We start from the raw sequence: 72,089 nt of genomic DNA on the forward strand, positions 1-72,089 counted from the left end.
TCTGCAAAAGGGTAACAAACAGCGACGGCAAATTGCAACATTATTATTGATGATTATTTCAGAAAACAGCACATTTCTTCAAATTTGGGGACTTAGCTACACACTTTCCTTCCAGATCCAAGGGACTTAATAATCCCTGGTTTTATTTTTTCATCGAAATCCCCATGGTCGATTTCACACCTTGGTTACAAACGGAAAAAGAACAATGCAAAGAGCCGAACGGTGCTCCATGAAACAGAAGGGAGTCTAGGTCGACGATTTCTCATCTCTCGAGGGCATGTCAACATATCTCCACGAGTAATGAGCAAACCCTTCGTGAATGCTATCGTCGGCGACCTCCTCGATCGGCACGGCATCCGATATCTCTCTCACATCATCCTCTGCAAGATGGGGTTCACTTCACGTGAGACAGAATCAGCTTTTGCTTTCTCCACGGCTTTGTCAACAGCTTCCATTGTTATGCATCCCAATCTAGCTTCGACCGAGAGAGAGAGAGAGAGAGCTGCAACCCAATGGAAAAAAGAAGACCACGATCTATTAACCCCTCGCAAAACATAACAGATCAATGAGCAGGAAGACGGGGTCGCAGTCCCTGGAGGCAAATCTCCATCGAGACAGCTCAACGGGCAGGAAGAAGGGGTCACAATCCCCGGAAGGCGATCTCCGCCAGGTCGATTCGCACCTCGTGCTTCCGCTCAGGGTTGCCATCGCGTTCCTTGATAGCCAGGGTCCGTTGTTGCTGATTCTGAGCAAGCTTCTCGCTTGGAGGAAGACAAAGGAAGGAGAAGGAAAGAACGTGAGAAGAAAGATAGCCCTTGAAATTGAAAAGAGGAGAGGTTTTTCTAAGCGGGAGTGCGCATTTATTGTTCTTTTCTCTGAGTGTCAACCAGAGGAGAGGGAAAAAAGGCTGCCTGTTCTTTCTTTTATTCCACTTCACACGCCATATGTCACACTTTGAGTGGAGCCACTTCAGTTTACGTGCCCCCACACAGGTGGATGAGGTGGTGATTTCGAACCACTGAATATTTTCTCCACAGTTTTTGTCGTCACTCAAATAAACTACCTCCACAAGCACTTGGGTTGCTAGCTACTCCAGTCATCCTCCCATACCATCGGTGACCACTCCTATTGTCTACGACGAGCTTTAACCGAGATGCTCTGCTTTTGAGATTGGAATTCTGAGGCTCATTATTGCCACAATAAAACGGCTCATTGGACTGCTGCGTCAAGTCATCGGTGAGTCACCATACCATAGCCACGAGGAAAAAGGCGATTTCTATGACAAGTACAAGCCAGTCCATCGAACAGGGAGCGCATGTTATCGGGTGATGTCCTTGAAAGAGCTACGGCGGCAGTCTTGCTTCCGCTGGTGTTTGCTGACCCTTTCAAAGATGGAACATCCCCCTCGCCATTACCAGCTTGAGCCGAGCCATAGACTTGCTGCCTTGTCCCGCTTCCTGGTTCGAAGCTGAGTCGTTGCCATCACCAGATTATTAGTGACTGCCACACAGACACCATTTCTGAATAGCCACGCCTCACTTCTAAAACTTCGCTGGTCATCACAGTGAAGGAAGAGGACACTTTTGGGGTAGGTATTCACTCTTTTCTCTAATTGAAAAGTCTCTCTTCAAGATCAAGCATAAGAGGAATATCCTTGAACCCATTATTTTTCTTTCCTTGCTTAGGAAGATAAGAACGTCATATGTTGAAAAAACCATTTTGTTTGTGCACGTTTAGTCCTCTTTGCACCTTAAAAAAATACGCTACGAGGCACCCAGTTCTTGATTCTTGACTTATTGCGAGAATCCATTTTCTTCTATCGCCATGCCTCTCTCCAAATGCATTTTTGAGCTGTTTCCCATGTGTCGTGACCTGACCTCAATACTCAATCGGTGAGTGACGGCGTAAAGATAGGATTTAGAGGTGATTAACCAAAAGAGTGTCCTCACGGCATGGAACTCCAAGGATGCCATCACCTCATCCTTTGGGATTGGCGCCACGAGGTCTCTTGGTCATAATCATGAGCCCTCCCAAATTTGCACATCTCGTAATAGCGGGATTTATCGTGACCCTACCTTGGCGCCATTTTTGATGAAAAGGCGTAAAGGTAAAGTTTAGAGGTGTTTAACTATGAAAGTTCACTCAAGACACTTCCCCCCAGCAAATACCTCATCTTTTTGTTAGGGTCACAACCGCTTGAGCATATTCAATCATAGCCATGAGCTTTTCCTAAGTTCATACCTCGCACGATCGGTAAGTTCATTTAAAGTTGTATTAGATAACTTAAATGGTATTTAAAAGTCGCCACTAGTCTTATTTTTTGGGGCCGGCTAGAGTGCCCAATTGAGGGTTGAGAATGATCCATCGATACCTACACAACCAAAGATCTAGAGTTCCCCAATCAATGTGTTATCTAATGTGATTATACATCTGTTTTTACTTTTTCATGCAAATTAATGAAGTAAATGCGATCATGCATGGATGGTTCATCTTATGCCATTCTACTCTATCACTAAGAAAGTGAAAAGGCAAATCAACCAAGTAATTGAAATTGTGGTGCAAGTAATTAAACACCCAAAGATAATAAAAGGAGTACGATGGAAAAAGAGTACACAATTCTAAGAAATATAAAAATAGAAGCTGTTGACACGTGATTTTTAACCAACACATCAAAAAAGTAAAAAATCGAGACTTAGATTTCCGATCGCTACGGGACCCGTTTCTCAACCAAAAAAAAGTATTATTTTTTCTTTCTTTCTTTTGCATTGTTACTTTTAAGCAATTTCCAATTCATTTATGAGAAAAATCTGAAAAGTCAAATGATTGATTTTTCAAGTTGATTTTTTGGTTAATCCTTTGACCAAAAGTCCCCGGGTAAAAAATATGGCTTTTCATAAATAAATAAAAAATGTCAATTAGCCTTAATTTCACTTTTCTCAAGTCAATCTTTCAAAAAGATCCATAGATTTTGCTTAAAATTTAACCTTTTTTACGAAAAATCAACTAAATGGTTAACTTTTGATCAAACCTTTGACTAAAAAAATTGGAAAAATAAAAAGAATTTTTGGTTTTAGGTTCTAAATCGACCAAAAAAAAAAATTACTTTTGTTTTAGTAATAGTTAAGTATAGTTCCTTTATGACATTCGACCTAAGGACTATTCTACATACACTAGTGTATTCAATTTCACAAATTACCACATCAAAAGACAAATTGCCATTTTAATCCCCAATTATAGGGTCAAAATCAATTCTTCATAATTTACGAAGGAACAATCATTTTCCACTCGTTTTCTTAAGATAAGTCCAAATCCGTGGCCAATTTTGAGAAATTCACATAAGAACTTCCCGATTTGAGACCCACCCCGTTGGTGGCAAAGATGGTGGAGTTGCACGTTGGCCACTCGCAAGGCCAGAGTTCAACTCCCCACCTCGTCATTTGTGCAACTTATTTGCAGCCCGTGGGAGGTGGGTCCCCGCTGTAGTCTCCCAGGGTTTACGTCGCCAACTGCCGGCTGTACGACGCTTCCTATGTCACCAAAAAAAAAAAAAAAAAACCTTCCCAATTTGAGGGATTTTACTCTCTTGAAGGTAAGAAAATCGAGCCGTTGAGCTTTAATCAAAGAAATTTAGGTTGACCCATTCAAGATTAAGGTTCAATTGCATGAATTTAGGTTCAATTTTAATATTAGACCTTGATTTATTTTTTGCCTAAGTTTTGGCAATTCAATTCAAAGTCAATTTGGATACATTAAGTGATCCTACACATGAGTAATTAGTTAAATAGATCTATTGCAACATTAATTGAATTTAATTTCAATTAATTTGCAATTTAGCCAAGGAATTGCAAAATTGCTCATTTTAGCCCTTAAGGCTCTATCTCATGTACCCATGGTTTTGGTTTTTTTTTCTTCTTTTTTTTGCAATAATCACCCAATTAAGTCAATATAGGGTCCATAGATTACATTTACGGAATTTAATTGGCTTAATTGAATTGAAATCGAACAATTTCTCCTTAAATCATACAAGTTTTCTCTTCAATTTGATCTTTAAATTTTGAACCCACAAGGGCCACAAAGGGTGAACTAGCAAGAACCGGCCATAACTAGTCAAGAACTTATCAAACCGATGTGAAATGATCTGATCGGCCGCCAGTTGGGCATGCCAATTCAGCCTCGTGCCGGCCAATTCTAGGCATCTGATGATTGGTTTCGGTATCCTTGCTAATTTTACTTCCATGCCCTCACTTTCTCACAATTTTGCATATTAACCCTCAAATTTCATGAATTTGCAATTTGACCCCTAATTAGGCCCTTAAGCGTAATTCTTGTTTCAAACTCAAATTTTTGCAAATCAAGCTCATCCGATCAGTTGTCCAACACCTCTTAATGATGATAAACCATTTAAAAACCTAATTTGTCCATTAGATCAATTTTTCAACCGTTAGATTGAAGTGACAGAGATCGGCCAATTTGAGACTAGTATAAATAGATTTTCCTTCAAAAAATTTCGCCCTTTTTTCTTTCTCTCTACCCTCTCCCTACTTGTGCCTAACCTCCCTCACCGCCGGACCAATCACTGCCGACCAATGCCCCCCACTAGCTGTCCTTCGCTTCTACTGACCTTCTCTAGCTTGTCCCCTATCTTGTTGAAGGCACGACCATAGTCAAAGCTGCTCCAATCGACCCGCTCGAGCTCCTTCACAATCAGGTTCTTAAACTGACATTCACCTAGGTCTGTTCTTTGCGAATTGCCTAAACTAGTGTTCTAGCAACTCAGATGGGCGGAGCAACCTCCACTGATCTACTCCTGACTCTATCCTTGACCTTGTCGTGGTTAGGCAGATCAACCATTGGAACAGTGCCGATGGCCTAATCTTCATTGATCAATTCGATCAGACCATGTTGATTTTAGGTGCCAAACCAGTGGCTGACAGTGACTCAACCGCCATCGAATTTCATCTAATCTGCTCCTCAGTCCATCTCTGACCTTTGGATGGTTGGAGCTTGGCCAATCCATTGTCGAATCTCCTTTGACAGTCCACTCTTTCCTCGGTGATCCCGAATCGGTCCAAGCTTAGACTAGTACTTCTTTGGAGGCTAAACCGGCAGTCTAGCTGGCCTTAAAGGCGGTTTAAGGTATCCCGATCCATCCATTGGAGGTTAAATCAAGGTCTAATCAAGTTCTATTGACGATCGATTGGTCCAATCACATCAAAATTGACAAAATTACGCAAAAGATGACAGTCTTGAACTTGAATCTTGGAATAGCCAATTGAGGCTAGGATTCACACTAAGAACTATACAAAATGCTTAGATATGTTGTTGATAGGCTTGATCAATGATTTTTTGAGGTAAATGTGGATTGAAAATTATTTGTGATTAATTAGATAATTTTGGTGCAAATTTGCAATTTTCGTGTATCTCGTGACGTGATAACTGTTTGGCCTAAAACAAGGCAATAGATGATCTTATTTCGACTGGAGACCTTCTAGATTTAAAAGTACGTTCTAAGACCTTTGATTTAATAGGTCGCACGGCCCGAACAATCAACATTTGACCCCCAAAAAACACCTCGCAATATGCTTGATTCTATAGATTTTTCAATGCGTTTTAGATTCTATTTTTTATCTGCCTTTGAACTTTGCTATTTTTGTGTTGTTTTTTGTGATTAATTTTTTAGAAAAATTTTATCACGAAATTTGTTCAAATTTCTCGTGTACAACATACTTTTTTCTGGATTTTTCGGACAAATTTTGATAGGTCAAAACCACCTAAATCTGAGCATAGATTAGTCTACCCTGCACTAATCTGAGACACATTTTGGCAAAATTGAGCATATAGATGAGTTCATTTAGCCTTAGAACCTTCATGAAGAACCTTCATGAAGATTAAAATACACATTGTGTGCTTTCTATCAATGCATGATTTGTAGGGGTGAGCATGGTTCGGGTTGGTCGGGCCACCCCTAACCCTAGGACCAACCCGTACAGTGTCGGTCCCCAATTTTAGGACCGAGGACCGACCCTATTGAGCTGGGACCAAGGACCGGACCGACCCAATGGGTTCGATCCGGTTCCGTGGTCAACCCGGACCGATCGATAATTTTTTCGTCTTATTTTTATACTCCCTAAAAAAGCAAACCTACAAATTCAAATTACACATCCATCGACAATGCAACATTGTGCAACTAAACTATAAATACCAATACATATTTAGCAAATTTAAGATGACACAATAATAGAAATTTCGCATCTGCTAACCGCTCATCGAAATATGGGACAAGATGGAATGTTCTTGTAATCATATATCTTTAATATTCATAACACCATATGCAAAAGCGTTTTCCTGCATTTGATCATGTAGAGTCCATTCAACCAAAAAATGAGCTTCACACCACTTGACTAGCAAATTACCGTAGCAACTGCAGTACTACTCTACTCTTCAAAAACTTCTATCATTTGACACAAATTGAAAAGCAAAGTGCAGCTGAAATTCATTAGTAAAATACAATTAAACCATAAAAAGTTCAAAATACTTAATATAAACCATGAATATATAACTTCACATCTTGTTAATTCACTTGAACTTCTAAACACCTTAAAACAAAACAAACGACACTTAATTAATACTCAACAAAAGTTTTAAATTGAAATTACTATTAGTGCTATTGATAGAACATCTCAATATAATATAATATAACATACATTTTACTTAGGTTTGAATATATAAAATAATTATAAATAATATAATATAATATAATATAATATAATATACAGGGTTAGTCCAGGGTTGGACCGACCCAAAACTCTTAGGACCGAGGACCAACCCGCACAGTGTTGGTCCTGGAATTTCAAGACCAAGAACCGACCCAGTCCCCTTAGGAACCGGACCAAGACCAGCAGGGTTGGGCCGGTCCAAGGTCAGTCCAGGGTCAACCCTAGACCGCTGCTCACCCCTAATGATTTGTATGATTTCATTGCCATTTGATATGTCAATCGCATGTGTAAACATATATTAAGTTCTGTTGCAATTAGGATATTTAGTGATGCATGCATGTTTTGCCAATTTCGTCATGATTTGTGTACTCATAATTAGACTTTGATGTCTTAACATAAAATATTTGCCACTACACATTTTATGTGTCAAACTTTTTGCTATATTATTGCATGTTCTTAGGTGACCTCAACCGAACGTCTTCTATCATGTTGAGATTAGTTTAAAGCCTTGTCATGCACATGCTTTCTCATACTTGTTTGGGTCTCTTAAAGACCAAATCCCATGTCGATGCCTTCTTGACTATTAAAATACGCATTGCAAGTTTCATGTGCATATGAGTTTTGCCATGATTGAATGCAATTTCATATGTGAAAACTATATCGCAAATAGGCTAATTACACTTTGAGATTCTCAAGTATGTCATTATAGTCTTAAATCATGTTGCATTGACATTAACTTGCATGGCATTTTCACATGCTGACTTAGGTTTAAATATTTACCCTAATCACTTGTCACATCCAACTCTTGGTCGTGTGTGATTTTCATGCCGTTTGTACATTGCATAAGTGATTTTAAGACTTAATGATGCATTTTTGCATTTTGGTTTGTTAATGATTGATGCGCACACTTTCACAAACCTCAACTTTAGAGCATAAGTTGATCTCAATTGAACTCGAACCCTTCTACAAAGTCATACGGCACTCTTAGACTTTCAAATGCCATTCATTTCATGCAATTTGCTTGTCGTTAGGCCCATTTTTTATTTTTTTTTCTAAGACAGATTAGAATTCTAACCTAGAATTAAATTCGAATCCTTGTTTTTATCCCAGTTTATGCAGACTTTTGCTGTTTTTGTACCAATTTTTCAGTAGAGATCCTTGGATCGGAACCCTAATAAAGTTTGTTTGTTCCCTTTTACCTATGTTGTAGTGAAATTTCATGATTTTTAGATTTTATTTAGTAGGGTAAATCTCAGTTGCAATGATTTGATGTCCCGCTGATTTGGCAAAGTCTTGATACAATAACGTCTATTGTTAGATTTTTATAAAATCATGCTTAACTCTTTTGAGGAAACTTTCTTCATGAAAGCTATTCCCTATCAAGTTATGCATGTTAGGTAACTTTTTCATAGTTAGATCATTAATGGGTACCACTTAATTTTGCTAATTTGATGTGCTTTGTCTGAAACATTCTGTTATAGACCTTTGTTGTGATTGCTTATTTAGAGTTTTTAAGCTAGTTTGCGCATGAAATTAGGTCATATTATATTCATGAAATTTGTTTCAAATCCTTTGATCTTCATTGTTGAATGGTTTTCAACAAATGAATTGATTTTTTAATCACATATCAAAATGTCTTTGGTACATGTGATATTTCCAAAAGCAAACATTTAGGAATCTTTTCAATGCTTGATTTGACTTTGGAAATATCATGATTTGGATTGTATTTAAAATGTTTGCGATGTCTGTGAGTGCATTTACGCGAGCCCCAGATTAGCCTTGGCAATTAAATGTGTTTCATAGCCTAGATACTTGTTTGTCTAAATATCTTTTGAAATATGTTCGAACTTTGATTTGGTATTGTGATAGTCAAGGTTTGGACCATATTTAAAATGCATGTGATGCCTTTTGAGTGCATTTATGTGAGCCCCAAACTAGCCTTGGCAATTAAAGATATTATTGTATACAAAAACCTTACTTTTCATCATCAATGATTTCAAATTCATCTTTAAAAGATCACATGTACTTTCCATGCATACAATCATGTCATCCATTAGAAACACTTGTATTTGTGATTAGCGCATGCCTTTGGAATAAGTGACCCACTAACGATTCACTTACTCAGTTGATTGGTTGAGAAATAAGGCTTTAAATTCCTACCGGTGTGCTTAATTCATGCCAATGCATGTGAATTTTATATGTATGTTAGGTGCAATGCATGACACCGAGGGAAAATCTTGGAGAATCACCTAGAACATTTTCTTTAGGGACTTAGAAGCATTATTAGCCATGCGAGAACACAAATGGTCAATGATGGCTATAAGTCATAAAATGAATCAGGTAAGTGTCTCGAGGACCTATGTGTGAATTGCAAAGGCCAACCCCGAGTCCCTGTTTGTTCATTTGCCGTGTATGGCATTGTATCCTTGATTGTTACTAATTATTCATGTGCTTTTGACTATTTTGATATGTATGAGTGTTTCTTTCCATTGTATAACTAGCTCTAGTTCTTAGATTAGAATTAGATTAGGATCTTGAAGACGAAGTTGACATGAAGATGGTGAAAGGACGATATCCATTCCGACCATATATTTTGTATCATTTGTCCCCGACATATGTCTTCGATTTTCTCATTTCTATAAACACCCGATGAGTTGCGGGTTCTTTCCTTTTCTTTCATTTTATTTTCCTTTTTACTTTTTTTAGAATTGGACAATAGATTTGCCTCTATCCTTGGTTGCTTACTTAGCATCTCGTGCTTCAAATTTACTTGTGTTCTTTCTTTCATCTTTATTAGAAATAAAATTGCACGAAAATAACCATCCACACATGATTACTTAGTTTAAGATAAATGATCCCGAAAAGATAAAAAGAAATGCATGGATATCTTAGGTAATACGACACACTATTAGGTATCGAAAGGGTGCTAATAGAAATATTAACATAACCCAAACTCCCGAACTTAGATATCTAGTTATGTAGAAATCGATGGACTACTCCCGACCCTTGATTGGGCTTTTTAGCTGACCCTAAAAAATGAGGCTAGTGGCGACTCCTATCTTATTTCTAGGGGATAAGTACACTAATGGTGCCATAAGTTGTGTACGGCGCTCACTTTGGTGCCAAAAGTTTCCGCCGGATCACTTAAGTGCCAAATCGGAGAAAAAACGATCACTTTGGTGCCACCGGCGAGAAATTCCGGCCAAAATGATTACGTGGCTTTATATTTAAAAAAAAAATTCGATAAACCCTTTAAACGGCGTCGTTTTCTGTCCTACTTAAGAAAACGACGTCGTTTTGCCGTCCTATGTGGATGGCTTAGGAAAAACGACGCCGTATTGCTCATTTGTGATTGAAATTAGGGTTTTTTTTTTGTTCATCCTCGCCGACCAAGCTTGCTCAGCCACCGTTGCTTGGCCACCGTGCTCGGCCACCGTCGCTTGGCCACTGTGCTCAACCACCGTCGCTCGGCCACTGTGCTCGGCTACCGTCGCTCGGCCACCATCGCTCGGCCACCGTGCTCGGCCACCATCGCTCGGCCAAGAAGTGATGGGAAAATAGGAGGCGAGGGTAGAGGAGGAGGAGGAAGAAGGGAGATTGAAGGTGCAGAGAGAGAGAGAAAACGAGGAGTGTGAGGGAAACAAGGAGGGCGTAGATGGAGATGGTAGATTGGGCTTTGTTCAAAGAGTGGCTGGTGCTGGTATTGTTCTTCGAGGAAGAAGACGCCGCCGCCATGGCTTCTCTCTCTCTGTTGGTGTTGTTCTTCGAGGAAGAAGACGACATCACCATGGCTTCTCTCTCTTTGCTGGTGTTGTTCTTCGGAGAAGAAGATGATGCTGCCATGGCTTCTCTCTCTACGCTGGTGTTGTTCATCAGGGAAGAAGACAACGCCGCTGCCATGGCCTCTCTCTCTCTCTCTCTCTCTCTCTCTCTCAATTTGGGGATTAGGGTTTCGACTTGGGGATTAGGGTTTCGACTCGGGGTGCCAAACGACGTCGTTTGGTGGTTTACTTGCTGACTGGACTCTCCGGCGAGCCACATCGGTATAAAAAATTAATAAAAAAAGGCCACGTCGGATTTCCGGCCAATTTCGTCGGCGTTGGCACCAAAGTGAGCGTTTTTCAAATTTTTTGGTACTTAAGTGATCCGACGGAAACTTTTGGCACCAAAGTGAGTGCCGTACACAACTTTTGGCACTATTAGTGTACTTATCCCTATTTCTAGGTTGTCTTAAACAACTAGATCGTTTAATAAACCCGTCGTGAGAAGTATGAATCTTTGGAAAAGGTTCATAGTTATGATTTAGCATACTCAAGATAATAAAGCTAAAAAAGATGAAGTGATATTATCTTTGATAGATGTACATCTTGAGAGGGCTACCATGATCGTTAAAATACCATTAAACTCACATTTACATCTAGTTTCCTTTCAACCTTAAAACCGTCAATCAATATGTGTCACAAAGTCAAGGTAGGGTCACAACAACTTTTGCTATCTTGTGAGGTACAAGCTTGAAATAGCTTGCAACCATGATCAAGTGAACTCACAAGAGGTCAATCCGGAAGGCAAGGTGATGACGCCTTTGTGGATGAGTACAATGAGGGAGCTCTCATGGTTAAGTATTCCTAAATCCGACCTCCTCCCCACCCCCTCTGTTTCCTAAGGGCAATGGCGGAGAGATCGGGACATGACAAAAACCCACAACTCGTTGGATACTTATACAACGCCAAAACAGCTTGAGATATATGTTGGGGAACAAATAGTACAAATGGGAAGGTCGGATTGGACATCAACCACTCGTCATCTTCAAGTCTTCAGGATCGCCATCTCCATGAATCTACCCGAATTCTAGTCTATAGCTAGAACTAACATACTAACAATGCAAAAATGCCAAACAAACAAAAATAATCGCAATCAAGGGATCAAATCAAGGTATTAGCTAATCAAATATGGCCTCGAGTTCAACCTTCAAAGTTCATACAATGGCCATTACCTAGCTAATTCATTCAAATGTGACTTATAGCTATTAGCCTTCATTTGTGTTCGAGTGGTAGCTAACACTAAGAGTGAGTTTGGTAATCATTCTATTCTCATGAACAATTTCTGATAAAAAATATTCTTTTTTATTCTATTCCCTTCAACAATTTTTAAGCATTTTAAGCAATTTGGTAATGTCCAAAATTTTTATTCCCTGAATAAAATTGTGTTTGGTACCATTCTAAAAATTTCTAATCCAAATCATTTTTTAAAAATTTTTAAATAATTTTATTACTTTTTTATTTTTCTCTTTTCTTTTTATTTTATTTTATTTCTCTTCTTCTTCTTCAAGGGTTCTTTGGTTGTCGACCTTGGGATGACCGGTGACCGGCCAAACGAGGGCCAACGACCTTGTCGGAGTGTCGCCAACCCTCGGCAAGGCCACGTCTCATCGATCGAGCCTCACCAGCAATTGGGCAAAGCTTGGCCAAGCATGGTGAGGCCAAGCTTGCCTCGCCGGGGGGTTGGGCGAGCTTAGGCGACCCTCACTGGCCACTAGTGAGGCTCGCCGATGGCTAGGCGAACCTCACCCGATCAAGCGAGCCTCACCGGTGCCAAAGGAGGCCTAACCAAGGCCCGCTAGTGGATGGGCGCGTCTCCAGCAGCGGTGGACAACAATGACGACGATTGAAGAAGAAGAGAGGGGGAAGAAGAACAAGAGGAAAGAAGAGAAAATAGAAAATAAAATAAAATAAAATAGGTTGGCTTGATTTTGGAAATTGTTTTCGGGAACAATGAATCAATTTTTTTTTTATTTCTCGATTCTGTTCTAAATCTACTTCCAAGAACAAAAAGATAGAAATTTGTTCCTATGAATAAAAATTTTATCAAACGAATTTCTGTTCCAAAACTACTCTCGGAAACAAAAGAACATAAATTGTTACTATTTGGCAAGCTGACAAACACAACCTAAAAGTCCTTAATGCGAGTTCTAAGTGTCATCCCAAAGTAAACCATGTGAATCATGCATCGCACCTAAATCATACATCTAAAAAATCACATGAAAAGCTTGTAAGAAAGTAGCACACAGGCCATTTGACCTTATTTCTCAATTAATCAACCAATTGAGTGAGCCAACAATGGATCACTTTTTTAATCATCATGTACCAAACACAACCAACTAAGGAAAACGATCGATATTTGACTTATGTGATACCCAAAAAAAAAAAAAAAACATTTTGTGAACAATTAGCAAGAAAACGCATTGTTTCAAAAAGGATTCGACAAAAAAGCGATCGATCTAATTTCGACAATGCTATGGAGCACATTTAGCTATCAAAGCTAGCTTGGCTGCATCAAAGGGCACCTCCGATCAAGCATTGTAGACATTCCAAATATGATCCAAACTTTGATCAATTTTATGTTAGATCGAGACTTTTAAAGAAAGTGTCGAATAGGGACGTGATTTTATCAAATCAAAAATCATGTCTAGTCGTTAAGGTGAGCTCGAGTGCATCAAGGACACAACTAATCAAGCATCACAAACGTCCTAAACATGAATCAAGAATTCAATAAAATCATGTCAAATTGTAGTTCAAAAAGATGCCGAAGGAATTTTCCTATGGGTATCACATGGACTATCAAAACTTGGAATGACTTTGAAATCATGTTGGAAGTCAGAATTTCAAAACATTTGCAAGTTTTGGATGAATAGTAAAAATACTAAACCATGTTTTTATTTTGTGAAAATCTACAGCAACAAATTACAGCACATCATGATCAATTCTCGAGAAGACATTGAGACCTAATTCATCACACATGATTTTCTAAAAAATCAATAACAAGAACATGTCAACCATAAATGAAATAGGGTAACAGTAAAGCACAAGTTCTATGGCCAATGTGCCATAACAATTACATGCAAAAATTCTCCAATTTCAACATGTTATAGACCAAAATGTTGTGCACAAACTTCATTAAGGACTCTTCCTCAAAATCAATCCACATAAAGTTACACAAAATTGTCGAACAAATTGGATCATAACAACATGGCAGCATTTTAGTTCAACCTAACTGCTAAGTTGGACAACCGTTTGGTGTGATCTATACCTTATTGAAAATCTTGTGAGATGCTTTACAACTTTCATGAAGGGCCCAAGTCCAATTGAGTATGTTTACTAGCTCATTTCAAGGCAAACATCCATCGGGTACAAACAGGGTAGATTAGCCTAAGGACAATTTAATGAGAATTTTTCTATTCAAATATACTTAAAAAATCTAGAGAAAATATATGTTGTATTTAAAGTCATAATGAAGAACTTTCATGAAGACACCAACCTCTAATCTAAGCACAAAATTCAAAAAAAAAAAAAAATCAATAAACATACTACATGCTCAAAAAGTCAAAATCGTCATCAAATCTACATCAGTTGCAAAACAGATCGATGAACTTTTGAGGTGGATTTCAAGTATCAAATGGCGCTCATTCAAAGCCCATTATATATCAAAACGAAGCTAATCGAAAGTCTAGAACATCTTGACTTGAAATTTCAAAGTTTAAGACCTTGAATCTTGCATGATAGAAACTATGTCTAGAGATCCTACAAATTTCCAAAAAATAATCAGGAATATAATCAACATCAAAATCGTCCATAAATCATTACAACACCTCTAATACATGATTTCAAGCATCTAAGAGTTTCTAATCTTTGAATCCTAGCCCCTGTCAACTAGCTCGGCCTTGCCTCATCGAATTCAAGTTTCGAATCATTACCTTTGCGTTTAACTTGAACCGCAATCAATTGAGCTCGAATGAACTCCGATCAACAATCACCAGAGCTCAAGGACACGTCAAGGATCACCATCGGAAGATGCTGGAGCTGAGGGGTGGACACCAGACAATTGGATCGACGATTGAAATCACCGAGAAGCTCATTGGCATACAAACTAGTGCTTGAGCCAAGAGGGAAAGGCCGCCAATTGGAGGTCTTCCAGCAAGGGACGGCAATGGCTAACCTTGCAACTAGAGAGAGGGCACCAAGTAGGTGGTGGTTGTACCGATGGATCATCGGAAAGGCACTGGCGAATAGCGACGATGGACATAGGCCAAGAGGCACGCATGCACACGCTAGAGAGAGAGGAAAAATCTGAAAAAAAAAAAAAAAAAAATGAGGTCTCCCCTTTGATTTTTGGAGGGAAAATTAGTTATATAGTCTAGGGTGAGATACAATCCAAGAGCTAAGAATTGTTCTCCCTAGCCCAACAAACTTGATTAACCTCCTAAGTACACACATATTAATTTGAATGGACCTGATGCATTCTCAATGACTGGCAATGATCAATTCACGAGCCAATTTCGAGAATATAATCTAATTAGGGGCAAATTTGTAATTTTGCAAAATCTGGGGCAATTGTGTAGATTTGAAAATTGAAGTACAAGCACGTTGGCCATGGGCAGACCGCCTCATGGTGACCATCATCGCTGAGGGCCAATTAAAGAAGCATTGAACCGATCGCCTTTTCATTAGTGGCTGGTCGAATCGGTTAGACCGGTTGAGCCAATCCAAACTGGTTTGATCAGTTCAATCGATTCTTGAATCCTCATCTTTTATGCAATTTAGTCTTTGAGGACCTAAATCAAAAAGGATTTTAACTCAAGAACAATTTTAGTTGAGAAATGATTCTTTTTGTTTTTGTTATTGGGAATAATTTCGAGCAAAATAACACGTTTAGTAACTTTCTAAAAATTTTATTCTGGAATAAAAATACATTTGGTAAAATTCTTAGATTTTTTTTTTTATTTTTTTATTTTTTTATTTTTTAATTATTTTATTACTTTTTCTTCTTTTTTTTTCCTTTTTTTCTTTATCATTTTCTTTTCTCTTTGGCCGGTTGCCGGCCACCGCCGTGGCCGCAATTGGCCGGGCAACGTCCACCGAGCTCGCTAGAGCCTCGCCCGGCCCCCGCAAGGCTCGACCTCACCCAAGTGGCGCCTAACTCAGCCTCACCCAGTAGGTAAGGCTCGACCTCGCTAGATGGGCAAGGTCGACCTCCCCCAACCCAAGCGAGGCCGAGCCTTGCGTGCTTTGCCCAACCACAATGAGGCTCGGGCCGACAAGCCTCACCGTGGCTCGGCATCTCCGGGGGCCGACGACGCTCCGGCAAGGTTGCCGGCTCGGCCATGGCCAAGGCCGTGATCGGCCAAAAGGACGAAGAAGAAAATAAAGAGAAGAAAAAAATAAGAGAGAGAAAAATAGATTCTAGAAATTGTTCTTAGAAACAAGAAGTTGTTTTTCTTCTACTTCTTGTTTCTATTCCAAATTTTTTCCCAGAAACAATATATATCCAAGAAACAAAAGTTTTACCAAACATGTTTCTATTCTTTTTCATTCCCGAACAAAAGAACAAAAAAGTTATTAGTGGAAGTAAAAACATATTTTAACAAACAAGCCCAATAGTAAAAAATTTTATTCTTTGTTCCGGGAGTAAATTTGGAATAGAAATGTATTTGGTAAAAATTTTGTTCTCATAAACAAATTTTTATTTTTTATGTTTTCGGAAGTAGATTTGGAATAGAATCGAGAAGTAAAAAAAGTTAATTATTTGTTCCTGGGAACAATTCTAGAATCAAGCACCTCTCTCTCTCTCTCTCTCTCTCTCTCTCTCTCTTTGTTCTTCTTCCCTTTTTCTTTTTCTTCAACTACCACCACCGATTCCGTCCACTACCATCCGTTGTCCGCCGCCCATCGCCACTGGTCGCCAGCAACCAATCCGACAAGCTCGTGGAAGGCTCGCTAGGCTAGGGCGAGGTCCAGCGAGCTTGCTGGTGGCTAGGCGAGCCTTGTCGGGGCCTCTCCCAACCACCAACAAAGCTAGATGTCACGCCCCAAACCCCGAGACACGTGAACAACCCGCCATGGTCATGTAAATGCGACATACCCAGGTAGTGTCGCCGACCCCATTCAATTATTATGCGCATGCGAAACGTACTAAGAAACCCCTGACAAAACATACGGGATAGGATAGTGGGAAAAATCAATTCAAAATCAAACCAATATACTTTCATACATAATCATTCCAGGGTTTATATACACCAACAGAATCCAGAGACTATATGCACCAAAAATGGATTAGAGTTTATGTGCATCAAAAATGGTCAGTCTACACAATATGGATCAGTCCACCAAAAAGAGGAACAGTCCTGTGATGACTAGTCGGACTCGTTCGTCGATCCCACATCTTTCATACCTGACTGCACTGGGTCCGGAGACGATGGGTTGTCCACCCTACCATCAGGAAAGTCAGCTACACCTTCACCCAAAATAGCATCCACCACAGCCAATGGAATATCAAAACTATTGAGTGGATCAATCCTAAAGCCATTAGCCCCAAAACGAAACCCTGCCCTAAACATATGTGGTACCCTAACATCCTTGGTCTCTTGAATCCATATAGTGGTCCTGATCAGCTCTTAGACCTAATGGCTCCCAAGATCAGGAAAGTTGTGCACATGCTCGATAATCTGCACTGAGATGCCATTTTTCTCTGGAGGTCCCGCCATCTACGGCCCTATAATATTTTCCCACAACGGGATGAGACATTGTCTTAACAAGTTCACCCCTCCTAAACCCCTATCAGAAAGAAAATACGCCGACCACTCAGCACAAAAGACTTACCTCGCCTTATTGCCTTCCTACAAATTAGTACAATTCATATCACTCAATCACAGGTAGTAATAAGAACTTAAATAATTGAAACACGATCAATTTCACATGATGCACAATCACAACAAGCGTTTCAATCATTATTCACTGCCACACAAGGGCATAGCCAATTTGCAGTTCGACTATCTACTGACATTAATGCCAGGCATCGTCTCCCCCCCTTAGAGCGCAGCTTCATCACCCTGTCGACGGCATTCCCGAAGGAGCATGGGTCCAGTTGGCCTAGCCTCACTTTGCGACCCGAGCCACATCACTCTATTGACGGCATTTCTAGAAAAATAAAGATCCAATTGGCTAGCCACTACTGCAGCCGAGTCTTTCAACCAGCACACGACAATCAAATACTGATCCCTGGATACTTTACATTCCACTCACATACTCCAATTACAATATTAACCCTTAAAAATCCAATTTCGGTGCCAAACCCGACACTTAGGATTTTCTAGATAAAATCCATATTTTTCACAATCAACACACAATTTGCATTATCCACTCATCAATTTCAAATTATAAATACACAGCAGCAATCGGCATGAAATTCGAGCAATTGGGATCAAAAATAATTTTCGAATTTTTTTTTTATAATAATAATATTTTAATAATTTTCGGAATATAATATATTATTAAATAATCCAATAATTTCGAAACATTTATTTAAATCAGAAATAAATTCCTTTAAGTCACATCAAGGCTTATATTAAAATAAACCTACTTAACATTAAACTAAACATATTTTAACTTAATTAAACACCTTAATTTAATTAACAACTAAATAAACTAATCTAACCACCTAATCTCAATCAACCTAAGCTAAACACACTTAAAGCATCATTAACCCTTTAATCAAGGCTTAGTGAGCTAAACTCACCGGAATTGCTTTCCAAAAAGTCTCTGGTGAAGAGCACGACGATGCCAACGACAAACCTACACGAGTAACATCAAATGAGAACCGAAAGGCGACCAAATCAAGCTTTAAAGAACCGGATCTCGTTGGAACTTCTAGCCACTAACCAAGCTCGAAAGAAGGCGGCACAATGGTCGGTGGCGCACGAAATAGGCGAAAGGAAGCGACGATAACTCAGGCGGTGATTGGCAAGGACGTGCAGCAGCGATGAAGACTTCGGCGAGGTGCTGCGGCGTCGAGCAGCAGCTGCAGGATGGTGGACAACAAGCTGGAACACGCGGACGAAGGCGACAAGCGGGCGAGAAGATCAGCGGAGCGGCGCGCAGGCCTCCTCGATCGGACGGGCGACGACCGCGACGGCTCCGGCGAACAGCGACGGTTGCGACAAACAGGCGGAAGGGAGGCGTCGGGCTGGCTATCGCACGGTGCAGCTCCTTCTCTCTCCTCCAAGTTCAAATGAAGAAGATGATGGAAACAAGAGGGAAGTGACATCCCACCTTTTGGGATTCAATCCCCACCCTCCATGTGTCATATCCTCCTTCCTTTGCCCCAACTACCATGACCTAGGATGACATCATCTTCCACTATCTCAATCCTCCACAACAATATTCAATAGGTCTAATTTCATTTTCCCCCGAGGCATAAAATCTTGTACCTTAATTTCTTCAATTCTAATCAATTCTCTTCCAATTGAGTCTAATTAAAACCCATAAATTAATCTAATGTTCCTAATAAGATTTGTGACACGCCAGGACTTCCAATTTCGTATTCGATCTCAATTTCACGGTTAATTTCACTTTGACACGATACTAGTGCATTCTGATCTACCGGACAGTTTTTAGAAATTTTCATGCATTTGACCTATGGTTGATCAATTCAAGCTACAATGTACATCTTTGACACATTGGCGACTTTCAGTTGTCGGGGGTAATCTCAAGGTTTCAAATACGGACACAGGGTACCCAATTGACAGAAAAGTTAGTCTAGTGTCGATCGATAAGAATTGTGCGATCTGGTGGAATCACCAATACTTGATCACATGCCTCCGTTGAGTCGATCTATCTCCGGTCTCTAATCGATTTTTATTTGTGCCGCAATGACCCTTGCAGATTAGCTCGGTCGAAATGTCGCTTCTTGGTCAAATTCTCAAGTCTAATGCATTAGAATCTCTTAACGGCTTCACTTGATAAATTAGTTTTCACATGAGTAGCCGACTTAAGGAAATGAACTATATGCATGCCAACCAAATGCCCGTCTCAATTTATTGAAAATAAAATTGGAAGATCGGGATGTCACACTAGACCTCACCCAAATCTAACGAGATTGAGCTCACCTAGGCTTTCTTTGGCGGGGCTTGACCTCGCCGAGGCACCGTGAGGTCAGCATCGCCTGGTCAAGCCAAAGTCGACCTCACGATGGCTTAGTGAGGTCAAGCCTCACCAACGGCTGAGCAAGCTCAGACTCGCCAGATCTAGGCAAGGCCGCTTGCCCAACCAAGGCTCGGTTGAGCCTCGTCCAGCCGCCGGCGAGGCTTGGCTGATGGGGCACAACCTCGCCGAAGGCTAACGACACTTTGATGAGGTCGCCAGCCCTCGTCTGGTTGGTCACCGGTCATTCCAAGGCTGGCTATCGACCACCTTGAAGAAGAAGAAGGTGAGAAAGAAAGGAAAAAAAAAGGATTTGAAATAGAAATTTTGATGAGGGTACCAAACACAATTCTATTTCGAGAATTGAAGTTTTGGATAATTATCAAATGGCTTAAAATGCTTAGAAATTGTTCCCGCGAACAAAATAAATAAATAAAAATCATTTCTAATCAAAAATTATTTTCAGGAATAGAAACGTTATCAAACGCGTGCCCTTACTTGCCATGATTTGGGTTGTTGTTAAGTGTAATTGTGCCTAGTTGCTAAATATTTTTTTTTACTCTAGATAAGGCAAAAAATTAAGAATAAAACATAGACTTGATCATTGTGCATACTAGCTTTGACGTTCATGATAAATCCTATATATACTTTTGTCAGATTCATTGTGTAATTAAAAAATTCAAATTTAATATAAACTAAGCAAAACCTGGATGGGCCCATGAGAGTAGACCAAGCCCAAGAAGGAAATGCAGCGATTAGACGAACTCCTTTCCGACCTGGGACCGTGAGTTTATTGGATTGCCGGGCGTATAATCATGCGATAGAAAGATATTCAAGGGTCACTCGTGCGGTAGAAAAGTTTAACATTTGTTCTAAGCATGTGAAAAGCTCAAGCCCTTAAAATCTCTAATTTTCTAAGGTAAATCTATTGTCATTTATCACCATGTTCAACCTCAAACTTTAGAAAGCACTTTTTATGATATCCATGGTTGCTGTTCAATAAAACTATTTTGGTGGAATATAACTTAAAGGAATCCGCATAATGATAAGATTATCTCATAAATCTCTCCCAAACAATTTTCTCCATTTTCTAACAATTTAAGTTCATTAATACATTAAATCACACTACCTTTTGAATTATAAAATATGATATTGAGTCGTTATGCCACCAAATTCAAAGCGTTGTGGTGATTGTATTAAATATGTGATACAATGCAAGTTGTTATTGGTAAATTTATTACAAGTGTATGAGCTGGAGGTTTTCAATGATATTAATTCTTAATTGTACTCTAGATATCGCAATTATTGATTTTTGTGTTTTTGTCTAGGTAGTTGGGTTCGAATCTGAAATGCAAATTTTAAGTTCAATTTGAAAGATGGATGCAATTTCTAACCCTCGCCATTCGCTTAAATAAATGGAAATGTTTAATTTTTCATACCATTTTTATTTTTCTTAATTCATTGACAATTAGACGTTTGCTTCTTTGGATAAAAAATAATAAAGACATTTCATTGCATCCGATTCGGGTTTTCATTGGATATTTCTATTGCCATAATTGTTTATTTCCTTTAGCAACTAAATTGGCCTTCTATTTCATTATGTTGGCAAGTTTTCAATGACCAAATATGATATTCTTGTCCCTCAATGTAATTGCTTTCTATTTGACAAGCTTAGTTATAAAAAAAAAAAAAAAGGTTTAAAAAGCTTTCAAATTAACAAAAATTAACGGAGTACATATTTGTCATCAACATATTGGTTTGACTTTTTGGTTAACAAAAATTTAGTTTTAAGATAAATTCGTCATAAGCGTATCAATTTGGCTCTTTTCGTGATAATCAACCCTAAAATTAAAATTTCATCTGATGCTGTGAAGGGCCCCGGTGTCGACCCCCCGCCATTCATTTCGCTAATATATGGAAGGTAAAATGCTCAAAATCGGCGGTAAAATCATCCGCGCTGTTTAAGGACGGAAAGTGTCGATCGGCGCGCGCCGATCTCTCCAGCGGCCTTTTTTCCGCAAGAGATTCGGAAGTGCGATAGAACAGTCGCCCTCTAGTCTTCGGTACGGCGCCGTTTCCAAAATCCCCACCCGACTCGACTCGACTCGCTCCGCAACCCGGTCAAATCGCGTTTCGAACGCCGAGAAAGCGCCGAGACTCTCCGATCCGACTCAGCGCGACTCGCCCACCGCCAGCCAGTCTCTTCTCTTTCACTCCTTTCGCAGCTCACCCATTTTTCACTTTACAGTTTACACTCCCTGCGAGGGAGAGAGAAAAAAAGGGAGGGGGCGGGGCGAGAACGTGATTTCCAAGCAGGGCCAGATCGATCGAGAGCTGCAGCGGAAGAGAGAGAGAGAGAAGAGAGAGAGAGAGAAAGAGGGGGGCTTTTAGGTTTTGCGATGGCGAGCCCTCAATCGGGGCGATTGGCTCCTGCTTCTTCGGGGAGATTCGGGTCCCTGACGGCAGGGACTAGGGCTCCGCAGAGCCCGCTCGGCGACGAGGCCGTCTGGAGGCGCCTCAGGGACGCCGGGTTCGACGAGGAGTCGGTCAAGCGGAGGGACAAGGCCGCCCTCATCGCGTATATCGCGAAGCTCGAGGCTGAGGTTCGTGGGCTCCCCTCCTTTCTCTTTATTTTTTGTTGTTTTCGGCCTGCGGGGGGTAGCCAGTGTCTTGTGGTTCCTGTTGGGGTTCGGTTTTGGTGTCCTTTTTGCTACATTTATGGTGGTCTATGAGGAAAGTTTTTGTTTTTTTTTTTTTTTTTTTGGGCGCAAACCTGCATTGAATTTACTGGGGAGTGGAACAGAGAAGGAAACGGTGGTTTTGATTTCCAATTCTTGCATTTGCTTTGGGATTCTAGTGGCTGAGAATGTAAACCTATCTGGGTTGCTTGCTTTTTTACTTAATTTGATGACATTGTGGCAGCGATGGGTATTTTTAGGCACGGGTCAGTTGCTGTAGACTGAATTAATATCTTACGAGCCATGCGGACTGCAGCATATGCTGTTCAAACTTGTCTTGCAAGTCGAAAGTTGTTCACTTATGGCCTGTGGTATTTATCATGCTTCTTATTCAAAGAAGAAATGCCATTTGATCTATGTAATCTCAGTTCATTGAGTTATGATGTTGTTGTGCTGTATAGGGTAATTTGACAATAGAACTACCCATTCATTGAATTTATAGATATCAATGGGATAGGCTGGGGAAAGGATGTGCATTAATTCCACATAATGGATGGAATTTGCTGTATAATCTTCAATAACTCGGCTGCAGGGTTTCCATTTTTTTTTTTTTTTTTTTTTTGTGAGTTGTACATTAGCTCATCAGTTGGTTTCCCTTGCAATTGGCGAAATTCTACTTCATAATTTCTGATAACTTATGGGGAAAACAAAAGAGAAACCTAGAACTGTAAACCTTACATGTACAAATAGAATAAAATAAGGAACTGTTATTTTATGCTAATAAATTTCTTCCCTTTATTATCCTACTTATGAGACATAATGAAACCAGGTTATGTCATTTCTGCTGTTGAAAGGTCAGTCTGGATCACTCTGTTTTGTTTCTACTTCACCCCTTTCAGGACATGTGAGATATATCTTGAATTAGAGTAATCTTCGAGCAATCAATGGTAGTTTTCTAGATCATGTGGTTTTATACTTCTTAGGAACTACAATCACATTGTTCTCCTTCTATTATGGAGTATCGATATTCTAATAAGTGCATTGGGTGTTGCTGACTTTTTAATGCGTTGGTGTCTATTCTCTTTTGGTGTATTACAACATCTTGTTTTGCTATGTGTGATCTGTATCAACTGCTTGTAGATTTTTGACCATCAACATCACATGGGCCTCCTTATTCTGGAGCAAAAGGAGCTTACTTCCAAGTACGAGCAAGCTAAAGCCTCTGCTGAGGCTGCTGAGTTAAAATGCAAACGTAACCAAGCAGCTCATCTGTCTGGTCTGGCTGAAGCTAGGAAGAGAGAAGAGACATTAAGGAAGTCTCTAGGAGTTGAGAAAGAGTGCATAGCAAGTGTAAGTATAATGACTGAGTTTGCTGAAGTCTCTAGGAGCTTTGTTTGTGCTTCTTTCATGTTTGAGCATAGATTTTATTTAATGAACTATTGCAGCTCGAGAAGGCCTTGCACGAGATGCGTGCTGAATCTGCTGAAACGAAAGTTTCTGCTGAAAATAAGTTGTCTGAAGCTCACTTGATGGTAGAGAATGCTCAAAAGAAGTTTACTGAAGCTGAAGCAAAGCTTCAAGCAGCAGAATCTTTACAGGCTGAGGCTAACCGGTATCATAGACTTGCTGAAAGGAAGCTGCAAGAAGTTGGGGAACGGGAAGATGACCTAAGGAGGCGCATTCAATCTTTCAAGTCTGAGTACGGTTACTTGCTTACTGATTAATGGCGCTTCAGTAGTTTCTGTATAATGCTTATGGATATTCTGGTTGAAATTGAAATGACTTTTGCATTCTCTCGGCCTCTTCTTCTTCTTCTTCTTCTTCTTCTTCTTCGTTTTTTTGTTAAATTGTGGGGGACGTGTGCATTCCACATGCAACATGAGTTGAAAGTGATTTGTATTGGTAAAGTAATTAGGGAAATGATCTTCCAGTTAGTTAGACTATGTACACCTACTATGTATCAATAGAATTATTTCAGACTAGTGATGGAAATTTCAGCTGTCATAAAGAGAGTTAGCCACTGTTCGCTTTTGCTGCTATGGCGAAATATGAATGGTATATTCTCAACATACCAATGCATTACTTGAATTAATCTAATGATTTTATTTTGCTTGTCAGAAGAAATATCACAATAAGGCGCTCATTGTGTGAGTGTCTTGTCTTTGAGTACTTGATGTGATTTTCTTCTTTTTGGCAGATGTGATGCAAAAGAGAATGAGATATTTCTTGAGAGGCAATCTTTAGGAGAAAGGCAAAGAATTTTGGAACAAGGAGAAAAGAGATTACTTGACGGACAAGCTTCACTAAACCAGAGAGAGGGATATATATTTACCAGATCTCAAGAATTGGATCAACTTGAAAAAGAATTGGAGGCCTCCAGAGCTAACATTGAAAAACAGCGTGGAGCCTTGAATGATGAGAAATCTGATTTGGAACTCAGAGTAGCTTCACTTGTGGACAAAGAACAGGTTCCATCTAGTTCTCATTAATATGTCTGCACTTTTGTGTTCGTGAACTTTTAAGGATACGAGTCCTCTTCTGTTAATGTGTTGACAGGATCTTTTGAGAAAAGAGGTTTCACTGAATCAAAAAGAGCAAGAGCTGCTTGTTTTACAGGAAAAGCTTGCCAGCAAAGAGTCGGTAAGTTCTCTTGCTGTCAATCACTTTTTTTGTGAGAAGTGTTATAGTATCATCTGATAATTTGATGGTGGCACCGTGCAGAGAATCATGTGCACATTATTTCTTCTTTTATAAAATATTTTGCCGAGGACTTTCAATGGTCCTTTCTGATTTTAAAGTTCACTAACTTTAAATTATACTACTAATGCTACTAGGCTGACATTCAAAAAGTAATTGCGAATCAAGAAGCTGTTTTGCGGTCAAGGAAAGCTGAATTTGAGTCAGAGATGGAGATGAAACGTAAACTTGTTGAAGATGAAATCGAAACCAAGCAACGGGCTTGGGAGTTGAGGGAGATGGATATCGCTCATCAGGAGGATCACCTTAAAGAGAGAGAGCATGATTTGGGCATTAAGATAAGGTCCTTGACAGAGAAGGAGAAGGATGTCAAAGAGAGGTGGGATAATGTTGATGCAAGAGAAAAAAAAGTAGCTTCTGCAGAGGCAGACTTTGAGCTTAGGAAGGATATGCTACAGAAGGAGAAGGAAGAAATTAACAAACTGAAACAAGATCTTCAGAAGTCTTTGGATTTGCTTGAAGACAAAAAGAAGCAAGTTGATAGTGCAAAGGATAAGTTGGAGGTTATGAAAACTGAAACAAGTGAACTATCGGTTTTAGAGATAAAACTCAAAGAGGAGCTTGATAGGGTCAGGGCTGAGAAACTGGAAGTTATGGCAGAGGCAGATAAGCTAAAACTAGAGAAGGCAAAATTTGAGTCTGAGTGGGAATCAATTGATGAAAAGAGAGAAGAACTGAAGAAGGATGCTGAACGAATTGCTGAGGAGAGAGTGGCTGTTGCAAAGTTTCTCAAGGATGAACGTGACAGTCTGAAAATAGAGAAGGATGCAATGCGCAATCAATACAAACACGACGTTGAGTCACTTCGTCTTGAGAGAGAAGAATTCATGAATAGGATGGTGCAGGAACGTTCTGAGTGGTTCAGCAAGATTCAGCAGGAACGTACTGATGTCTTGCTGGAGATTGAAGTGCAAAAGAGGGAGTTGGAGGACTGCATTGAAAAAAGGCGTGAAGAATTAGAAAGTTCCTTAAGGGATAAGGAAAAAGCTTTTGAGGAAGAAAAGAAGAATGAACTTCAGCGAATTGGTTCTCTTAAGGAAGCAGCTGAGAAAGAGTTGGACCGCGTTGCTTTGGAAATGAAAAGGCTTGAGAGTGAGAGGATGGAGATTAACGTAGATCGTGAGAGAAGAGACCGGGAATGGGCGGAATTACAAAATTCTATTGAGGAGCTGAAGCTGCAACGACAGAAATTAGAGAGGCAGAGGGAATTACTGCATGTCGATAGGGAAGAAATTTGTACCCACATAGAGCAGATGAATAAGCTGGAAGATTTAAAGCTAGCCTTAGATCGGAAGGCTGTTGAGACGCAACAATCTGTTTCCGAGTCCAGGCTAATGAAGATATCTGGGAATAGACATCCTAAGCAGCTAACTGCTGTGAATAATAATAATATGGACTTGGATGACAGAGTATATGAAGTGGGTCATGTCAATGGACCTAATTCACCCACTTTGCAGAAAGCTGGTCATTCTTCTTCTCCCAGCTCTGCTCCTCTCTCATGGATTAGACGTTATTCCGACTTATTATTCAGGTCTTCTGAGAAGTCTCATTTGGCATCTGAAAAGGAGCCTTCCATATCTAAGAATGACGAGCAGGCCACACCAATGGTAAGGCAGCTGGACTTATCACTCAGATATGATGTGCAGAAACATGAACAGAAGAAGAGGCTGGAAGGAATTCGGGGAATGAGTCGGCCGGAGAAACATGTTGGGGAAGAAAAGACGATATTTGAAGTGCCAACTGGAGGTGAGGATGCAAATGAAGAATCTAAAAAGAAGGAAACTGCCAGCCATAAGCCTTCTGAATCCATTGCCGAAAAAGGGCCTCAAACCAGAAGAAAAAGAAGGGTAAAAGAGTTACTCCCAAGAGATTCTGTTAATATTCAACCAGAGGAAAGGAAAAGCAAGAAGAACAAGGGAATGCAAGTTGATGGCGGGGCTGATCTCTCTGATTTAGCCAACACCAATCAGTATGATCCATCTTTATGTAGCTTATTTTCTTGCGCCTGTTTCTTAAATTTAAGATTACCTGTTGAATGCTCACATTTTTTTTTCCAGTGTAAATGCAGGACAACCATGCATTGCTGATGTTGAAGATGCCTCTCTATCATCCAAGGAGACTCGGTTTGTAGCTGAAGAGACCACAGTATTAGTTGTTGATGAAGTTGTTAATATTTCAGTGTCTTCTGAGAAAGAAAGTTTGAAACAGCGTGTTAACGAAGACAACAATGACCATCTTCTAGAAGGTGGATCTGCTGATGCTGAACATGTTCCCGGGGGTAATGGTGTCCTCACACATGAAACAGCTTCAGTGGTACTTGTGGAAGATGTCAGGCTTGTTGGTGACATTGGTCAGGTAATAACAATGCTCTTGCAGTTTCTAGAATAGATGTTGGAAGGTTGTGCCTTTTCACTCATATCGATGATAAAGTTGTGCTCGCCATGATCCAAGTTTCCATCTACTTTAGTTGGAAATGATTAGGTTAAGGTTAGTTACTATATTGACAAGGGATGGCTTATGTCTGTTGGCAGTGAACCATTCTGTAATTAAATGCTGCATATCCAATGGTATGCGTAGCTTCCTGTCTGATTCCTTTGATATTCATTACTTCTAAATTTGTGCGTGTTCTTTCTTCTAGGGTCATGATGTATCAGCTAAAGCTGACCAGATACCTAGAGATCAAGGTCTCAGCAATCTAGATACTCATGGGGAGGATGGTTGAAAAACTGGAAATCAGAGACGGTTGTAAAACAAGTTATAGGTGCCTGGATATATAGAAGACGGTTTCCGAGTCATTTGTAGATGCAAGAATGGTAATGCATTCTCTTCTGAATTAGCAACACCTAAAATTTCAGTGATGAATCTAATGTTTTTCTTGCTCCATTAATTAATTATCTTTCTCTGATGTAGCAGACGGTGGAGGAGTTCGTCAGAATGTATCGGAGCTTGCTCTAACCCTTTGAGAATGTAAATGACTTTTAATGTCTTGGTTTCTTTGCTTGTCTTGTCGATATGCAAAGCGATTGTTGGCGGCCTTATGTGTGGGCTGCGGTAGTGAGCATTTCTTTTGGGCTGCTTGTTGATAGTTTGGTTAGATAGGGGTGATGATAGGTAAATCTGCCTGCTTGTTTTTTGGTTTTGAGCAGATTGAGGTTGTTAATGGCTTGATCAGTTTATTTGTTTAACACAACTGGCATGTTGAGATTCCTGAATGTGGACATTTCGTGTATTATCATTTTGTCCATCTGAATATGAAAATCACTAGAAGTTAGCTCGGTTTTAATGCCCTGAATTGCGGACCTTCTTCAATTTCGTCCTCTCTGGGGTTTCTTGGGCTAAATCGAAAAGATGAACTTCATATTGAGAAAATTTGCAGGATCTAACCGAAGCCCTTATCTACAGCCCATAATCTTGTGCTTTGGTAGAGACGGTAGTGGGCACGTTACTGCAAATTTGCAAGTGAACCCACGCGAAGAAGGCGCATCGAAGTGCAGCCCAACAATAAAATAAAATAAAAAATGGTTTGCGCAATGACCCTGCGGAACACGACCAACTGCTGCAACCCCATTCACTAATGGACACCGTACAATGCCGCAAACTCCGAGGAACTACAAACCTTTTCACAGAACAGGCCAGGAGTTCGTGCTGAGTTGATTACTGGCGTGAGCCAACCGCGACGTGCGTGACCTGGACCATTCATTGAAATGTACCATTCATTAAAATGGGCAGCACTTTCTTAGAGATGGGATCGATTGTATTATAGCTATAATAAAACCCAGGAGTTAACCCAGTGATCTCCAAATCCAAGGGCGAAATGAAGTCAGGTTGTCTTAGAAATATCTCAGAGAGGAAACGTGAAAGGCGTTCAACACATATCCATATCATTCTAGTTACGGTTCTATCAACTGTCAATGCTATTTTTTGAGGTAAGGGAGGTTGCTATGACGGATGATTGCGGGAAGGTTCAAGGAGACTCTGGTTGTCCTAAGGAGGATGGCCATTTTGTCCCCTAGCAATCTAGCCTCGACTTGCCAGTGTTGAAGCGGGCGTTGTCATGGTAGTATGACTCATGGTCCATTTTACAGGAAATTAAACGTATAATGTTGCACTGGGGAAGGAAGAGGAGCCTTGGGAACCAAGTAAGTTTGAGTTCTTACTTCAGAGGATACTGAACGTTAAGAGTGGCGGTGAAACTGCGAAAGGAGATGCAGATTCAGGGAAGGAAGTGCTCTGTAGCTATATCGGTCGTAAGGTTCTAGAGGAGGATAACAATGGCTCCGTTTGCAGAAGTATCGAAGGAAGAGAGAAGAGGGATAGCCGGCATTAATGGGCAGATCGACATCTGGTGGTTGCATACAGCGGCGTGGTGTTCTGTCTTGGTTCGCATTTAAGGTAGTGCACCCCAAGGAAAGACTCGATGATGATGGATAGTGGAAGTTCGCGAAGTAGCAATTTTTTTTTTTTTTTCCCGATGGAAGCTTCTTGGAGGTAATCACTGATAATAACATTGGATTATATGGAATGGGTAGCATCCATCTAGATGTGAAAATGTCAATCTGAAGCGATTGAGCCTATGAAAGAAGTCAAATTGGGAAAGTAGCATTCCGTGAAAAGACGGTTAAAACAATGGCATCTGACCAAGCAGGGCTTTTGTGTAGAAATGCGTCGTAGATCATCGGAGTTTTCCTATTTAGCAATGAAGTGATCACAACCGAATGTTAATAATGAGTCGAGAATAACCCTACGCTGCCACCACATCCGCTCTTGCCAACTGGGATTTTCTTTCTTTTCTTTTCTGTTCTTTTTTAATGAGATTTAGAGTGATGTTATCACATTATGTGGTATGATTTGAATGGGAGACCACCGTCGAACCAAAATAAAGTTTAAAAAAAAAGTGTAAATTGGAGGGTCAAATAATAGTTATGGACAAATTATTAATTGCATTCCTGGAGGGAGAAGAATCCTTTAATATAGGAAAAGGGTATCAGAATTTTGCAATAATTTCAATTTCAAAACTTTTCGAGCGATCACTTGTATACTATTTTTGTAAAAAAAAATCAAATCACTTCAATGCTATCGGCAATATGTGATTGGAAAACCCAATGTGGTAATATTTTAACATAAATTGTGACTTGCCGATCAGATAAAGTCAGCAAAAATAGTGCGTACCGTTGGTTTAGCCATTCGTTTTCCCTCAATTAATCCAAAATGTTTTTCAAACCCTAATCCTAAATATAGGAATCGGGGCAAAATTAATGTCCGTTTGGATGTTTTGAAGGGCTCTAATCAATCTTCTTCGCCATGCTTGCCTCCATTCAAAAGTTATTGAGGCCGACATTTGAAAGCTGAAGAAAAGGAAATCGCTTCGTTCCTCCGGCCGAGGCAAAGTCCAATGAGGTGAGCCCTAAAGAAAAAGTTGTAATTGAGAAAGGTACCGTTGGTTTAGGTGAAAAGGATAAAGAGATTGAGAAGGGCATCAATGGTAATAAACAACAACAAAGCAAAAGTGATGAGGTCGAACGGAATCTGTTGCAGGCAAGGAAGATGTTCGAAAGAGGACGTTGATGACGTTGCAAAGAACACATCTGAACCTAAGCAAGAGGGCGACGTAGCAACCAGAAGCTGTTTGATCATCGGTGGCCGATTCTCTTCGGTGGAGCTTGCGGGTGTCCTAATTTTAGCATTGAATATGATACAGAAAACAAGACAGAACGGAGAAAGAAATGCCAGAAAATTCTCGGAAAAAAAGAGTTGATTTCCAGTGCCATGGTTTTGGACTCCCAATTACCACGGCATTTCATCCGTCGATTTTAAAAATCATGTCAAACTTAGAATATATTAAAAGAGCCACGTAAACCTCTTCACCACAATATATTGCTTGATAAACTTAATTTTTTCCACTAATTTGACGCTCAAATAATTGCTCCAAAAATTTTAACATTAAAATGAGAATTCTGCAAAACTTATAGCATTACCTATCTTCTTTTTCTTCTTTTTCTTTAATACAGAAGTTCTTTTCAAAACTTAAAGCTACATATGTCCTTGACCTGCTTTGTTTGAGGCCTAATGCAGACCTTGACACTCTCTGACGTTTAACATATAAAGGGTGGACATGTACAGGACTGGTAAAAGCCATTGTACCAATGAGGCATAGGGCATGCCGGCAGATAAAATAAAAAACACAATCCGACAGCCCACCATGTTAGCGGCGTTTGTGGTAAACCAATCCTGCTTTGGTGAGGTTACCTCGTAACAAGACACCCAGGATCCAAAACAGGCCCCTGGACTCCACTGTAATTGGGGGAAAAAAATTAGAACACCTGAGGTTCTTTTGTTAAAGGCATCTTGTTACTTACTTTCAGCAGGTAAAGTACTCTAAACATCAGCAATAACTTACAGCAAGTCTTCCTCCCGTTAAGCTTGTGGGGAAATAAGGGTCACGAGAGAGCAGAGGCTCAAATCAATTTAAGAGGAAAAGGTAACATCTTTAACCAAATCAATCAATGATCAAAACTCGCCCAATAATTTCATTTGGAAAAACAGATGATGAAAGTCGAATTTCCTGCCCAAGCATTTCTTCCGTCATCATGGTAAAATAGGCTTAACAAAAATAGAAACAGTGCTCTGCTGCCGAAAAGCAAGATGAACAATGCTCAGCCATCTCTGTTCAAAAATTGCCCCAAGCATAAGATACAACTACTAGCATCAACAATACATAGATAAAGAGCCTATCAGAAAAAAAAGGCTAAGGACAATGCTTGATAGTATCTCCTCCAACCTGTGGTGGGTGCCACTCAAGTACCAATTAAACAACCCAAATTCCTATTCCTCGCCCTGACTTTCATCCTTGACAAGCTTGATCATATCATCAATTCGAAGAATTGTTATAGCAGCTTCAGTTGCAAACTGAGGAGCAAAAGGTTCCAAAAACAAATTATAGCAGCTGAAATCCAAAAAATAATAATAATTATTAGTTATTGCACATTTGCATGCGTCTTCCTTACCTGTAGTATCTTTACTTTGCTCATTGCCGGTTCAATGACACCTGCTTCTAAGTTGTTCCGGATAGTTCCTTTAGAAAGATCTAATCCCATGCTGCAAAGGTTGACATGAAACCAACGGGATCTTTATTGTAAGAGCCAACAGAATAAAGCAAGCTAAGTAAGCTTATAATGAGATACTACAACACAAGCTCCTTATCAAGACAGTAAATGGTCTCATGAGTAAGGTGTTCATTTGATGCTGGTCCAAACTCGGATGATTGGATCAACCTATCCTTGATCCCAGTTAACATAATATAGACTTTAACATTTTATGAATCCCTTTGTATTATTGCCTATTCCTATGGCACTTAACTTGAAACAGTAAAATATATCAGGATCTTTTTTTTGTTAGAACATATTGACTTAAACTGCTACGTGAGCTATCTTTCATCTTACTTGTTAAAACAAATCCAACCATATAATTGCAACTTTGAATAATAATGTCCCTTCTACTGAAAAAAAAGTGATATCCATCCATACAATATTTTCTTCTCTGGGTAAAAGATATAACTTTCAAGAATTAGTGAATAAGCTTACAAATTCTCTGGAAATCAAACCACCATCAACTCCATTCCATGACATCACTCTTTGGGCATAGCAAATTAATTTACATCACCTTAAAAATTGTGTTCTACAGGCTTTTTGGACATCCAACAAATATTAAGGTATGTTGGTAGGGAAGCTATCCATCTGCCTAACAATTAGTTTGTATACTGTCATTTCAATTCTTGTTTAAGCATCTGCAAGTCTAAGCATCAGAGTCAACAAACTAAGCTGTGCAGAGGGCATGAGAACAGGTGAAATCACATAATCTAGCTGATCAAATTCAAATTTGCTTTCCCTGGAAGTCACACAACTGTTAGCTCCTGATTATTATAGATGTTCCATAAAAAATTGCCTATACTGTGTCCACGCGTGTTTATCCATGACTGTGGGGGTGATCTTGTATACAAAAAATTTCTCAGCACTCCTCGCAGTGAATTAGACTAAAATAAGCAGGAAAGATCAATGGATTCAATCTTAATACATGGTTACCTAAACACTGGCCAACTACAAAAGATGTAATTGTAAATACACAACAAAGAATTACCTTGACAAATGCTTCTTGTCAGCCTTAGTTTGTGCAGTGTGGTGGTAAGCCCGAAGTTTTGCAACTAACTCAGTTGCATCCTTTGCAGCATTGACAGCAAGCACCTTCAGCAGAAAAAAGATTTTAGGAAATATAGAAGATAATTTCCAAAGCACTGCCAAATAGGATGTGCTCCATTAAGCCCAGATAAAAATCCAAGTGAAGTTTGAAAAACATCAATGCATGTTAATACAGACCTTTGGTATAATTAATAATGACTCTGCAAATTCTGCAATAGCCAACTGTTCACGGGATCCTAGCGTCGTTGCTAGATACTCCAGGTAGACAGATAAGGCAGCCTCAACCGCACCACCACCTGCTACCACCTGTAATCCCAGCATAACAATAAAAAGGGGGGAAATGGGAGGACAAAGCAAAGCAATCAGAATAACGTTTGTAAGTACAGTGCAGAAATGCATATCTTACTTAAGTCATTCTGATACACACAATCAAAATGCTAATAGATTATGGGCTGAAAATGCTGACATTGTACAATCTACTAACAACCAAATTCACAGGTAGCTGGTTCAGTTCTACAAGGAAATACTCTTGACATTATCACTTAATATTTAGCCACTCCCAACATCATGGGTAAGATAGCTCTTTGGGTTCTTTTATATGACTTTGTTTTGGTTTCTTTTTTTTTTTTTTTTTTTTTTTTTTTTTTTGATGAAAAAGGGTTGCACCAGAAGTCGAATAAGAAAATCCCTAACTTCATCACTGGAGGCAAGCACCAGAGATGGCATTTTCTCGAGTACTATATACCTTGAACCTCTCTAGCTTAAAATTCAAAGATAGCAGGAATCAGTTATCTGGCAGGCAAGTCTAGCAAGCATGCCATCTCTAACTCAGAGGGCCATTTTCAAGGGATAACAAAGGAAACTGAGCAAAATTCTTCAGGCCTCAAAACTTACTTTCCTAGACCTGGCTATATCATAAGTAATCAATTCTACAAGAACAGCATCCTGAAGTTCATCCATCTCATAGTTAGTTCAGTAATAACCTAGACTAGCATCAACAGGCTCATCTTCAGGAAAATAAAGCGAGGCGAAAAGAATTACCGTGTTGGATTCAAGAGTCCTCTTAACAATGGATAGAGCATCATGGAGAGCTCTGTCCATCTCATCAAGCATATAATCATTTGCACCTCGAAGGATCAAAGAAACCTACAACAAACAACCCAACTTGTATGAAACAGCTGATGTCTACCATCCCCCCCCCCCCAAAAAAAAAAAAAAAGAACAGAGCCACAACATTAAGCAATCAGGTACAGTAAAGGATGTAATGATGTATGAATGCTGAAACTATAACTAACTTCCTAAGGTCTATGTCAAACCAATCCCACTCAAAGACTTGAACTGATTTGAAAAAGCATGTACTCACCACACTAGTTGTTTTTGTCCCTTTAATCAAAACCACATCATCATCAGAAATGCGCTCTTCTACAACTTCATCTGCATGTCCGATAAAGGATGAATCATATGTTTCGTCTCCTTCCATGTCCGCAAATGTTGAAACCTGCATGTAGTCAAGGAAATACCAAGGTACAGAATTAGGATAAATCCACAGAATCAGGAATCTGACCCGCAGCACCAGCAGGAAAAAGAAAAACAACTGGCAGCAAAATCTAAGCAAAGTTATGACCCATGCTCACACTCTCAATATACTCAACCCCCCACTAAAGGCAAAACAAACAGAATATGCAACATCAGATGAGATTATGATAAGAACAAGAAACCACATAAGGGCGTTCCATACAGAAGATTCCAATAATCATTCATTGGCAAGGAAAACGAAGAAGGCATCTTACTCCCTCCAACAAGAATTAATCGGTTCATACAAGGAGACTTCTGCTCAGTTTGTTGGCATTTTACAAAGAGATTCGGTCAAGTCAAGCTTTCTCCAACATTGAAAACCCAATTAAAAAAAAAAAAAGCTCATAACTGGCAAAGAAAAACAGTGAAAGTTTTAGTTTTTAAAAGGCACATGTCAAGTACTGACAAGTCCAATAAAAAACATTTTGCTTAGGTGAAAATAAGTTCATTCTTATATGAAATGGTAAAACATCCTGTAGTAAATTAGATATCAAGGCAATGAAGATTAGCATAAACCCATCAGAAAAGCCATCCTGCATCTTTCTTCAACATTTCAAGCCATTGCTGAAATACATAACTCAGATATCAACATATGCATCACATTATTTTTGAGTTCTCATCTTACTTATGCTCTTATTAGCAAAGTTTGAACAAAAAAATAAACTGCGGGCAAGCTTTGAAGAAGAAAAATTGGTGAACTTGCCATGGTTGCACCCGTTGCTTTGGCAATGTGACGCATATCCTCTTTCCGCACACGTCTCACAGCAATTGCACCAGCCTCCACAAAATACTGGAACAGTAAACAGGTACAAAAGCAATTTATAAACTCTAAATCAAACAAAAAACCCAGATGACATAGTAGATCTTCATTTATTGAAAATTATATCAAATAGCATTACATTATATGACTGCAGCCAATTCAAGTAAAGACAGATCACTCACCTATGACCACTTCATACATGAGGAGAAGTTTTAAGAGATCATTTGACAAGATAATAAAACAAACATCCACATATATACTAATTAATAAAAGATGACGCATGCGACAAGAAATAACCAAAGAACATCAATTTCAAACTTATGTCTGCATGCTCATTTTACAACGTTTCAAGGATAATAGAAAGTAAAAAAGCAAATCATGTAGAAGATTGCCTTAAGTGCCATGTCATCAATCCCTTTTGTGGTCAGAACAACGTTGGCCCCAGCTTTCAGTATCTTCTCAATACGTTCTTTTGTCATGTCAGCTTCCCTAATAAAATGCAAATTTTTATTAGTGCCTGCATTTAGCAAACAAGATGAATACAAGTGGCCCACCATTTAAAGACTATATTTAAAGAACTATGAAGGTCAGAAGGTAAATCAATCAACAGGCAACAAGAGAACCAAAAATCTACCCAAGTCATATGAGCATATTGCATGAAAGAGTTAGTATTGAACAGTTGCCACAGCAATCTCATTCTCCTATACTAAGTACACTGCAATATACACCCACTGACAATGATGACTTAGTGCGTGCTTGGTACAGTTGAAGCTGTGCTATAACTATGCTGTACTTGTGTTGTGGTGTGCTATGCTGTGCCAAAGCACATGTATATATGGCACCAGATCTTTTAAAGCTGCTATGCTATAGCAACAAATGATTAATGCATTTGGCAAAGACGTGAGATTACTGTGGCTATCAAAATGACCACAAAACAAATATTTTGCTGTATATTTTGGTCCTTATTATTATGTTTTTTTGGATATACCATTTTCATCATCATCATCATCATCATCTAATGATAAGTTGATAATTATAATATCTATATGTCCCCATAGTAGTAGTAGCAGTAATAATAATAGTAATAACAATTGTTATGTATATGCAAAATTTAGGGAGCCCAAAACAGTTACAGCCTCAGAAAGGACATAAAGAAATTAAACTTCACTCTAGTGGAAATGCAAAGATCCGCCGCTCTTAAGGAAATGACTTGAGCCATACAATCATTGAAGAGATGACAGACTAATTTACCAGCCTGTCAGAAAAAAAAATGAAGTCCACCATCTCTTTACCTTTGTCGAATTTTCTCCAGCTCCCTTGGATCAGTCACAACAACTTGGACACCCAACTGCATTTTAGTCTTCTGAAGATTGAAGTCAAGACATGCAATCTTTGCAGGGGAAACTCTAACAGGCATTCCTTGGGCAGCACGACCAGTATTCAATGCATATCCATTCAAAAGGTAGCTATCTCTGGCACTTTTCCCATGAGCTTTGAGAATATTGATCCCCTAAACATAAAGAAAGGCATTAGTGTGCTTCAACGATCAGGAAAATTTTGCTTGTAACACAATCAGCCTGATAGGCCTTTACAGCAAACAGACTCATGCCATGGTTTAGTCTTTTTTTGGCAATGTCACTGCTGATTAAGATTAAAAAGAAGCAAAAGAGCTCCATGTCAACACCTCCTACAGTATTATCCTGACAAGATATAAATACGAACTACAAACCTTGATAGGATATTTAACTTCCCCGCGGGCATTGGTCATTTTTACTGATTGTACTGCATCTACAACCTGAAAGCAAATTGTTATGCTCCAGCAACAAACTAACAGATTAAAATAATTACTTTATGCGCCATATACGATGCATCCCTTCAACAATCATCCTGGAATGCTGCACGCAATCATGAAGCATATAGAAAGGAAACTTGAAGTAATTTCATCCAGCACGAAAACATGACAGGAGTTCTACTCAAGAAGAAACCTTTAGGTTAAGGAGTTCAGGATCAACTCCCAAAACTGTTGACAGACCAACATGATTGACACATGGAAAATACATAGTGACCATATGCACAGCCTCACCAGAATATATAACGAGCAACAATGTTCATACTATCTAAGTTCCATGCACCATGGCTCCTACCTCTCCTCTCAAACAAGATGCCTCCCTACTTGAACCACAACCATAACCAAGCGGATAAAAGTTCCACTATTGTAGTGACTGTCGACATACCAAGTTTGCAAAGAAGTCACTGTCATCAGCAATCAACTTTGATGACATGCTTGTTTTGGCACAGTTCACAAGGGAATCTTTTCCGAGCTTGTCAACCTATGAAAAATCAGAAAGCATAATGTTCAAAAAGTTAGATCATAGCCAAACAAGTTTATAACCAACACATGGAAATATAAAATGGCTCAGATCAATTCCTTAAAGAACCTTCTGTTTTCTGGATAATTTCACATCATGATAAAGCACAGAAACATGTGTCGTAATTGTGTCATTCCTATATCAACGAAATGACTAATGCACTATCCAATTTGCACTTAAGCATAAACTTTTCTTTAGCCATTACTTATATCACCACACAAGCATATATATGACAAACAAAAAGACTAATCAAATTGTGAACTTTGCAAATTATACATGCCCACAAAGCCATACCTTAACTGCCAATTTTTCATCAACATATTTACAAGCTTCCCTCATAGCAAGCTGCATAATAGGAAACACACAAAACATGAGATAACTTTGCTAGATAAACATGAGAAATGAGATTATCTTAATGTGCATCCATGCTCTGACTGCTCGTGTGTCAACTCCTGTCATATCTAGGGGAAATGGGAATATAAATAGAAAAGTGGGAAACAAAATACTCACTCTGAAACCACTAATTATCGATGTTGGATGAATCTTATTCCTCACCAGATCATTTGCCCTCTGCGAAAGCAATGATCAAGTCACTGATTAGACAAGATATCACTTTAAAGTAACAAAATAACGGGACACCCCACAAACTAAGCCGTGCCCAGCCTCAAGTAGCCACCATTACCTTAAGCAACTCTGCAGCTACAATGACCACTGAAGTCGTACCATCTCCGACCTCTTTGTCCTGAAGCTCAGCCAACTCAACTAATACCTGCATACCCCAGTGAAGCAAACATGAGTGCCTAAATCTTTAAGCTTCGGAATCTAGTCACATCACAAGAGGTGACTGTCCACCCACCTTAGCAGCTGGGTGCTCCACTTCTAACATCTTGAGTATGGTAGCACCATCATTAGTAATTGTTACATCACCGATGTCATCAACCAACATCTAACTCGTTGAACAAGACAAGTAGAGAAGCAAATTAGATTTTTAATCTCTACATAGGAAAAGCTCACAGCAAACAACCCGGACCAAATGCAACAGTCAACAGTAATCCCTAGAAGTTATTACCATTCCATACCGGATCAACCCTAAAGTTGAAGTTCAAGTAAATCATAGAGTTGGCATCATTAAAACTTCTGGTGACTCATTTCATCTAAATAAACTATTGAATCTCACACGACCAGCAGCAAGTGCATAGTAACAAAGATAAACCGCTCTACGTTCAACACATCGTGTCAAATCAAATCAGCAGCTCTGAGAACATTGAAAAAGCCGAAACACATACAATAGCGTCAATCTCAACAAACTAACAAGACCAAACAACAATCTCAGACCTAACAAAGCAAAACCCAGTTCAGCCACACCCAACTGCATTTCCGCTGAAAATGAAACCAAACAGCCAGTAAATACACACATCGCCACAGAACCATACCTTGTCAAGACCGACAGGACCGAGCGAGGACTTCACGATGTTGGCGACAGCCTGACAAGCCACCACTGTTCCAAAATTTCCAGACGAAACACAACATTCACAAACCTCACAGATTGTAAGCGCGAACCGGAAAACCTCGACCGACCGATCGGAAAGGAGGGAAAAAGAAGGAAAAGGACAGGAGTACCGTTCTGAGTGCGGACGTCCTGGCCGGACTGGCGCTCTCCTAGAATGTCGGGCGTCTGGGCAGAGAAGGCCATTTCCGTTGCTCCGGGTTTCCGCAGAGAGAGAGATGGCGAGCGAGGGGATCGGCGCGCGCGTGAAGAAGACGAAGAGGAAAGAGCTGCGAGAATGGAGGTAGCCGGATCTGCGGCGGCGACGGCGGCGGCGGCGGGTGGTGGCGGTGGAGATGGAGGAGTCACTCGATGCCGCGAAGAGTGACTGAAGCGAAACCCTCGAGAAAGAGAAAAGCGCTACGGAGAAGGAAGAAACGCCCCCTCGTCGATTCGCGAAGGTTCAAAAAAATGCGTGCGCGAGCGAGGGTTTTCTTATTTTTGGTGCCCCCACAAACGATGCCAGTCGATTTATTAAATTAATAACTGATATTATCGACCCAAAAAAAATTTAATAACTGATTTCCTCAATTAATTTTTGAAAACTTACCTTAAAACAAAATCCTTTATTTTATCCGTACGGACACCAATACCCAAAAAAAAAAATTATCGACAATAAGCTCAAACTTAAATCATTGTGACAAGCAAACCCTTCTCCATCAAAATTCCGTTCGAGATAGTCATCGAAGGCTTCAAGGTTGAGGCCGCCATAACCTCTCGACCGTGGCCTTAGATTTGAGACTTGGCGCCTCAGATCTGAGGTGCAGTGGACTCAATTAGAGGGACAGGTGTGCTGCACGGTGTGTTCAACCATGGCCTAAAATTTGCCCTAAAATGGCAATTTCTCTCTTCAATGACCATATCATATTTTTTTTGCACTTTAGAAACAATGCTACTTTTGCTTCACTAGAGACATATCAGATCTACATCAACTTCGCTCACCTTAGGGTGAGCGATTCTAGAGCCAATCTAGGTTTATCGAGAAACTAAATTTTACTTGTCGGAACCATTCTTCAGTTTTCAGAACCTAAAAAATTATCCCACATACCCTGCAATTTGCCTTGTCACAAGGTCTACTCAAAAATTGGTTACTTTTTTTTTCCTTCATTTTTAGTTAAGGAAAATGAAAGTAAGCACAACAACAAAATAAATAATAAAAGTTTCAAAGCATGTAACATAAAACCTACAACATAAAACTTCAATCCCCAATCAATCATGAAAATTGCTCCAAATTTTAACCATCTAAAATCAAGAGAAACAACAAACATAATTAATCACTTAACAATAGTTTTAAATTAAATTATTGGAGTTATCTCGGTGGCTATCCTTCCTACATAGCAGGGGGAGGTGGGGAGTTCCACCTTTTCGGGGCTAGGGATGGAAAGGTTTAGCTTCAAATAGGCATGGTAAAAATGCGAGAATAAGTTGATAATTAGAGTAAAATAGACAAAAGAAAAAAGAATTTCAAATTACTATTAAATATATAGATTTACAAATGTCTAATAAAAAATTGTCAAATATGCATTTTTTTTTAAAAAGTCATAAACCTATTATATTGAAACTAATTATGATGTGGGCCAAAATTTGCCACAAGGGAGGCTTGGTTGGGCGAGAGTTCCCCTTGCCAAATTTGGTGAGGTCACCCTAACCTGGGTGAGGTCGACCTCACCAGATCTGGCCTAGCCGAGGTTGAACCCTACCCAACCAAGCCTCGCCTATGGTGGGTGGCAATGAGGCCAACTCGGCTGTGGCCGATCACCAACAAAAGGGAGAGGAAGGAAAAATTAGAAAAATGATAAAAAATCGATAAAATATTATTAACATTTATTTATACTAACACCAATGGTGCCACGTAAGTTGGCCAACGTCCACATTAGCAATATCTAACCAAAATTAGCCATAATTACTGAATTGGCACTATGTCAAAGGGTTTAGAATTAAATTAGTACCAATAAGAGGTTTATGATTAAATTGAGATCAATGTAGTAAGTTTAGAACTTTTTTGATACACTTCTCTACATTCCACAGCAGAGTATTTGTCACAAAAACATCTAAACACCCAGATAAATAAATGAAGAAATGCTGGATTCCAAGGATCAAGGGAGAGGCCTTCTCAAAGCACTCACGGCAGCATATTGCAGATTACTCCGGATGATAGCCTGATAGTCCATATATTAGAAAAACAAGAGATCGGCAACATAATCTGCCGAAAGTGAAAAACCAAGGTTCAACGGGCATTTACAAGGACACTAAAATTTTCATGTGGAGGAAAGGAAATAAGAAAATGGTTAATGAAAGATAGTCAATATCTGCAAGGCATGGCCCGCAAAAGTAACAAAGAAGTCATTAATGATCTAGTGAAGCTGATACTTTACCTCCTTATCATCACCTTTGGTCCCAAATACACCTTTCACACGTTTTTGGTTAGCATTTGCAACCTGAAATTATATAAATGTGGAGAAAAAATAAAAACCTGATCAGTTAAGTCAGCTAGAAACCAAAGCAAAATTTTCCAGTTCCCTATTCATAGTCTAGTTCAGTCTGGTTCCCATCCAACAAAATGGAATTGGGAATTGAACCGAATTCCACCAAGACCTAGAATCGGACCAGTTCTTCGGTTATTAATTCTACCCTGAATCATATTTACCCCCAGAACTTTGCCTATTGTTGTCCATATAAATCACAACATAGGATTTTTAACATTGTTTGGGATGGAATTATAATGAAGTGGTTGCTCATCACACTGATATAAATTTGTGATGTTTGGCAACATAAATAAGGTTGGAGGTGTTGGTGTTTAAGTCGGTGTAGTTTAGGGTCTTTGGTGGTATTTTTCCTTAATTTTATTATTACATATCTTATCGCAATATTAATTAAAGTTACCAAAAAAGTTAACAAGAATGCAATTGAATAAAGCTGGAATAGCTAGCTATATCTGTATAAGTAAGTTATTACACGGTACTCCATATTAGTGTTCTTAATAAAGGCCACTCGAACCTTTAATTTGCAAGATATTCAACATTTTCCTTGTAAAAAGAACTGTTTCTTGCACTTCCACTCATTTGGATGGAACTAGGATCCATATCTTTTTTTAGGTGCTTGCCTCAATCAATTTCATCGGTGTTGCTAATTAACAGTACAACTCTTTCTATTAAGTATTTCCTTTAATAATTTTATTATTCTCTCAATATGGGACGTGAAATCTATGTAAGTCATATAACCATAACAATCAGAAGATTTTAATATAACCATAACAATCAGAAAATTTTAATTGTTATTGCGACTCAGCATTTTACAATAATATATGATATGAAATATAAATTTAACCTTTTTCGGCTTTGCACAAATGAAAATAAATCCACCCTCGTATGACGCGCGGCTGCTAATTATGCTATTTGACTTAGGAAATAAAATAGTTATTGTTTTATTGGATGTGATGCTACAACAGAAAAGATAATATGGATAAAGTATCCAAAAAAATATTTATTTTCATGTCAGATTAAGTTTAAAATTGTGTTTAGTTTCGGTACATATGATTATATTATAATTACAGCAGGAATATATTTCTTCCATTCCTTCTTTGATTTAGACGCTCCCCGTTACAGTGCTTCGATCAATATTACCCGTTATGTAGTTCACTTTTTATCATGCTTTAATTGAAATTCTACTAAAGTGGTCCCCCTATTTTTTTTTTTTTTTTACCTCTTTTTGTTTTGTTTCTCCGTTTTCCTTTCCTTATGGATCCCAATTTTCTTTCTCCGTTTTTACTTTCTTTTGGGTATGGGTCCCAATTTTCTTGTTCATTTTTTTTTTCCATGTTTGATGCCAACCCAGCCAATTCTACGCCTTTGCCAGCACCGCCATCGAGGACCCCATTGACCTTCCCTAGGAGCCCATTTACGGCATTTGGGATTATTGAAAAGGTGATTCTTCCAATTCAAAAAATAAGGGGGAATGATCTTTTGGCTTTTAAGATTATTTGTTAGATTAATTAAATATAAAATCACACATTCATTTAATAATTTAAGGTTTTAGAATAATTTGTAGTTATTCTACAAAATTCCACACAATATCAAAACTGGAAGTCTTGAATTCGAATCTTTTCAAGTTTCACTTGCCTCCAAAATTAAATTTTCATGCTTAGTATTAAGCCAAAAAAAGGGCTAGACTAAGCGTGATAGGAAGTGTGAGAGTAATTAAGTATAAACCACTTAACTTAAATTTTTAAAATAGTTGATAGTGATTTAATAAAATCTCATAAAAAGATGTAGTACGTGGAAGGCTTACGGTCATAATAGTCGAATAGTGTTAGGGCAATTAAATATAGTACAATGTCTTTTAAATAGTTGGTCGTGATCTCTTAAAATCTTATAAAGAGATGTGGCTGATAATGATATACATAAAATATATTACAGCCAATTATTTTTTAAATAACAATAATATAGTTTTATTTCATTAAAAAATAAAGAGAAGATATTGTGTATAATATAGTATATCTAATCATTAGTAAATATTTTAATTACTTTAATCATGTATTAAGCATATTTGATCATATATATCATCGGCTAAGTAACTAAAACATATGTTGATTATATTCCCTTTTGGTGAATTATATTATAATTGCTACACTATAAATGTACCTAAAACATGTTATAGTTATCAAATTCATTTTCACCACCATGGACTTACATATTCATTAACTTATTAATCGTATATACATTATGTTTAGCTGAGATAATTCTAATAATTTTGTTATCATAATTATCATTAGAGGGATGCTGTTTGCACATTTTTAATTGCTAGGAGCACAGAAGTGACCAGAAAACACACGATCTCTCTCATCCCTCTTCTCTTCCAACCTAGTTGTCACTTCCCTCGTAGAGATTGCTTTTCAATCATACGAGGTCCGAGTACTTTACCCGGAAATCCACCATTGAAGCTCCCACCAAAATCCTCGCACAAAAATATGACAGAACGAAATTTCATTTTTTTTTCTCAACATCTAATAAGAAATTTTCTCAGTGATTGTGTCCTATTGACACCTTAATGTTCACACATAATTCTCCTACCCTAGCATTTGAAAATCGTGAATGAAATTCTCTAGGTTTGACTCACGCAACCCGTAAAGAATGTTATGAATCGCATTTCTTCTCGTTTTCACGCGTACAAGCATAATGAGAGTTGAATATTTCACAGCGCGAGCAATAAAAGGGACTCACAAAGTTTCCAGAAAACCCCAACTTGATGCCCTAAAGGTGTAATTTTGTCTAACGAAGCCCGGCCCAACCTGGATAGATCCGTCCCGGTCCGGATTAAGCCCAATTGGGCTTGGTCAAGTCTAATTAGATCCAATATAAATGGCCCCGCCAGGCCCAATAGAGCCTAGTCAATTGAAACTAAGCCCAAATGGGCTTGGTCCATAACTACCGGGCCCCATTTTTGTCTCCAAATTTCCCGGAGATTTCCTCTATTGTCCATCAGAAGTTTGCAGCGTAAAATCTCCTTCTCCAGCTGTGAAATCTTCAACTAACTCCCCTCATATCAACAGAATAATATCAGTTAGTAGGTTGATAAAATCAATAGGTTATAGAGGTTTGGAGGTTAGTTCTTGGTGTTTTTTTTTGGGGGGGGTGGTGGAGTCTAGAGAGTCTTCAAGAACACTAATTTAAGTGAGGCTATTGATATTTCAAAGCCTTTATAATTTCTTCCACAACCATTAGACAAGCATATTAAAGCTCATGGGAGAAAAACACTAAAAGTATCAAAAGTTGTATATGACGTTCACTTTAGTGTAAAAAGTTTTTGTTGTCTAAGTTAAGTGCCAAATCATAAAAAAAAAAAATAAAAAATTACGTAAGTGCTTTTGGCAAGAAATTATGTGGTTTTTATAACTAAAAGTTTTATCTGAGGTGACAATTTTTTGGTATTAAAGTGATAACTTTTTCATTGAGAATGTCACTGAAGTGATTACCTTTTCACAACAACTAACACTAAAGTGATTATTTTTTAACAAAGATTGACACTAAAGTAATCACTTTTTAACCAGTTATACTATGTCGTTTAGGGGTTCTATGTTGATTGGGCACGCTAGCGGACCACATACGATTGAAAAATTTAAAATATGACAACGCTGGATTTCTAATGACCCATATCGAAGTTGGTATTTAAATGATCATTTTTTTTAACGTGACACTTAAGTGATCCAAAACAAAAAAACTTTTGGCACTAAATTGAGTGTCGTACACAACTTTTGACCATAGCGTGCTTCTCCTTGAAGCTTTGTTAAGTTTGCAAAAAAAAAAAAAAGTGACTTTTTTGGAGTTGTGTTATAGGAAAATGACAATATTTTTCAATATTTGTGGCACCCCTCGACGGCCCCGATCCGTTAGGGTCACCACAGGTACTTGTCACTTATCCTACTACATGCCAGTCCTTGAAACTTTTTAATTAAAGTGAAACTATAGTTCATGGGGGGTTGATCAATAAAATTCTTTTCCCATTCTTCTCTCTCTCTCTCTCTCTTTTTGTAAAGGTCCCAGCGTAGCTAATCAACGGAAGCATAAACGAGTCTCACCATCCCTCACTCTAATAACAATAATGCAATTGCACACCAACTATTCACCATATAAAACGATAAACCCGAGTTGCTTTTTATTTACATTTTCACGATGGACATCTCGGGTCGGTACATCAAAAGGCCAAGATTTTTAACTATACCTGGCTATAACTCAAAAGAGAACTCAACCTCACATCAAACATGTACACCCCTCCATCAACAAGCGTCGGCTATCCCCAAAAAGTGTCAGCTCCCACTAGTCGTACGTGCCATCACACCCAACTTGGTGCATCAAGCGGCGGTGGCAGCAACATCCCTAGCATCACTCCACCATGCCGGACATGAACAGATAAAAACTCTTGGATAACCGAGCCATCAGCAAGACCCACATCATACATCATTAAGACACGGACTCGAATATACACTAGACTAGGCAAACTAACACAGGAATGCTCTGTGCACTCCACCTCGACATCAGATGGCAATCCATAATAGATACCGCGTGCGACTGGTAGCAAAGGCATCTTTCTAATCTGAAATGTTAATCCCCAAAAAGGGTGAGTACAACCACTCAGCAGTAAATAGGGGTGATCGGGTTCAGGGCGGGTAGGGTCTAGACCTGGACCCTGTACCCAACCCTGTTTGCATTGGACCTGTTCCCGACCCACCCTGTTTTTCCAGTCTGGGAACAGGGTTAACCCTGTTTATATTCCACCCTGTTTTTCCAGTCTAGGAACAGGGTTAACCCTGTTTATATTGGAACCTGTTTTGCATAAAAATTGATGTATATCATATGTAAGATAAAGCGTTTACAATCTCAATCAGCATAAGCATAAGCATATTCACACTGATAAACAGTCCCCAATTTTAGCCAACCTTTCCCTCTCGACTTCCCATGTTAGCCCAAAAGTAGGAATTGAGTAGCTCTGCAGTAAACAACGTCTAATAGCAAAGTAAAATTAGAATGGCGCTCAAGATCAAACTGAACTCTTCCAACTCACACCGAGCTGCAAAATATGCTTTTTGAACAATCTTCGAAACAAAAAGAGGTCCAACACCAAACATGTATTTCATCTTCAAATACAAAATCAGGTCATTCTAATGTCAGAAATAACAGGATTGTCCCAATTCAAACGATAGAAATAGAAAGAAGCAAGTCCATAGTCATATGTATGGAGATCGAACTTGGAGCTCTTCATTCTTTCAGAGAAAGGGGCTACCAGTAAGCAAGGCGTCCACGAAATCCTCATCCCATATCTGCAACCAACCAAGACCTTATGTTAATCCACCGACATGCCCGAAAGAGATAAAATTCAACAGTATATGCTTGTATATATATGCGAGACACTTCTTCGAATGGATTGAACATATGACATGACAAAAGAAGCAATGCTAAACTAAAAAAGCGTGTCGACGGGAGTCGAAGCATGAACAATGGTAGCAACTTCCTCATCACACCCACATCGATTATCATTGACTAAAGACGAAATCCATCGAAACGAACGAAACAAGGTCAAGCTCGCTCCGGATCATCACCCCACAAGCGTTCTAAAAATCAGAACTTTCACATCGTAACTCACACTTAACGACACCGGAACTCTCTCGACTCAAACACACGCACGCGACTACCCGAAGCCCAACCAGCGAGATCAACCAAACCCACAAATCCCACGCCAAGAAATGCGAGATCTCGCGCACAATATATACCGAACCAACCCGGGACACAAAACGACGAGCGACAGCATCCCACCACCTCGGGAACATCGACGCATCGAGAGCCCATTTCGTCAGCAACGACAATCGAACAGGGAACAGAATACGAACGACCAAAACACAATGCAACGACGGATCTAACTCGAAGCAGGACAAGCGAGGCGGGACCCAAGAACACAGACGAGCGTGCACAGATTGGATCGGGACCTAAATTGGGCAGGATTGACTCGCCGAGCCCGCTTGAGAGAGAGGGTTTGCTGCTCGGGAAAGTTTGCGGGTGTGAGAGCGTGAGATCTTTTGGACTTTTGGGCTGCCTTAAAAACTGGTTCTTAAACCGGTTCCTGAACCGGTCCGGTCAATCCGGTTCCCGGGTGGGTAATTCCTCGGAACCGGTTCCTGGACCGGTTCAAACAGGGTCTGAATTTTTGGAACCGGTTCCCAGACGGGTTTCAACTGGAACCGGTTCCCGACCCTGTTTTCCGGGTGGGCCGATCTGGGAACCGGGTTGACTCGGTCCGGTTGCACACCCCTAGCAGTAAAGATCCAACAAACTACATAATGCGTCAAACAGAACAACCAAGGTATCATGAATAAAACACATATCATTCATGCATTCAAGCATACCTCACATTGTAGCCATGCGCTTGTACTTATATCATCAAGCAGCCAAGCATATATCACTATGCTACGTGCATATACCACCATGCACTTATACATGTATCATCAAGTAGCCATGCATATACCACCATGCAACATGCACATACCACCATGCACTTCATGCTTGCATTCCCATGAGGTTCATCCCATGCCATATGCATATACCCATGCACTTGATTTAATTTTAATTTTTATCTTTCACAAGGATCTCATCATTTTATTTATTTATTTAGGGACTAGTGTTTGCATCCCACAATTTATCACTCGCATCCAACCTGGCATCGCGAGGGCCTTCGACACACACCTCCGGGCATCCGGCACACATACTCTAGGCACCTCGTACCCCAACTAGCATCACGAGGTATCCCCCCGACACACACCTCCGGGTATCCGGCACACACACTCTGGGCATCCCAATACTCCCGGGGCATCGTCGGCTCACACCTCCAACGGTCTCGTTATTATCTTAATTTATATTCACACATTTATCTCAATTTCAACATGTTGATGCAACAATATCAAAGGTCTCAACAAGCTTTTGATGTCATATAACATGCCATATGTCATTACATATGCAGCATAATCAACCACTCAAGACATTATATCACACGGAGCAATTTCATTTATTTTTGAAAATGCAACAATTTCGGATAAAAACAGATTGCACTCATTTGGTCATAATTCTTGAAAAATTAGTAAAAAACCTTGATAAATTCTAAAAATTTGACATGTTATATACAAGATCTAGAGGAAAATATTCCGTGAAGGACACCATATCAAAAGAACATCATACAATTCGGTACAGTCCACATATCACAGTCTTTATAAATTCGGAATATTGCCATACACAGTTTCATTCACAAATTCAGTATAAATCCTAAATCAACTCCAAAAATTCTGAAATTTTTATATGTTATAGACGAGATCCATGAGTAAATATTTCATGAAGAACTCGAAATTTTACTTATGATAGATTAAAAACTATAATCACCGTAGCCGTCTCTAACCCTCAGCAACAATTCCCAGATCTGACCATTTCGGATAAAATCGCTTCACCAACCTAAACTCATCCATTTCCTCTAAAATTTTATTATATTACTCCTTAACATGTCATCTTCAACTTTCATTCAGAACACAAGATCGAATTGCAACCGGAGAATTTTATAAAATTCACGGAATCATACTAGGTCAGCATTACGATTTCCAGATCTGACTTCTTCAAAGAAAAATAGTTTCACCGGTCTATACTTGTTCATTTCTTCTGAAATTTTGATATGTTACTCTCTAAGAAGTTCTATACAACTTTCATCAAGAATTAGAAATGAAATTCCAACTCAAAAGTCGCATGCAGCTCACAAATTCATCAAAGATTGGACTACCTTTCTAGAAAACAGAATGCAAGGCTACCATATTTTTCCCTAGAGCTTCGAATTTCTTCACTTCTACCACAACCAAAGTTTATCATCCCTTATATCACAGCAAGCAAATGGTAGGTTTATGGACTCTACTTGCCTCTAATCCAAGCACAACACAGCAAGCCAAGACGGCGGGACAAGGCGGGACTCGGCGGCTCGACGGCAATGACGAACAGAATCGAACGGCCTCCCTCTTCCCCTTCTTCTCTCGCTCACTCGCTCTCTCCCTTTCTCTCTTCCTCTCTTTCTCTCAAATGGTCACTAACTCTCTCTTTCTCTTTCTCTCGTGCGACGCCCCCCCTTGCTCAATCCGCCCCTTCTTCTTTTCTTCCCCCTCATGATTAGCATGTAATCATCACAAAACATGCAAGATGACACTTGGATAAACCCCCTTGCCACTTGGTAACTGCCATGCAAGAGGATGGGCCGGTTGGGCCGGCCTCTCTCCTTTGGTCGACAGCCCATTGGGCTCCTTAGGCCGGTCGAACGGCAGCCCTTTCCTTTGGGCTTTGCCGGCTAGGCCGAATGATGGGGCTATGGGCTGGTTTGGTCCTTAATTATCTAGCCCACCATTATTCCTAATAATCCCACCTTAATTTCCTACTTATATAAATACCTAATTACACTTATTCACTTGGCCATAAAGCTTGCAACTTAAATAAAAAAAATCAAATCCATAAGGTGCATAGCCAAGAACAAAATTCTCATTATCAAATTATCCTATAGTACCAACTTTGATAACCCAAGAACATAAGATATCTTCCCATTAAAGGAGTTCGGCCTTAATCTATTACAATTCTTTGGTCTAATGGCCACAACATACTTCAATGACACAACCATTTACTTTTTCCATAGGTCGTAATGCCTCTAGGAATTGCCATGAAATTTTGGGATGCCACAATATTTGACCGAAACTTGAAAATAAATTAGAAAATATTTTCTATCATTTGATGTGAAAAGTTTGATTTGATTTTTCTAAACATGCATACACTATATGGATACTAGTAATGTGACATCTAAAAATTCCTATATTAATTAATAATATGTAGAAAATGTATGCCATAAATGTCATAGGTGGAATTCAAGTTGGATTTTAACATGGTAGTCGCAAGGCTGAAATTGTATTTTCTACACCCATAGTCTTCCATGAGTGATTCTGTTAGGATTGAATTACTAAATATTTGCTATTGCGTTGATTATTTAGAGTGGCAATGAAGCCATATTTGCATATTGGTTGTTAATGAAGACTGATATGCTTCAAGATTACACATTGAATGAATAGTAGTAGGTTGGAAATTTACTGAATTAAGTCCTCTTAGCATCAAGCAATTCTAGCTAAACATTTTAGTGGGTTCAAAATATTTTTCTAACTTGTCAATGTTTGGAACTAATGTTGTTTTCCTTATTTACTCATTTATTTACTAATATATCTTGGCAATTGATCAGAATATCTACTTTGGAACCATACGGTTTAGCTATTTGTGACATTTTAATTTGACCACTTCACCTCTATCTTTCACAACATGTTTTTAACCCAATTTTATCATTACTCTTAACCCATGGCTAGTCGTCATTATCCTTTCGTATCTCATGAAAGCTTCTAAATACATTCCCCTTGGTCATGTACTTTGATTGCCAAATGCTTAAAGTCCTCAACTTCTCTTTCTCTCGATCCTTACTTTCCAAATCTTCCCAGTAAAAGCAAAAGGTCCTAGTTTTATGTTGTTGAAGCTTCTAATTTCATCTTTTCAACTAATTACTAGGTGAATTATTGTATTCCCTCTTAATCTTGTCAACCTAGTTTTGTTGCTTACAAAGATTAAGGGTTATTAATTGATGTTCTTATTGTTTTGCTTTGAAGGTATCTAAAACTTTGATGTAAGGGTTATTAATTGATGTTCTCAATTATTTTTCTTTAGAGGTATTTAAAACTTTGATTTGCTCAAGTTTTTTTCCAAGGTCAACTCTAGGGACTAAGATTAACTTATTTTGTATTCTTGACTTGATTGTTTGATGGTTGTTAATTTTGGTTTGAGATTCGATATTAAGTGTAAGAAAGTCATAATGATTATTTCACCAAAAAAAAAAAGTCATAATGATTATGTGTTGAATTGTTGTGTTCATTTCACTTGAATCGATGAGTTTTTACACACTAAGGTTGTGATTAATCAACTTCCATAAGATTTGATAGTATACAAGTGGAAATGATGACAATAAACAAGAAAGTGATACTTCATAATTCAACTAAGTTACTGATTTCCTAATAAATGTTGTTGATTAACCATGTTGCCAATTATTGAGTTATTAATGTTTGAGTTGTCAATTATTAAGTTGTCGATATTCATGTTGTAGAATATTAGGTCATCGATGTCCATACTATCGATTCTCTAACTATGCTACTATTACTTGCATGAGAAAGGAAAAGAGATTACGGTATTATCGCTACTCATGTAAGCATTGCATGGAAGAGACATGGCAAATGTATTTCGATAATGATATGAATAAGACAATGTTATCTACCGAATGTTGATTTTGACTGTGGCTATGCAAGAAATAATAAATGGGTGTTGAATTCATTGTAAATGTAAAGAAGATCACATGATTTAAGTATGGTTATGTGATTATCTATGTAAAGTATTATGCTATGTTTTCATTGCCCATATATTAGTGGGGACGATACCTCGAAGTTGAGATGACCCGAGAGTCAGGATGCCTTGAAAGTTTTCGAAATGTCTTGGGAGTTCAGATACCTCGTATGTCAGAATGACTCGAAGTGGAGGTGCCTTGTGAATAGGGATGCCTTAGAGTGGGGATGTCTTGTATATCAGGATACCCCGGGGGTCGAAATGAAATGATATGCTAATAATGGATATGATGCAAGTCTATGTGTATGTGTATGTATAAATGCAAATATCGTGTCTTCTTAGTGATAGCCGTGTATCAAAGTATGTTATATCATTCATGTCATGACCCCAACTCCATTTCCAGGGTCTTCGGTAGCAAGGGTTATTTTTGTGACGTCCCAGGCATGTCGCCATCCTGTTTCTTTTTAATCTTTGATTTAAGCATATGCGAAAGTGTACATATAACACCCAGACAATAACAAACAGCTAGGAAAACAACCACTTGCGAATACACAATTATATCAGTTATATTTACAAGTCATTTTGTCACGAGCTATTATATTTACAATCACTACATGTTCTATGCTCAAAAGGCCGGGGTAAACCTTAGCTCCTCTAGCAAAACTTCAACTCCTCCATACGTACAATTCTAAAAAAACAACGGGATGAGTCATGGACTCAGTAAGTAAAATTCTTAATTTTCTATTAGGAGGATATCTCATCATCAAAATTTAGTAGGTATAACACTCACAATACAATGTTTATGACAAATCAATGGTAAAGTTATTACTACACCTCAACTAAATGCATATGTCCATTACTACATACTTTAATGCATGTTTACCTTTTGTATATCAATGAACACATCAATATATCATGCTTATATACATACCAGCACTCATAACATGATTCTTTTATCGTGGTCTTGGCTCGATTAGGCCCTCTCGGCTTGATCAAGACTTCCAGCTTCATGCTAGGCTTCTTGGCTCAACCAGGGCATACCGGCTCAACTGAGGCATTCGGGTTCAATCTAGGCATCTTGGCTCAACCAGGGCATCTCGAGGCTAGATTACCCAAGGCATTCGAGCTCAAACCCAAGCATCTGGCTCAACCAGGGCATCCTGTTCAATGAATGAGGTATCGCTGCCAGCGCTATGTGGTGATGGACATTTTTTCCTCTTTAAGTGTATCATAAAAGTGCATCATACAAGCTGATTCTTACTTTTCTTCTTAGTCCACTCATACACGACTTGAAGGCATGCTCATTCAAGTGAGTGTATCATGGCTCTTAACATCATACTATATAATATGCCAAACACGATTCTCGATTTGTGGCTTGAGTTGCATGCTTAGGCTGATGTCTGCACCAAGCAAAACTTAGAACTGGCATGCTTTAATGCCGATTTAAGGCCTCACAGCTTAGGCAATTGCGACTTGATGTCGATTCTAAGCCGAGTGAATTTTGACCTCAATCCGGGGTGTGAGCACATTCAAGCATGCAAATAGGAGCAAACCATGCAAAAAAAAAAAAAACATTACAACATACACATGGCTTACATGAGTGTAAACACTACTAAATTCGATGATATAAGCTATCGCTCTAGCCAAGAGTTAGAAATTCTACTTACCTTCGATGAACCTCGATAAACTATAGGTAGTTTACCAATAGAGGGCTGTTCGATAATATGGTGGACGAGTAAGGCTAAGAGAGGGAGAAAGGGCAAGAGAGAGTAAGTGAGGGAGAAATAGGACAGTGTGGTGTGATAATGGTAGGAGTGCCCCTATTTATAGACAAATCTCTCATCATTACCTTTCCAAATGGACCAATAGGATTTCTTTGGGTGGCAAGCCTAGGTTGATAAAGTGGCAAGGCTAAGGAAAAAGATGTGGCAAGCCTAATCCCCAGGGCCACACTTGTTTATTCTCTTATTGGGCCACTCAAGTCTTGTAATGATGAAATAGACAACTTGCTCTCCAAGTTTTAGGTTAGATGTCATTATGGCATATTCTTTTAGGGGACAATTAAGCATATGACTCATCTTTTGCATTAATACATTAAGGTTCAAAAGTATTTAATGCATCCTTATCCCAATCCAAAAAGACTCTAGATGTGCTTGCTTGTCAAGTTGGGTGTGCAACTCCTCCCCCCCAAAGTTTGGGGCGTGTGGCTCTTCATTCTAAGGTGAAAATAATTTTGAGTAACTTTTAAAATAAATGTCATTACCCTATCAAATGGGCTTGAAAAATTATGAAATTTTAACATGTTTTAGAAAAGACCTTAGATAATATTTTTTATGAAGGAAACCAAGTTTAATTCGTGCTGTGAAAAGAGCATAAAATCACTTAATACAACCCAATAATCTACCTGTCGAGGATATCTAATGACCATAAAGAATGACCCATTTCGAAATCCAAACCTTTACAAAAATCTTTGAAATTTTTCTATATTGTAGACATGGATATCTTTTAAAACTTTTATGAATAAAGCATATCCATATTTGAAAAGGAAAATTTTATAAAAATTTGATAAGACAACTTGGTCACTATTATTACTACACTAGGCAAGTTCCAGACGGTAAATGATTGGGTCTTCATTCTAACAATTTCACTTTAGAAAATATGAAATTTAAACATGTTCTAGATTAAGATATTTTGAACAACTTACACGCAAGAAGTTTTGTGAGATTCAAGCCATAAAGGGCTCTAGAAAATTGGAAAGTAGCGAATGTCCAAGAAGTTTCAATAAAGGACTAGAAATCAAAGTCGAAACCTAGGGAGCCGAAAGGTGGCAAATCTATGGAGGAGAGGTGGCGCCTTATAAAGTTACTTGCCATCATTCTCTTAGATCATGAGTCACCTCCTTTCATTAATTACTTGAGACACTTAAGCCTCCATACTAATTACCTCCATTTAATGCATTTGATTCTTGTTCTTAAAGGAGATTGGCCTATCTGGCTTAGCCTCCTAGTTGGGACCAAAATAAGGGTCAAAATCGAGAATTTGATAATTCACTTGCATTTGAATGAACCATCTTATGCTATATTGTTAATGGTTTCCATTGGCATATCATAATAAGAAAGATGGTGCATTTACTTTTGCATTTATCATCCATGATTGTTATGTATTGTTTTAATTTTAACATTATTTTGTTGATATCGGGTTGAGTGGTAATATGATTTATACCTTAGACTTGAGATTTTATTTACTGGGTTTCAACTCACTCCTTATTTTTTACACATGTTAGATGATCTCTCATTGCCTTTGCTTTTTTGTAGCTCTTACGCATTTCAAGTGTGTTTATGAAGATGTGCTTGTACTTGATTCAATCGTAGTATATACCGAGTGGAGTTTGGTCATATGGATCGACATAGGTGTACTAGGGTGGATCCCTTATCGATTTGTTGCCTGGTACTTCAACATTGATAGGGAGTCCGTTGGGCCACTTAGAGGTTTCGATGGTTCTCCTGGTTTTGATGACAATGGCATTTTGATGGCGAAGTTGTCAATCTATAGTATAGTAGCACATCTTTGTGTAGACAAGTTTTGGTTGCAGGAGTATGGGTAGTATTAATAAGACTTGACTTTCTTCTCGGAGTTATGAGTTGTATTATGCTTCTTTTTGGTACTTGTACTAATACTTGGAAGAGGGTTACAATGGAAAAAGATGTATGCGTGAATCATTCAAACTCTCATGATTTCTTATAGGAGATGTTGTGAAATTTCACTATGCTTATGTATACTAATAATAACTATAAATTATAAATGAAAATGATATGTGTTGCACATTGCACTCTAGGGCATCACAAGTAACTTGTGTGTGGGCAGCCAGGGAACTAAGTATATGCCCTTGAGTGCCAAGTTTGGCCTCGATGGATCCTGACTCGGGCGTCAAGGATCAGGGCACGAGCAACCAAGCCATGGGTGATGAGGCATTGGGCATGGAATTGAGGCTTTAGGCTCGGCCTTGATGAACTAGATGTAGGAGCTAGGGATTCGGGTATGAACACTAGGGTCTTGGGTTTGGCCTCGATGGATCTAGGCCCGTTGGAGACTTGGTCTTGGACACCAAGGACTTAGGAACTATTGTTATGGTTTCTGTGTTTAAGTAGAGAGTTTCAGGTCCAATCATCGAAACCTGACTATATTTTGGATAATGATTTAAAGATGAAATCATTTTTTTTTTTTTTTTGGATTTAAGCATATGTTTTTCGTTAACTTATTTTCTAAGAGAACCAAACACTAAAAAATGCGAAAAATGTTTTGATTAAAATTTTTTTTCGCAAAACAAATGGAATTTAAAGGTACGTTTGTTTCGTGGAAAACTCAATGATAAAGAAAAATGCTTTCTAGCAAAGTATTTTCCAAGAATACTTTTTGTTTTCTTTTGTTTGTGATGTATAATTAAAAATGTCTTCCATTGTTTGGATCCCATTAGAAAATGATTTCACACTCTATTGCAACAACAACAAAAAATTGAATTTTGTAATTTAAAAAACTTAGAATTTTTAATTATTTTTGTTTTTCATTTACTTTTTTTTTTTTTGTTTTCTTTCTTTTTCTCTTTTCCTTCTTCTTCTCCTTCACTCCTTTGCCATGCCATCCCTTATGCTTCCTCTAGCAATTCATCCCAGCTTGGCTTATGAGCTCAAGCCTTGCCGCCTGAGGCCGTGAGCTTGCCAACTTGCTGTCAGAGGTTGTGAGCTTGCTCGATGTGACGAGACATGAGCCTTGTCACTAGAGGCCATGAGCTCGCTCGATCTGGTGAGGCTTGAGGCGCATTGGCCTTGGGCAAGCTTGAGCCTCACCGTCGGAGGCTGTGAGTTCACCCGACGGCCGATGACGGGTGGAGAAGAAGCAAAAATAAAAAGAAGAAAAGAAAAAGAAGAAAAAAAGAAAAGAAAAGAAAAGAATTGATTTTTAAAAAAATATATTTTTACAAGAATAATTGTTTGTAAACCAAGCACCAAATCTAAGCTTTGATAGATTGAGAAAACATTTTCCGGTTCTTTCAAAGGCAAAATTATTCTCTTGAATTTAAGCTTTGCTAGGGAAACTTTTTTTTAATGGAAAACTTTTTTTGTTGATTAGGAAAGCCTTTTCCATTGACTCATTCTCTTGAGCAAACCAAATGCTAGAAAATAAGGAAAATGTTTTCTCTAAAAATGCATTTCGTGAAACAAATGCACCATAAGTTAGAAAATAGTTGCAGAATAAGTTATTATTGTTGTGAAAGAAAACTTTTGAAATCTTATATTATGGAAGACATTATATCAGCGTAAAAATAACATTATGCTGTAAGTAATCGAATCCATTTTGTTTTAGCAAACATAAAATCCTTGTAAGCATTTCTTAAAGAATGTGAGCAACCATTATTCCATCAACTAACATTTTTATAGTCATCATACCATCTATGAATTACAATACAATTCTCACAATCAAATAAATAATAATCCACGATTCACAGTAAAATAAATAATAATCCATGAATCCTAAATTAAACCTTCCTTTTCCATTTCTTTTGAAATTCATGAGAAAAAAAGTGCTTTAATTTGTTATAACACTTATGGTGTGTTTGTTTCGCGGAAAATTCAATAAGAAAGCATTTTCTAAGAATAAGGTGAGTTTTCCTTTATTTAGTAATGTATGATTAAAAACATTTTCTGATGTTTAGATATTATTGAAAAATAATTTCAATCTTATCACTTTATCTTAGGCAATAAAAAAATTCAATTTTTAAATACTTTTTTTAACTTTTTAACTTTTTTAAAATTTTTGAATTTTGAATTATTTTTATTAATTTTATTTTCTTTTCTTAAAAATTCAAATTTAATTTATTGGCTAATTTTATTTTTTCTTTCCTTTTCTTTTTGCTCCTTCCTCCATTGCGACCGGTTGGCCATTGCCACAAGCAACTTTGAGGCTCGCTTAGTGACAACTACAGGCAAGCTCTAGTTTGAAGTACAAGCATAGGTTGATTACGAGGTCGGTGAGCTCAAGCCTCTTAGATTTGAGTAAACATTGACTTAGCATGAGGTCGGTGAGCTTGAGCTCCCCAAATCTCGATAGATCCAAGCAAGCTTCGACCTCACCGAGATCTGGTAAGGTCGAGCCTCATCAACCAGTGCTTGGGGCTCGTTGAGGCCGGGTGATGGATTAAGGGAGAAATAAAAAGGAAAAGAAGGAAAATGCGAAATAAAATAAAAAGAGAAATTAAAAATTGAAAAATTCAAGATGAGCAGTTTTGGAAAGTATTTTCACCTCTTTAAATATAGAAATTTACTTTCTTAAATTTATACACAAATATTTTCATTAACTAGAAAGTGTTTTTAGTTGACTAGCAATTTTCCATGAATCAAATAAGTGAAAGTCTGAAAAATCAACTCTTGGATAACACTTTTCCCAAAATGAACACACCCTTAATGTGAACATTCATGCATAAATTGAGTTTTTCTAATATGAAGAAATGAAAAATTATTTAGGAAAAAAAAGAAAAATAAAATGTAGGGAAGGAGAAACTAATAGAAATTTTACAAACTATAAAGATAATAAGAGATAATTCTTTCTTTCTAGAGTTGGCCGTTGATATCATCCACACTATGACTAAATATCCTTCCATTAAGTGTAATTGCCAACGAAGGCAAGTGGAATCCCACATCTTTCAACTGTTAAATGACATGTCTAGAAGACGTTGATCAAGCAAAGTTTGCAATGGCCAATTTGAGAAATTCAAACTTTGTAAATTCAGATAGATTAGGTAACCCTTTTAAGGAACTATATCTGAGAATAAACAATGTCTCTAGCAATTCCAATTTCTCCGCACCTTGTGTGTCCACTCCTTAGGAAAGCAAGCACGCTTAACAATTGTAGCCCATTTATACTGGATAACAATAGCCTCTCAAGTAGTCCACTCTTTATTGTATCCACACTATGGAGTTTCTCCTGTAGTTGCCCACGCACATTATCAAATTCAACCTCCCTCATCCAATAATTACAAGGGCCCAAAACTAGATAGATTTGTTAAGTTAGAAAAGAGTGAGCTTTCCATCGATGGCTTGACATTGTATAACGTCAATTTTCAAGAATATATAAAAGCACCATTAGAAGTTGGGGTTAACACAAGTTATTGGAAGAATCCGAAGTTGAGAAAGAGTAGGCAAATTAATTGGAGGAAATGTGACATCTCTCATGACAAGTGCCAATCTATTCAAATTAGATAGCCCCTCAATCCACTTAATCTTTGGAGCTCCTTGTTTTAATTTTGATGATTGAGGAGTGCTGGATAATGAGATCGACTAAGTTTCTTGCGTAAGAAAGGTCAAAAGTTGTCCATAATACATGATAAGAGAATCCCAACTCATTCAAACTCAAATGGAGCTTTAACAACCGTTCAAACTTACATAAGTCTTATCCAATTGAAGTTGTTAGAGATGAGAAAGCTGATTCATGGCTACGGGTAATCTCCTAGTCTTGCTGCTTCATAGGTCTAAAGTGTTAGAAAAATCCCCTACATTATTTTAATGATGACAATGATGATCAAAGGCTACAAATATGTGTATTAGCTCAGTAGCACTGGAAAGAAGATATATACACAAGCCACAATATAGATGATGTCATAAACAACACTAGATAATTTTGATAAAAGGAGTGCGATGCTATTATCAAGAGTGCTATGTTGATGTCAATAAATCCCTATCGATATCTTAGGTGAATAAGATATTGAGCATTGGAGATATCTATAAGCTAGAAGAATTTTCAAATAAGGTGAACATCTGGAAGAACCTTGATAGAGGGTAACAAGCAAGAAGAACAAGGATGTTCATGATGACTTGTGTTGGTGGCTAATAACACAACTTAGAGGGGGGGGGGTGAATGGGTTGCTTTCAAACTTTAATCATCTTTTGCGGAAATTAGCTAATCGCTAAATAAAAATCAGCTTAGCCTAATGTTTAAGAAAACTTTAACTAACTATATGTCAATGTATGTAAATGAAATGAAAACAGTAGGATGTAGAGAGTTATAGTGATTTAGCTGTATCCACAGGCTTACGTCTACTCTTCAGACTAATAGCTTCAAGACAAGCTAGACTCTACTAACAATTTCCTTGGAAAGTTACAAATAGCTAGTACTGATCCTTTATACAATAGATACCACTATTTGGACTTAGTTGATGCTCTTACACTTATATACTTAATCCCTTACACAATTGTTAAATAGCATGAATTTCAAAACAGTATTATAGAGAGTTTATAGCTAAGAACAATAGGAGGTAAGCTTCTCAATTTTTATGTTGCACGTCTCTCTTTGGTTTTTTATAACATTCTTTCTCAATCTATCCGTTAAAGATGAATTAGAGAGGCAGATAACCATTGGAGAGTTTTCGTTAAGTTGCTATCTAGGGAAGGTGTTGCCCATATAACTTATTTCCTTGAACCTCTGAAGACTAAAAAAATGGCAATTGTTGCTATCTTCTCACCATAGTCTTTGACTGACCTATTAGATGACCTAGCTACTTTATTACATGCTTTATCTTGATTCTGTTGCTGTGTGAATCCAAGTCTTTCAATGACTACTTAACTAATCCAATAATATCATCAAATGTACTCGATTGTTACATCACCATTGATCTGATTTTTACAGCTTTGACATAAATATCATTCAACTGTTGATCTTTTAGGTTGACCGGTGTTGTTTTTCATAGAAGAACATTTGCAAACTTTTTTCCAATGAATCACACCATGGATGTTGTGTAGTCCTTTAGTCTAAACATATGCAATCATTATAGTAAGTAATATATTAAGGATAGTTTGAATATCATCAAAATCACTTGAAGATGTTTTCTTTAACAATCTCCCCATTTTTTATGATAACAAAACTATCATGCAGTGTGAAAGAATAATAAATATTGTTTGAAAAAATTTGCATAAATTAAAATAGGATCTCCTTAGGATGTTTTGTAGTATAGCTTTGGAGATATGAACTTGGGTGATCTTTAATGAGATAAAGCATGGTTGCATGAAAGATCTTCCGCCAAAGTGTGTCATCAAGTATTTTGGGGTTCATAGTGTAACAGTTGAATGCTCTCCTTGTTTTCATGATATACTTGGGTGCTCCCTCTATTTTGATGAGTAATTCAATTCCACGTGACTATGTATGAGTAAGCAAATTTTTGTGCCAATTTATGTGCAAAACATTACGAGAAGATATTAGCAAATTTGCAAACATTGTTAGGAGCAAATGTTATAAGCATATAAACAATTTGCAAACATCGTTAGTAGCAAATGTTATGAGCATATATAATAACCATAACATTCTAAAATTTCAGCCTTTGATTTTCACTATAGCTTATGCTTGTCGATGGAAGAGAAATTAGGATAGGTGGATCGCTCGATGGACATTCTGTGTGGGCTAGGTGTGTGATGACCTAGTGGGCCCATTTTTGGGCTGAGTTCGGTCTAGAGAGAGAACGGTGGACCATGAGTAAAGCCCTAGTGTGTACCAAAGGCCTGGTTAAGGAGGATGAATGTTGAGATTTTTTGCCAATGTTTGTCTTGCACAATTTCGAGTGATTTCGAATTTTCAAAGGCGTTTTCTTGTAACTTAATTAGTGATGTTGTGGTGCATGTGAAATTAATGGTGGACATAAGATCCTTAGATATTTGAAATTGCAACTTGGAGGTGTGTAGCATCCTACTAAGTTCTTGGTCATGTTTATAATGGAGGATCTTGGAATAAAATTTTATTTGTGCCTAGTGCTAGAGGTCGCCGAAATCTTTAGACTAGGAAGATGATTAGTTTTATTTCATTTAGACTAAACTTTGTTAGGGCAGATAAGTGAAGGGGAAAAGGACAAAATCTAGGATTTTTTACATTTGGCTTTAGCTTCCCCATGCAAGTTTTGGCTCTACCCTCTTCCCCCCAGTTGAAAACCTTAACCCCTAAATTTCATGATGGCCCTAAAAACTTCCCCGGCCAATATCCTCCTATGCATGGCTACAGCAAGGGAAATTTCCCAAGAAAGCAATCAGTTTCCCCCAACTTCTGCTTCTATTTCTCCTTTCCCATTTGTTCTTCTCCTGCTTTCTTCCCCTCACACACCAGACGCCTCCCTCTCTCATTTTCTTCTTGTTTCCTTGCTATTCTTCGAAGGACTAGCAACCAGGGAAGCAGCCAGCCTTCTAGAGAGCCTGAGAAAGTGGTTTTTGAGTCTTAAACTAGCTAAGGGAATAGGCTAGGTATTAAACTTCAACATCCTCTCAACGCTTGAGGGTGGTTTAGCTCGATCTAGTGGATTTTAGGTTATAGGAGCTAGATCTATGTAGGTCAGCTTGCATGTGTGCTGTGATGTGTGGGAAGTCTTACATGTGAGTTTCTTGAAGGTTCATGATTACTAAGCTTGCAAGAGATTTGCTCAAAGGAGCTAAGTTTTGATTTTTCTCCATATTTGTTTACTGGACACCCGATGTTTGCTATCTTTGTGGGTTGAAACGTGCTACAATTTTGAGGTTACTTTATTCTTGAAAAATGTTATAAATATCCTCATTTATGACATATATTTTACTCAATATTTTCTAGATTTAAAGGAACAAGATTTCAGCTTCGCTGTATGCAAGTTAGAATCTCGTTTTATGTTGGAATCTGTGACCTTTTGGTGTTCAAAGAGTTTTTATCAACTCTTAGGGTTCGATTTTCAAAATAGTTTCTTCACAATAGTTTTTCAGAACATCTTGATGTTTAACATAGTCAAATTTTAGAGCAAATGGATGAGTTTTGGATTTCGAACCGAGCTAGTTTTGGAAAACGTAATTTTTGGACACGAACACGGTTTTGGTAACGATTTAAGCGATTTACTTCTCATATTCTAGAAAAATTTGGGTCAAGGTTTCTCATGAAAAGTGTTTGTTTAAGTGTCCTTTATAACATATTTAAATTTGAGGATTTTATGAACTCGTTTGGTTAAATTTCTAGACTTAATTTCGGAGACGTGCAAGTGGACTTGGTTTTTGCCAGTAAGGTCTGATTGTGGTCTTATTGCTGTTCTTGGTGTGTTGCTTGGTGGAAAATGCATATTTCATGATTTTGGATGATTTTGGCATGCTGAGAGCTTATGCTTGATGGCTGTACGTATGTGATGCTTAGCATGTGTGCGGAATCATATGTGATGTGTTTGTAAGGCAGTGCAAAGGGCAATTCTGTTTTATGCATGTGATGCATTGTGATCTTATGTGTGTGTTGGTGGTGTTAAAAGTGTGCACTAATGGGAAGATTATGATGTGGTGAAATGTGTGAATGAATCAAGTTAAGAGATATTCCATCGGACATCGTTCCGATGATGCCCTCAAGGAGTGGGGATGCCCCAAATAGTGAGGTTTGGGATGTCTTGGTTGAAGTTACTTCAAAGTTTGCTAAGCCAATTACTATCATTGCTCTCATAGACATTGGGGGCAACTTCTTCAATTTTAGATACTAAAGTTCTTCCTGAAGAATATCGGACTTCCTACGTCCGGTATTTCAACTCTGCTTCGGGAGATACTTTCTCTACAAATGTGAGAACCACTTCGATAACTGTCCAGTTTTTTCCACAATGTTCCAAAACCATAAAAATCTTTGGTTCAAGTCTCCCCAACAAAGATTTGATCATTGGTTGGGACATAATGACTCAAATTTCTCAATTGCGCATCATTCCTGGAAAATGTCTTAAGTATAAAGACCAATTCTCTGAATTTGTCAATATTCAAATACTTTTTTCCATTCAAATGAGTCTATTAGATCCGATCATGCAAAAGTTGTTGGAATATTGTTCGGAATCTTATTCTGAGTTCGCTCAGAAATGTCCCCATCCTTTATGGAAAAACCTAGAATTCGTTGTCCGCCTTCTTTTTAAAAAGAATGAAGACATCAATCCAACCAAGGCAAGTCATATGAAAATGAATCCAAAACATCTGATTTTGGCTCAAAGGGAATGCTCAAAGTTACTACAACAAGGCCTTATTGAGATCTCACATTCTCAATGGACTTGTGAAGCCTTTTATGTCAATAAGCGTGCTGAGCAAAACCGAGGAAAGATGAGACTGGTAATTAATTACCAATCGTTTAACATTTTCCTCCAAGATGACAAATTCCCTTTACCTTATAGAAATTCCACCCGAAACACCACCTACTTCTTCCATTGCCAAGTTCCAAGAAACTGACTTTCCTCCTCTTGTTCGGGAAAGTTTCAAACTCTCGTTTCTTGCTCCTGAAGAGTTTATTGACCCACAAGGCATATATAGGCATGTCCCTAAAATACCTGCCCCTACTGATGTGGATGAACATGGAAGACAGAAAAGAACTCATGTTGCTGAAGCTGTTTTAAATTGGCAATCGGAGACTCTCCTGGCACACAACAATGCTTTCAAAGCAATTGATTCCAAGATTGGAAATGTGCAACAAGATTTGCGAAGATATGATGAAACCACCAAGAAGTTGCTTTTAGATTTCCAGAAGAGGCTTCATGCCTTAGAATCTGGACAACATTTGGGGTATCATCATCTTGAAAGTCCTAAAGCAGAGATAGAAAAGCTTAAAAGGCAAATTCAGATCCTTGAGGAAGGAAGACTCAATCCATTTCCAATTGCTTTACGAGCAGATCCTCTCCCTCCTTCACCACTTTAAACGTCTATCTTTGCCGCCATTACAGATGTTCCTGTAAGACAAGACAAGATAGATATGGTTGAAATGCGAAATCATCTCAAAGAACTGGATCCTATAAGGAAAGAAAAGGGAAAAGAAAAGATGCCCAAAGAATCCTCTCTTATCATAAGAGAGCCTGATCAAATGATGCTGTCAAACCCATTGGAATCCTTCTTAAGAGACTTGGGTAACTAGGAACCACAGCTTGATCTTGTTACTCCACAACCTCCACCCCCAAATTGATCCTGTTATCCTAACGGACCAAATTTTGTTTCCAACAGAACTAGCTTTTCCAAATCTCTTTGACACTGAATTAGATTCGGTATCTCTTTCATCCTCATCATCATTTTCTATTCCTACCATCGATTCTTTCCCTATAGCACCAGTAACTTCATCAATATTCATGGCTGACCCCCCAAACCATGATATGGATTCAAATCCTTCTGAACTAGAGGTTGTTCAGTCAAACAATTACTCCCAGAATGTGACTACTTCATCGAAACAGTTTTTCACTATTCATGACATACCTTACCACAAATGGCCAGAAAGACTTGAGGAATTTCATATTTGGCTAAATACCCAAGCCATTACTAACCACGGCAAGTATGATGTTCTTTTCAACTTTGTCACTAGATTCACAAGTAACCTCAAACTTTGGTGGCAAACTGTGTCAGTACAAGATCAGCTTCAGTTTTTAATGTCACCAAGCTTTGGTCATGCCATAACCCTTCTATATCATTTCTTTGTAGGAAAACCTGTTGATCTCATCGAACTCAAAAGAAGAGAGTTTTTCGAAAGAAGATGTTGCTCTCTTTAGAAAAAGGCATCTTGATAAGCATTATAGAGAAATGCTTAAGCTCTTTTATCAAATCGAAGCTGATGCAAACTTGAAGCATGTTTTCCTGACCTCTATCCCCAAGGAATTATCTCAAATAGTCGAGAGAACCTTTCTGTCTAAACAGAGAAGAATCCAAGACATTCCATTGGGAGAAATCTAATAAGAAATCCATTTGTGCCTTGAAGAATTATGTATAAAGTGCCAAATGATCTAGTCTTATGTCAACGACAATAGAGAGCTTGATAAAGCTTGTTCTTGACAGAATCTAAAGATCAAATTCTCCAAGAAAGATTGCGACGGATATTGTGGCAAATCTTCCCTGAAAAAAAAAAAGCACTTCAAAAAGCTATGTATAAACAAATCCAGGCATGGCTCTAAGCACTTTTGAAGAAAGAAGAAATGGAGATACCTACGCAAAAGGAAAGAACGCTCAGGCCACAAAAAGTCAAATCGATGCTTCATTTGCAACAAAAGGGACATTTTGTCAAAAACTGTCCTCAATGGAAAAAAAGGTCAGAATCATTCAATACATCATATAGAGAATGAAACTGGTATTTCTCTTGAAAATGATGATATCGAATCTTTATTTTCTGTGGATGAAGAACCATGTGAACAAACCCTTTGTGTCATCTCGTGTTATCAAACTCCCAGTGAAACTGATTCAGATTCAGATCCTGAAGATATTTTCCATATATCTTTGACCCCTGTAGAAGAAAGCACTGATATATTTTTAAGCCAAACTCATTGTCCTCATTTTCCTATAAAAATATTCACTTCAAAGTTTGCTAAGACAATCACTATCATTACTCTCATAGACACTGGGGCAGCTTCTTCAATTTTAGATACTAAAGTTCTTCTTGAAGAATATTGGACTTCCTGTGTCTAGTATTTCAACTCTGCTTCGAGAGTTACTTTCTCTACAAATGTGAGAACCACTCTGATAACTGTCCAGTTTTTTCCACAGTGTTCCATAACCACAAAAATCTTTGGTTCAAGTCTCCCCAAAAAAGATTTGATCATTGATCGGGACATAATGACTCGGATTTCTCAATTGCGCATCATTCCTGGAAAAAGTCTTAAGTATAAAGATCAATTCTCTGAATTTGTCAATATTCAAAGACTTTTTTCCATTCAAATAAGTCTATTAGATTCGATCATGCAAAAGTTGTTGAAATCTTGTTTGGAATCTCATTCTGAGTTCGCTCAGAAATGTCCCCATCCTTTATGAAAAACCCAGAATTCTTTGTCCGCCTTCCTTTTAAAAAGAATGAAGACATCAATCCAATCAAGGCAAGTCATATGGGAATGAATTTAGAACATCTGATTTTGGCTCAAAGGGAATGCTCAGAGTTACTGCAACAAGGCCTTATTAAGGTCTCACATTCTCAATGGACTTGTGAAGCTTTTTATGTCAATAAGCGTGCTGAGCAAAACCAAGGAAAGATGAGACTGGTAATTAATTACCGACTGCTTAACCTTTTTCTCCAAGATGACAAATTCCCTTTACCTTCTAGAAATTCCCTTTTTGCTGGATTATTCAAAGCCCAAATCTATTCCAAATTTGATCTTAAAGCTGGATTTTGGCAATTAGGCATTTATCGTGAAGATAGACCTAAGACAGGGTTCTGTATCCCAAACCAGCATTTCCTATGAAAAGTTCTTTCTTTTGGCCTAAAATTTGCACCATCTCTTTTTCCAAAAGGCCATGTGTCGAATCTTTCAGCCTATCCTCTCAAGCGCAACAATATACATTGATGACATCCTGCTCTACAGTCCTAATGAGCAGTTCCATTGCCAACTTCTCGAATAGTTTGCAGAGATTGTGAAAAAGTATGGGATCATGCTTTCTCAAAGAAATATGAACATTGCCCAGACAGAAATTGAATTTTTGGGTATGCACCTTAACAAAGGGACATACTATCTAAAGCCACATATTGCTCAAGAATTGATGAAATTTCCTGAAGAAAACTTTACAACAAAACAGGTCCAACAATTTCTGGGGATAATCAATTATCTCAGAGATTTTGTTCTAGACATTGCAAAGTTACTGATCCCATTGCAGATGATGTTGAAAAAGAATCCCCCACCTTGGGGAAAATTGCAAACTAATGTAGTTGCTGAACTCAAGGAGATTATGCAGACTCTTCCTCCACTACAAATCCCATCAACAGGAAAGAGAATTCTCCATACTAATGCTAGTGATGAATATTGGGCCGCCATTCTATTTGAAGAAATTGGTGGTAAGAGGCATCTGTGTGCTTACAAAAGTGGATAATTTTCTCAAGCCTAAATGCATTATCATTCCACTTTCAAAGAAATCTTGACGGTGAAAAATGAGATAAAAAATGTTCAGTTCCATCTCATTGGCCATCACTTCCTAGTAGAATTAGATATGGCATCTTTCCCTTAGATGACCAAATTCAAATAGAAGCAGATCCCAAATTCAAATAGAAGCAGATCCCAAATTCTCAACTGCTTTGATGGGTTGAATGGTTTTCAAAATATTCTTTTAAGACCAAACATATTGCTGGAAAAAAGGATGTATTTGCTGACTTCCTATCAAGACCAAAAGCACCAGTGAAATCAATATGTATATCATAAGGCATGCTTTCCACGTTGCTCATCACAATGAGAAGCATAAGATTGAGACAGTCAAAGATTGGTCAAGCTAGCGATACCCTCTGAAGATCATTGAGCAAATCCAAAAAGATAGCCTTACTAAAAATCTGGATAAACTCATGTGGCAATGCCATACAGATTTGTTCAGACTCAATGGAGGTTCAATTCTTTATCCTTTTGGATTAAATGTAGATTATCTGTTCATACATCCTTTGATCTGGAAGGAATAAGATTTCCCTGATCAACTTCGATGGTTATTATGGTACTTAACAAATAAGTACTTAATAGCTATCGAAATTTCAACTAGAAGATTCATTGACAACCTTACCAGGATATTTGGACTCGAAAGAGGTAAGATTGAAAATGAGAGTGATAAAAATATTTTAGATTTCCTTAATTGGTTTTATCCTCCAACTCACTGGAAATGGCGCTTAGAAAAAGAATTGAGAACTACACAACCAAACCCTGAAGTCCATACCATTATGTTTTTTCGAAGACCATGGGCTTTTCTCACTAATAATGGCAACATCATTAAGGCCTCTCTGAGTATAGGTACCTCATCTTATAGACCTGTTTCACATAGTACAGAGGCTCGAGTTAACAAATTTTATCCAGGACTTGTTGGTTGCTATGAGCACCAGTATTGAGAACTCCAGAGAATCATATGCCAAGAAAACAAATACATTCCTCCAAATGCATGGAATTATAATGTACCCACTGTATGGGATCATTATGACCTAGCATCAGAAGCCAAGGAAGCACTTGAAGAATTCAGACAAGTTGCATCATCCCAGGAACATGCATCACAAGAGTACGGAATGACAGACACAAGCGATATTGCTCAGTCTTCTCAAGACCCCTATGCTAGATAGGGAGGTCCTCTTTCTCAAGACCCCTATAGCCAAGGACCTTTGTCCTTATCACAGAAAATGGACACATCTTTTTATGCACAACCATCCAATTGGCTACAGCCAAGCATTCTTGCCGGCACTACAGATGATGACAATACAGACTGGGCTCAGGAAGAAGCATCTCACTGGGCTCATGAAGCATTTGCATCCACAACACACCAGCTGAACTAGATCCTCACACCAGAAGATCTTGAAGCACTTGAACAGAAATATGATGAACATTGTCTAGCAACAGTCCACAGTTCTGATGATTCAAACTATGATTACAATGCTCGTGACGGATGAGACCACTGAACAAGATCAATGTCCGTACAATTTTACTATAGCAAGTTACTGTTCACTTTTACTGTAGCAGTAGACTAGGGAAGTTACTATTCACTGTCACTGTTCATACCGTGTGAATAATTCCCTACCGAGATTCTCGGATGCCTTTGTTTGTTCTCAGACCTATGAGCTTGGTCCTTGTTTGTGTTTAACCTCTTATTGCCTATAAAAGGCGAGGATGATGTAATGTGTTGGGTAGAGTCCCTCAAGTAAAGTGAGTGTTTTGTGAAATTCCCTCATGGCTTTCGAAGCTCCTTCTTCTTCTCCAGCTTGGTAGGATCCTCTGGGAAATGCAGCTCAGATAGTTAGAAATGTTACAATCCTGGTTCTATCTGGGTGTCTTTAGGCTTTGAACTAAAGGGCAGAGTGGTTCTACTACTAAAAGGCTGTCCCTGAAAGGCTTGAATTGGATTGTTCGCTCACTGTGGGAAGGCATACCTGCAGAACAGAGATGCCCTAGGGCTAGCATCCCTTGGAAGTTCGGGCCAGCGACCCGGAAGTGACTCGAACGGATCTCGCCAGTGTCCCGAATTTCAAGGGTGGATATGAGATGATCACACATTGAAATTAATCAACAAGGCATGTGAGTATATATGATGGTGTTGCTATGTGACATGCGATGTATGAATGAGATTGTGTATGCCGTGTGATGCATGGATGGAGTACGTATTCACATTTCAATGTAGTCTTCATACATTATACCCCCTTTAGCTTGTCTAGTTTGCATGATATTATTGGCACTATATGCTGCCCTATTCGATGTAGTCTATGGTCTTGATGATTCATTATGTTGGTGCTATTTTCACTAATGAGCGAAGCTAGGATCTCATTGTTTAATGCCATGCTTTATTCTTTACTGGGAATTGTTGCTCACCCCTTATTTTTCCTTTTAGATCATTAGTTATGGATGTGACACCTTTGGTGACTTATGGCACACCTGTGCGGGTAGATGGCGTGTATAGGAACTTTGAGGATCGAGAATTCGGTTTTGTTTTGACTCGTTTTGTATTGTTTGGATAGATGATGGACGTCCTAAACCTTTTCCTATGCGATTTGTATATGTGTATCTCAACGTGAATGGGAGTTTGTTTGGCCCCATCCATTGGTGATGCTTTGAGCTTGGATTAGGAGGCGCGCGTGGTATGGAGGAATGTAGTGGATGAGGAAAACTACCGGGTAGAGGAGTTAGGCACCTTTTTGGCCTCTCCCAGGTGCTTTGTTCGGGTCATCTTGATGTGTGTATTGTCATGATGTAATTGTCAAGATGTCGTTTTCCTCTTGTAATCCCTGTTTGTGATGAATGAAGAGAAACATGTTATCAATTTGAAATTCGTTTTTAAGTGTAATGTCTTTATATGAAAAGTGTATATTCTTCCGCTTGCGTAATAGAAATTAAAGATTATACTTAAGGGTCTAGAGTGACGGTATGGGACATCACCGTTCGTCACATTAAGAAATGTTATGAACAAAACAATTTAACTTTGAGGGCATCTAGAGATTCTTCTTGTTAGGTGATCTCTTCTTTTAAAGTTTTAGATGTTCGACCAGTGGTACATGAGGATTTCCTTACAACCTTGTGAGAGGGACGAGCTTTGAGTGCCATGCGTTCGAGTGTAAAGGTATTTGTGTTTAGAAAGACAACAATTTTGAGTAGATGATGTAGAAGAGATGTAAAAGGCTAAGTGTGACATCCCAAATTTCCGACTCTGTTTTCAATTAAATGAGATGGATTTTTCATTGACGCGCTTATAGTTAGATTCTCCGAACTGATCACTCTTGAGATAACTAGTCTATTAGATGAAGCCATTAAAGAAATTAAATGCAATAGACTTGAGAATCTGACCATGAATCGGTTACTTGACCGTATTAATCTGCAAGGATTATTATGACACTGTCAGAATTGAACAGAGATCAGTAATAGGTTGATTTGACTAAGATATGTGATTGGAGTGTGGGTGATTCCACCTGATTGCAAAAATTCTCGTTGACCGGCACTAAATTGATTTTTCTGTCGTTTTGGGTACCATGTATCCGTAATTGAAACCTCGAGATTTTTGCGATAACTGAGAGTCACCAATGTGTCGAAGATTATGTCGTGGCATGAAAATAATCAACCACGAGTCAATTGTACTGAAAATTCCTAAAAGCTACCTGTTAGATTAGGACGCGCTCAAATTACGCCAGATTGAAATTAACTAT

At 38.4% G+C, this 72,089-nt stretch overlaps 2 protein-coding genes across 2 annotated transcripts; one reads left to right on the forward strand and one right to left on the reverse strand.

Moving 5' to 3' along the window:
- Positions 1 to 21,785: 21,785 nt before the first annotated feature.
- Positions 21,786 to 28,405, forward strand: LOC104418412 (protein CROWDED NUCLEI 4). The gene is made up of 9 exons (XM_010029749.3): positions 21,786 to 22,290; positions 23,506 to 23,715; positions 23,811 to 24,064; positions 24,563 to 24,833; positions 24,922 to 25,005; positions 25,200 to 27,091; positions 27,180 to 27,477; positions 27,761 to 27,935; positions 28,036 to 28,405. Exons 1-8 carry the CDS (start codon positions 22,087 to 22,089, stop codon positions 27,842 to 27,844), a joined length of 3,297 nt encoding a protein of 1,098 aa, XP_010028051.2. The 5' UTR covers positions 21,786 to 22,086; the 3' UTR covers positions 27,845 to 27,935; positions 28,036 to 28,405.
- Positions 28,406 to 31,626: 3,221 nt separating this feature from the next.
- On the reverse strand, positions 31,627 to 39,978 carry LOC104418413 (T-complex protein 1 subunit alpha). The gene is made up of 17 exons (XM_010029750.3): positions 39,639 to 39,978; positions 39,452 to 39,516; positions 38,875 to 38,964; positions 38,701 to 38,787; positions 38,529 to 38,588; positions 38,313 to 38,363; positions 37,884 to 37,979; positions 37,379 to 37,444; positions 36,942 to 37,159; positions 36,042 to 36,138; positions 35,593 to 35,679; positions 34,678 to 34,812; positions 34,356 to 34,460; positions 33,492 to 33,620; positions 33,256 to 33,359; positions 32,127 to 32,217; positions 31,627 to 32,028 (listed from the first exon to the last, which is right to left on the reverse strand). The coding sequence occupies exons 1-17, from the start codon at positions 39,709 to 39,711 to the stop codon at positions 31,945 to 31,947; spliced, it is 1,638 nt and encodes a 545-aa protein (XP_010028052.1). The 5' UTR covers positions 39,712 to 39,978; the 3' UTR covers positions 31,627 to 31,944.
- Between the last annotated feature and the right edge of the window lie 32,111 nt (positions 39,979 to 72,089).

The sequence above is a fragment of the Eucalyptus grandis genome, chromosome 9, assembly GCF_016545825.1.
Source record: "Eucalyptus grandis isolate ANBG69807.140 chromosome 9, ASM1654582v1, whole genome shotgun sequence".
Taxonomy (NCBI): domain Eukaryota; kingdom Viridiplantae; phylum Streptophyta; class Magnoliopsida; order Myrtales; family Myrtaceae; genus Eucalyptus; species Eucalyptus grandis.

Excerpts from the sequence above, each read along its gene's own strand:
- LOC104418412 (XM_010029749.3), top strand. The coding sequence starts at position 22,087 with ATGGCGAGCCCTCAATCGGGGCGATTGGCTCCTGCTTCTTCGGGGAGA. Across the intron at positions 24,834-24,921 it reads CACTTGTGGACAAAGAACAG|GATCTTTTGAGAAAAGAGGT; the intron begins GTTCCATCTAGT and ends ATGTGTTGACAG. Across the intron at positions 25,006-25,199 it reads AGCTTGCCAGCAAAGAGTCG|GCTGACATTCAAAAAGTAAT; the intron begins GTAAGTTCTCTT and ends TAATGCTACTAG.
- LOC104418413 (XM_010029750.3), bottom strand. The coding sequence starts at position 39,711 with ATGGCCTTCTCTGCCCAGACGCCCGACATTCTAGGAGAGCGCCAGTCC. Across the intron at positions 33,360-33,491 it reads CATTATTAATTATACCAAAG|GTGCTTGCTGTCAATGCTGC; the intron begins GTCTGTATTAAC and ends TTTCTGCTGAAG. Across the intron at positions 32,029-32,126 it reads GCAAAGTAAAGATACTACAG|TTTGCAACTGAAGCTGCTAT; the intron begins GTAAGGAAGACG and ends TTTGCTCCTCAG.